At 42.4% G+C, this 72,089-nt stretch overlaps 1 long non-coding RNA gene across 1 annotated transcript; it reads right to left on the reverse strand.

Moving 5' to 3' along the window:
- Window positions 1-35,023: 35,023 nt before the first annotated feature.
- Window positions 35,024-51,041, reverse strand: LOC143787643 (uncharacterized). Its single transcript, XR_013218418.1, has 3 exons — window positions 50,904-51,041; window positions 37,509-37,575; window positions 35,024-35,187 (listed from the first exon to the last, which is right to left on the reverse strand). It is a non-coding gene; the product is annotated as an uncharacterized LOC143787643 (long non-coding RNA).
- Between the last annotated feature and the right edge of the window lie 21,048 nt (window positions 51,042-72,089).

Consider the following 72,089-nt stretch of genomic DNA (forward strand, 5'->3'; position numbering starts at 1 on the left):
CTGTATAGAGTGGTTTTCAAAGATTTACGAATCGATTTACGGGACTCCATTCCAGGTCAGTGGCATTTGACGTCTAGACGGAGTCCCGTGAATGTCTTAGATTCCATGGTCCCCGATGCGACACTTGATTTGTCAGGGCTGGTGAGACATCATCTGTACCACGTGAGCACAGATGACGTTGTGCTAGCCCTACCTAATCAAAACTCACATCGGGGACACCAGAAGGTAAGAGATTTACAGGACTCTGTCTAGCCGCCAGGTACCGCACACAACTCTGCTGACCAAACACATAGGGCCAGATTCAGTATTGCATTTGTAACTTTTTTTGGTTTAGTTATTGGCATTTTTCATTTACGACGAATTCTACTTTTACTTTGTATATTCTTTTTTAAGTCTATGCTATATGAGTTTGTCTGGTTTTGTTTGTTTGTTTTAAGTTTGCCATTGTGGGCAGAGTTTGGGGTTTCTATATCTTTTTTTTGATTGATTCATCAATATGACTTTTTTTTTTTATAAGTCAATACATTTGGTGCAAATACTGTATACTTGATCCCCCACCAATGACTCAGCCGGTGTGATTTTATATATGACATATTTTGGGCACAATTTTTGCCCCATTTTGCAAAGAACGAGAGTCTTTGCAGTATAAAGCCACAAAATGGGTCAATGACAAAACTAAAGACCACTTTGGACAAAATTCATGAAGTGCGAGCGCAGTTTTGAAGAATTTGGAGCAATAAAAAGGTCAACAGACAACACAAGACAAAAAAGAAAACTGACAATAAACGAAAATGATGAATTGGCGCGGTATGAAAAGAATCTCAAGGAGCATTCAGGCCTGCTCTGGAGGACTCAGTGCCGCAATTGTGTCCATTAATATGAATTGGTGTCATGCACTACCACATTTTCCCTGCAGAGGTCAGTGTAAAGAAATAATAATAATAATAATAATAATCTTTATTTTTATATAGCGCTAACATATTCCGCAGCGCTTTACAATTTTGCACACATTATCATCGCTGTCCCTGATGGGGCTCACAATCTAAATCCCCTATCAGTATGTCTTTTTGAATGTGGGAGGAAACCGGAGTACCCGGAGGAAACCCACGCAAACACGGAGAGAACATACAAACTCTTTGCAGATGTTGTCCTGAGTGGGATTAGAACCCAGGACTCCAGCGCTGCAAGGCTGCTGTGCTAACCACTGCGCCACCGTGCTGCCCCATGTGAGGCTGTCTGTGTCTTCCCCAATCACACTGGGCTGATGATCACTGGATCCTCTGAGGTTGTCCAGATAGAAAAATCCTTTATACAGACATTTCTCATAAATATTAGTGCAAAATTCTTTTAAAGTTTAGGAAAATTGGCTTTTAATATATTCGGAGGGTTAGATCACTTTCTTCGCATCTGCCAAATAATAAAGTGATAGCCCATGTTTTAGGCTGGAAATACACGGGCCAATCATCTTTCATAAAAAGTCTAATTTCCTAAGTTTCAAACAGAGGAAAAAAAATGGAAACATCATTTCACCCGACGAACAAGCATTTTTCTTGTTCGTTAGGTGAAATGATTTTTAAGCTTGCTTAAACATCATCGTTCTTGGCAGCACATTGTTTGCGGTAAACAGGACCTGTGCTGTCGAGAACAATGACAACCTAGGTGCCTAGAATGATCTGTTATCGATCACTCTTTGCATGTAGCCAGGCTATTGAACGACCGACAATCAGCAAACCGGCAGTTGATCGGTGGTCACTTAACCTAAGTCAGATGTTGTAATCTTGCCCGAACAGGTGGAAGTCCGATCAAGACGTGATGCGTTTCTTGTCATACTCCATCGCTGTCTATAAGGAAACTCCTGGCAAGTAATTCTGCTTTAAAAGAAAAGTTTAGGTCCAGCCCATATAATAAAACTGTTGCACTGAGTCATTTGTGGGTGATTTGATGGAAACCAGAGCATGTAATCAGGACTCGGGAGGGGACCTATGATGCCAATAGACTCTTGTGCTGTCAGCTATAGAAATAATTACAATGTCATCCCCCTGGCAAAGAAAATGTAAATACATCTAAAATGCGACATAATGACATTCAGTTCTGGGAGCCAGGAGGATCTGCTTCACATAAAGGCAGCATTAGAGGAACAATTACATCTCGGGGACAGGTTGGGAGAGACGCAGACCTCGCTGGAGCCGGCGCTGAAGGAGGGGAACAGAGTCAATCTTGTTCCGTCATAAGCAAGAATGTTATTAGCAGCTGCAATGTAAACCCTCCGGCTGCCAGTCACATCTCTGCCATGGATCAGGAGCACTTTCTTCTTACTTTCATTGACCGACCAGGACTTTTTAACAAGACTCTAAAAAATGTACATCTTGTAAAAATGTGAGTGGGATCGTCAACCCCTATCAATTCCTAAAAGGAAAAATGTAAACTTTACACTTTTACCACTTTCCTTACCTAATTTTATTCCAAACCAATGACTAGTTAACGATCAAACCTGATGTGTTCTAACAAGACCACAGAGGAAGCTGGCAGGGCAGGCGAAACCATGCTCCCCTGAGGTGGATGACAGCTATACGTTTCGAAAGCAAATTATGCAGAATTTCGAATGTGTGCTGTCCGTGTGGCCTTTAGAGGAGAGTCACAAGGTTAAGTTCACATTTGCGTTCGGCGTAGGGCTGCGTACTTTTTCCCCTTCATATCCGCACAGCTGCGCAGGCGTCCTGCGTACCTATCTTTAAGATTGGGTATGCAGGGATACGCGTTTGCGGATGCGACCGCATGCGTCGTTTTGACGTGCCCGCCGACCGCACGGGAACGTAACATGTTGCGTTCGGCAACATGTCAAAACGACGCATGCGGACGCAACAAATGCATGTCCCTAAGTACCCAACGTTAAAGATAGGTACCCAGAACACATGCTCAGCTGTACGGATACAAAGGGAAAAAGTATGCAGCCCTACGCAAATGTGAACCCTGCCTGTCATATGAGGAGACCTGCACAGAAATACATGCTGACGGCCAGTCCAAGCATAGCGTTCCGATCCTTGCTCCCCTTATAACCAAGTACAAGTTTCGAGTTGCAATGAGACATATTTGTGTCCCTATAGCAGTTTATGGGGCCAAACTTTACCTACGTCACACTTCCATTTTCTTACAAAGTTGAGCAGGGTTTCCTCCCTTTATTCATCTAATGCAGGGGTGGGGAACCCCAGGCCCCCCAGCCCATTTACTGCCCTCGATGACCTTTTATCAGGCCACGGAGCAGATTCTCAGGGACCGCATTCTTGGGCAGGGAGGTGTATTTTGATTGCCACCAGCCCATTCATTTCTTCTATCTCTGTGGGCACTACTGAACACTGAAGGGCATGCAATGAAAGATTACGTCCTGAAACCAGGGCCAGTCAGGACGTACTTTGTGGGCCGAGTTTGTACGGCCCCGAAGGATGGTGTAAATATCCAAATGGCCCTTGGGAGAAAAAAAAGATTCCCCACCCCTGTTCTAATTAATTGAAAATCCAACATTTCACAAACAAGCAAGAGAGTTGGAAGATGACCCATCCCAATTCAGTTGCTGGAAATGATCTGCACTCAGCGTTCCATAGATTTAAGTATTTTTTTCTTTCGTTTTTCCCTCATTCCTTATATAGCACCAACATAGTTGCACAGTTAAACACCATTGTGTTTAGAAGAAGGAAAAGAGGTGGAAGCCCCTGAGGAAGCCGCATTTAGGCAATACGCTTTGGGATTCTATTGACCCTCACAGGGATTTTTCCTATTATTAAATTCCTTTATTTTTCCTCAACTAGCATTTATTCAATCAGTTAATATATATTTCTGTTACTGTACTGTTCACGTGATATCTGATGCTTTGCCATATTTTCCCAATATATATAAAATTTAGAATAGCGGCAAAAAGTTAATTTATTTCAGTTCTTCAATACAAAAAGTCAATATCATATACTATATAGAGTCATTACAGAGTGATCTATTTCACGTGTTTATTTCTGTTAATGTTGATGATTATGGCTTACAGCCAATGAAAGTGCACTAGTCATTATCTCAGTAAATTAGAATACTTCATAACACCAGCTTGAAAAATGATTATAAAATCCAAAATGTTGACCTACTGAAATGTATGATCAGTAAATGCACTCAATACTTGGTCAGGGCTCCTTTTGCATCAGTTACTGCATCAATGCGGCGTGGCATGGAGGCGATCAGCCTGTGGCACTGCTGAGGGGTTATGGAAGCCCAGGTTGCTTTGATAGCAGCCTTCAGCTTGTCTGCATTGTTGGGTCTGGTGTCTCATCTTCCTCTTGACAATTCCTTATAGATTCTCTATGGGGTTAAGGTCAGGCGAGTTTGCTGCCAATCAAGCCCAGTGATACTGTTGTTTGTAAACCAGGTATTGGTACTATTTGTCAGTGTGGACAGAGGCCAAGTCCTGCTGGAGAATGACATTTCCATCTCCATAAAGCTTGTCGGCAGAGGGAAGCATGAAGTGCTCTAAAATGTCCTGGTAGACGGCTGCGCTGACTTTGGTCTTGATAAAACACAGTGGACCTACACCAGCAGATGACATGGCTCCCCAAACCATCACTGATTGTGGAGACTTCACACTAGACCTCCAGCAGCTTGGATTGTGGCCTCCACTCTTCCTCCAGACTCTGGGACCTTGATTTCCAAATGAAATGCAAAATTTACTTTAATCTGAAAACAACACCTTGGATCACTGACAACAGTCCGGTTCTTTTTCTCCTTGGCCCAGGTAAGACGCTTCCAGCGTTGTCTATTGGTCATGAGTGGCTGACACAAGGAATGTGACACTTGTAGCCCATGTCCTGGACACGTCTGTGTGTGGTGGCTCTGGAAGCAATGACTCCAGCAGCAGTCTGCTCCTTGTAAATCTCCCCCAAATTTTTGAATGGCCTTGTCTCAACAATCCTTTCACGGCTGCTGTTATCCCGGTTGCTTGTGCACCTTTCTCTACCACACTTTTTCCTTCCACTCAACTTTCCATTAATATGCTTGGATACAGCACTGTGTCAACAGCCGGCTTCTTTAGCAATGACCTTTTGTGGCTTCCCCTCCTTGTGGAGTGTGTCAGTGACTGCCTTCTGGAGAGTCAGTCAGTAGTCTTCCCCATGATTATGGAGCTACTGAAACAGACTACACGCTTAGGAAGCCTTTACAGGTGTTTTTGTTAATTATTCTAATTTACTGAGATAATGACTTTTGGGTTTTCATTGGCTGTAATCAATAATCATCAACATTAACAGAAATAAACACGTGAAATAGATCACTCTGTAATGACTATATAATATAGGAGTTTCACTTTTTGTATTGGAGAATTTAAATATATATATATATAATTATTATTATTATTATTTATTGTTATAGCGCCATTTATTCCATGGCGCTTTACATGTGAGGAGGGGTATACATAATACAAATAAGTACAATATTCTTAAACAATACAAGTCATAACTGGTACAGGAGGAGAGAGGACCCTGCCCGCGAGGGCTCACAATCTACAAGGGATGGGTGAGAATACAGTAGGTGAGGATAGAGCTGGTCATGCAGCAGTTTGGATGATCGGTGGTTACTGCAGGTTGTAGGCTTGTCGGAAGAGGTGGGTCTTCAGGCTCTTTTTGAAGGTTTCGATGGTAGGCGAGAGTCTGATGTGTTGTGGTAGAGGGTTCCAGAGTAGGGGAGATACGCAAGAGAAATCTTGTATACGATTGTGGGAAGAGGAGATAAGAGGGGAGTAGAGAAGGAGGTCTTGTGAGGATCGGAGGTTGCGTGTAGGTAAGTACCGGGAGACGAGGTCACAGATGTATGGAGGAGACAGGTTGTGGATGGCTTTGTACGTCATGGTTAGGGTTTTGAACTGGAGTCTCTGGGTAATGGGGAGCCAGTGAAGGGATTGACAGAGGGGAGAGGCCGGGGAATAGCGGGGGGACAGGTGGATTAGTCGGGCAGCAGAGTTTAGAATAGATTGGAGGGGTGCGAGAGTGTTAGAGGGGAGGCCACAGAGCAGGAGGTTGCAGTAGTCAAGGCGGGAGATGATGAGGGTATGCACTAGGGTTTTTGCATATTCTTGGTTGAGGAATGTACGGATTCGTGAAATATTTTTGAGTTGAAGTCGGCAGGAAGTGGAAAGGGCTTGGATATGTGGTTTGAAGGAGAGATCAGTGTCAAGGATTACCCGAGGCAGCGAGCTTGTGGGACTGGGGAGAGAGGGCAGCCATGCACTGTAATGGATAGGTTCGTTGGGGGGGTCGCGTGAGATGGGGGAAAGATGATTAATTCTGTTTTGTCCATGTTAAGTTTTAGAAATCTAGCGGAGAAGAAGGATGAAATAGTGGACAGACATTGAGGGATTCTGGTTAGTAGGGAGGTGATATCTGGTCCAGAGATGTAGATCTGTGTGTCGTCAGCATAGAGGTGATACTGGAAGCCATGAGATTCTATGAGCTGTCCCAGGCCAAAGGTGTAAATGGAGAAGAGCAGGGGCCCAAGGACTGAACCTTGCGGGACTCCGACAGATAGGGGGCGAGGTGAGGAGGTGGTGTGTGAGTGGGAGACGCTGAATGTCCGGTCTGTTAGGTATGATGAGATCCAGGATAGGGCCAAGTCTGTGATGCCAAGGGATAAGAGGGTCTGTAATAATAGGGGATGGTCCCCTGTGTCAAAGGCAGCCGACAGGTCCAGGAGGAGGAGGATATATATGTTTTTCTCTGTACCTCTATATTTGAAGGTTACATGTTTGAGGTCCTTTCTAAGATATTTTTGGTATCTTCTAGGGGAGTCTATTGTATTATTAATATTGTTACGTTGGTTTTGTGTTATGATCCGGTGACCTTGGAGCTGCATGAAAACTTTCTCTGGAGTCGGTGGAACCTGTACTGACCGCAAATCCTGAACTAACACCGCAACTAGAAGTAGCCGTGGGGTGTGCCTAACAAACCCTAGACACCTCGACACAGCCGGAGGACTAAATACCCCTATAGATGGAAATAGGAATGCTATCTTGCCTCAGAGCAGATCCCCAAAGGATAGGCAGCCCCCCACGAATAATGACTGTGAGTAGGAGAAGAATAGACACACGCAGGTAGAAAACAGGATTTAGCAAAAGAGGCCACTCTAGCTAAATAGGAAAGGATAGGACAGATTACTAGGCGGTCAGTATTAAAACCCTTCCAAAAATATCCACAACAGATAATACAAAAAGTTCCACAATCTAACTAAAGACATGGAATGTATATCTGCCACTCCAGAGAATCCAGCAAGACTGAGAAAATACTGACACAATCTAAGCTGGACAAGAAAACACAAAGATTAGCACTGAATTGTGAAACACAGCATGTGTGCCACAGGAAAAAAAAACCAGACACTTATCTTTGCTGATTTGGCAGAAAGGCAGGAGGAACCAGGCAGAGGTCCAACACCTCCCAACAACAATTGACAACTGGCAAGGACTAATGAATCCTGCACACCTAAATACCCCAGTCAGAACTGCAATCAGCAGACACACCTGACCAGGACTGCAACCCAGGGACAACTGCATTACCACCTACTACCACCGGAGGGAACCCAAAAGCAGAATTCACAACAGTTTTGTGCGTGGTTTTAATTCGTATGTATTTGGTGTTTTTTCGGATTATTGAGTAAAAGTATTACATTTTGGGATGTGCCTGTGTAAGCATAGTTTCTTTTCCTTCTTCTAAACACTGATTCTTTACTATGCAGTCAGCAATCCCTACAATTTTGGTAGTGCGTGCTTCCTCTAAATTATTTGAGATTATCATCATTTGCATCAGTCTCTTTCCCCAATGGGACTCACAAACTCCTTGTCAAATATTTCTAGGGACATCTAGCCTTCTTCCTGAGGAATAATGCAGCGGTATATCCACTTTTGCAGAGGGGTGAGGTCCATAAATCCTGCCTGCTTACTCCCCAAAGAATCTAGGAAATTCCAGGACAAATGTGCAACTATAGCAAAACCAAATAAATGAGTTGGAGCACATGTTGGTATAGGTAATGGGTAAGAGCACATTCACACTGTGCCATTTAACAGACAAAACATAAAAGTAAAAAAGTAAAATGAGCAAATACCATGCTGTAAGTAGATAAATAGTAATAATACGTGTAAATAACATAGGATACTTCATTAATGCCATTTTGATCACTAAAAAAACGTAAAGGCCACCCCACAGCGACAAGGTGTACGCAATCGAAACAGTCCTATCCTGTCTCTAGTATTAAAACCTCATTTAGTGTCAGTCGACCTCGGTGTAGATATGGGCAGAGCAGGACTTTTCAAACATTTGCCCATGGGAAGCTATATAGATGAAATGCCTGGCTCAGAAAGGGGGCGACTATGTTTCTCTCCATTTGAGACACACACCCTCGGGTCAGTACGGTTTGTACACAATTCATCATGGAAGGATCAGCCCCATACAGATGTCTAGGACAGAAATATGTGATGTGTAGCTATACCCATAAGTTTTCAGGCACACACTGGAGATAATGCACACATACAAGCTCGGACTGGCCCCCCGGAGAGCTGGAGAATCCTCCGGTAGGCCCCGGTGCTAATGAGCAGTGATCTTACCTTTTATTTTCAAATTGTGAATCAAGTGTATCATGTAATCATTCATTAAACAAGCTCCCCAAACTAATGTTACATAGAAGCAAAAGTAACTTTGTGTTCTAGGGTCAGGTTCTGTTTACATGTAGCAGAACAGTAGGTCCCAAGAACCAATCTCACTGGTGGGCTGTGCCAATCCAGTCTGACACCGAACACTTGGTGCAAGTAACATATTTGCAGTAACTAACCTTAACCCCTGACTTTACCTCCGGTCGTCTGCCCCTTTTTTTCTATCAAGCACAAATGACTAAGAATAAAAGTAACGATGATCCTCGTCAATAACATGAAAGATGGCGTTCTTCCCTCTGCCGCGTCCTCCTTTCTGTTCACTTTTCCTTATCTATCTGAACTTTTTACAAAGTAAAAATGAAGAGTGAAATATATTGCTTTTCAATAATCTCTCCCTGTAAAATCTATGATGGAGTTAAATTGGTGTTTTCATCAGTCAGTAAATCACCTGTTCAGCCCTGTCAGTAATTTGATTACAACGTAACCTCCATAATGGAAAGAGGCTGACAAATGACAATTGAACAGCGCTAATCGGATTATAGAAAAGCCCGGATTCCCCCAGGTACAATGCATCACGACTTGTCACAGAACCCACAAACTCACTTGTTCTGCAACCAGTTCCAGAAAATTAAAATGTAATTTAGGTAACAGTTTCCACTACTAAGTGTGTTAGTATGTGAGACCCCAGGCAGCTCCCATCTCTGCTCCCCTGGTGGATTCGCTGTAATCAGTGTCAAGCCAGTCAGCAAAGAAGGGAACATTGTAAGAACATATATAAACCATCTGTCAATGTGAAACAGCAGGAAAAAACTGAGTTACAGATCCCAAAGCACATTACAGCCGGGGCATTAAAAAACAGACGATGCCCCACAGGTATGGGTACAGAACATATCCAAATAATATCCCCCAAATGTAACATCTATGATATTCTGGATGTGCAGCAATCATGTGGTGCATCTTGTTGATTTATTATTTATTATGCTTTGCTTATATAGCGCCATTAATTCCACAGCACTTTACAGACATTATTGTCACTGTCCCCATTGGGGCTCACAATCTAGATTCCCTATCAGTCTTTGGAATGTGGGGAGGAAACCGGAGAACCCGGGGGAAACCCACAAAAAACAGGGACAACATACAAAGCCCTTGCAGATGTTGCCCTTGGTGGGATTTGAATCAAGGACCTCAGCGCTGTAAAGCATCATACAAGTACAGTGCTAACCACTGAGCCACTGTGCTGCCCTATGTATAGTACAGTGCTAACTACTGAGCCACCATGCTACCCTATGTATAATACAGTGCTGACCACTGAGCCACCGTGCTGCCCTATGTATAGTACAGTGCTGACCACTGAGCCACCGTGATGCCCTATGTATAGTACAATGCTGACCACTGAGCCACCGTGCTGCCAAAAGTATAGTACAGTGCTGACCACTGAGCCCCCGTGCTGCCCTATGTATCCTGGGCCCTTTCCTGCTGTAATGTCCCCTATTCAGGGCCACTTCCTGGTATAATGTCCCTCATCTCGAGAACATTTCTGGTATAATGTCCCACATCCTGGGCCCCTTCCAGTAGTAATGTCCAGCTTCTGGCTCCTTCCTGCAATACTTGGCCCCTTCCTGTAATAACCCCCCATCCTATAACAATGTCCTAGTATAATATCCCCATCCTATAACATTGTCCTAGTATAATATCCCCATCCTATAACAATGTCCTAGTATAATATCCCCATCCTATAACATTGTCCTAGTATAATATCCCCATCCTATAGCATTGTCCTAGTATAATATCCCCATCCTATAACATTGTCCTAGTATAATATCCCCATCCTATAACATTGTCCTAGTATAATATCCCCATCCTATAACATTGTCCTAGTATAATATCCCCATCCTATAACATTGTCCTAGTATAATATCCCCATCCTATAACATTGTCCTAGTATATTCGCTTTTCGAGGTCTGATACACAAGACAGCCATAACCCGAACTCCATAGCCTCAAATTTGCCTGTATCAGTCCAGCCTTAAGTGATGATCAGACAGCGCTTGCCTGAGTGACACATGCCAAAAGTAGACTTCATTTTCTCATTCCCGCTGCTGCTAATGAAGTCCAGGGAGGTTTGTGGAGAGCGCTACATTGTCAGTGGTTTTGCAAGATCAGATCTGATGATGGACCTCTTTACAATATGATTCTTGCAGCATCACAAGTATTTGGGCTCAGATACAGAACACAAAAAAAGTGATTAGGGCAGCACATAAACAAAAGTTCCGGGCGGTAAGTCGGCCACAACAAGATATCATCACTTTCCCTCTTATTCTTCTCCAATCACTGGTAAAGTCCTACACTTGCTATTTCCCAGATATTTTCCCTTCTAAATTAGCGATCTCAGAGGAACAGCCTACAGTTAGCTTCCTGCCATTCTCAAAACTTGTTTCACAGCCCAAAATACCTGAAGAAAAGCACAATAGTGAACCCCAGGGGCTATGACCTATTACATTAGAAATCTCACACAACTCTACAAAAAATACAGATCAATGTGACAGTAGCACGAAGGCGATGGGTCTTATACAGCAATCACCAGTCCTCAGGGTTGGTCACATTTAGGCACCAAGGCCGACCATGTGGTATGCAATCCAATCGGAAATATCGGGCAATTTCTAACAAATGGAGAACTAATAATCCTCTCTCAACTCAGATCCAAAATTGATTATGAAAAGGTGAAAAGGTCAGAAGCACCATAAAACTTTGAGGAACCACTCAAGGAATGAACTTTCTAGGCTCATCCTTAGTTATTGGAGTAATTTTAGGTTTTGAAGACAATCAGCAAAGCACGACGGCTCCTGGACCACAGTGAAGACTGTCTGCCATTATCTATAATGAGGATCTGCTGGTGGCATGTCCTGGACTCGTCCCCTCCAAAGCCCTTGACGTCATTAACATTCATTTCTGGGAATGCCTTTGATATGACAGTTACGTTCTTCATGTCATTTCATCATAGCCCTCACCTTCAGTGTATATAGGAAAACAAAAATAATAATAAAGAAAGCCATTTTGTGCAGTGGATAATGTCGGAAGTGTCATTGGAGGGTCAATAGTTTTCACCTGGCCATTAGTGTAAAGGTTCATCTTAAACATAAGAGTAATGTTGGCAGAACTTGCCGATATCGACAGGTTCAACAGATGGTCTGATCATTGGGAGAGATGTTGACCAGACATGTCCAATTTCGGATTACCAATCGCAATGTCTTCTTGGATATAGTAGGCTGGCCGACTGATCGTTGGAAGAGATGTTGACCAGACAGGTCCAATTTCAGATTACCGATCGCAATGTCTTCTTGGAGATATGATGCTGGCCGACTCATCGTTGGGAGAGATGTTGACCAGATATGTCCAATTTCAGATTACCGATCGCAATGTCTTCTTGGAGATATGATGCCGGCCGACTGATCGTTGGGAGAGATGTTGACCAGACATGTCCAATTTCAGATTACCGATCGCAATGTCTTCTTGGAGATATGATGCCGGCCGACTGATCGTTGGGAGAGATGTTGACCAGACATGTCCAATTTCAGATCACCGATTGGAATGTTTTCTTGGATATAGTAGGCTGGCCGACTGATCGTTGGGAGAGATGTAGACCAGACATGTCCAATTTCAGATTACCGATCGGAATGTTTTCTTGGAGATATGATGCCGGCCAACTGATCGTTGGGAGAGATGTTGACCAGACATGTCCAATTTCAGATTACCGATCGCAATGTCTTCTTGGAGATATGATGCCGGCCAACTGATCGTTGGGAGAGATGTTGACCAGACATGTCCAATTTCAGATTACCGATCGGAATGTTCTCTTTGATATAGTAGGCTGGCCGACTGATCGTTGGGAGAGATGTAGACCAGACATGTCCAATTTCAGATTACTGATCGCAATATTTTCTTACAGATGTGATGCCAGCTGACTCATAGTTGGGAGAGATGTTGAACAGACATGTCCAATTTCAGATTACCGATCGCAATGTCTTCTTGAAGATATGATGCCGGCCAACTGATCGTTGGGAGAGATTTTGACCAGACATGTCCAATTTCAGATTACCGATCGGAATGTTTTCTTGGATATAGTAGGCTGGCCGACTGATCGTTGGGAGAGATGTAGACCAGACATGTCCAATTTCAGATTACCGATCCCAATGTTTTCTTGGAGATATGACATGGTCCGACTGATCGTTGGGAGAGATGTTAATTGAACATGTCCAATTTTGGACTACTTATCGCATTGTTCTCCTGGAGATAAGTCGATGTGTCAGTCAGCGGCTTTCTCATAAAGAACACAGGAGCACTTAGCTGAACGAGCGCTCCTGTGTATGGAAAAGTCGGCTGAGATGGCCGTCCGCAGAACGATTGGCCGAAACATTGCTCGGTGAACAGCCACCTAATGTGCATGGCCAGCATAAAAAGCAAAAGGAAAGGGCAAACTTCATAACTTCTCCAATATTGTAGCAGCTGTAATGATAGGGATTATGGGTTCTTGTTTACACCTAAACCCGTTTCCATTCCTAAAGCAGCTTCATAAAACGTGAGTTTATAGCAATGTCAAGCTGTAAAACCCTTAATAAAAGGCATTCTCCTATCAGAATTACTAATGGCACATACCCAGGATTTACTGTACTTGATAAGTGATGGACCCTCACCAATGGGGAAAGCATTTCAGGCCAGCCACTTTCCCCATATGGTGTCCACACGCATTACACCACAGTTGCAGAACCCGTACATTTTGGGAATCAAGACCGACTATATTATTTGTATGGCTGCACTCTTCAGCTTGTTCTCACAGGAGATAACTAGTCCTCAGCGATACCTGCCAGCTGATTATTACCCTCTGCCCATTGGGCAAGCATCTGCTTGAGGGAACAGTTGTTGAGCAAAATCTAGAAACGTTTTTTGGCTCTTAAAGGGATTTTTTGGGACTAAAAATAATTTTTGCTCTTGGGTTGCATTAGAAATTTTGTACCTTTTGCCTTCTGTAATCTTTGTATTGTTTTATCTATTTCTGACTGTAGAATGAATTAACTGGGAATCTCTTAGTGAGCTCATTCTGATGGCATGACAAGAGAGTCCAACTATTATCTGTCTTTTTCCGAGTTCCTCTGGTCTGATTTATGACCACAGACCAGGTCAAAGTTGAATGTGCCAGGGAAACAAAAGAAAAAAAATGGTGAAAATTTTGAAATAAAACCCAATTGCAAAACTGATATTTTAGATGCAAATACTTGCCTTCATGTTAAAAAAAAGTCTCTGTATTGGTGGACAGCCTTTTTAAGGAAAGCGCAAAGAATGCAAATCTCAGCACTTAATGGGGAAAGCTACCTGCAAACATAGCCACCGCTCTATTGACTCCTATGGAGGGAACAGACTTCTTTTTTCATGCTGTTTTTTTTACACTGGTGTGTTGTTTTTGTTGTTTGTGTCCCTGGTATTTTTGTTTTGACGCTCCACATTCTCTAAGATAAATGTGTGTTTTTCATGCGCTTCAATATAGGAAAATAAAAGCATAAAATCAACATATTTATGCTTAAAAAAAATATATAAAAATCAAAGTATTTTGCAAACAAAAAAAATGCAAAAAAACCCTGAAGGAGCCTCCTACTGACCGAGTGCCATGAATCACCCTCACATATAGTCAGCAGAGCAGGATGATATCATTACCATGTAAGAAAGAAAGTTCGCTATCATAAGAACTTTTGTTTCATTGTGTTTTTAGTTTTTGAGTAAAGAAACCACCTGTGTGACATGAAGTGGAAAATACTCGTGCGGCAAGGTACTCATTTAGGAGGAAATTACAACCTTTTAAACTTTTCATGGTGTGGTTCCAGGGCACATAACACACCTCACGCATCATTCCTGGAACTGATGACCGTCCCTATTTATTTCTCCTTGTCCCCTGGAGGAGACTGAACTCGGTCAGGAAGCAGGTAACACAGTAAATCGAGACATTAACAATCTGTACCTCTAGGAAGTGTTTACTGTTCTGAGTGATGGAGGACATGAGTCATCGTACATAGTAATCCATCAGGGTAATACAGGGCTAGCGCACACACAGGCACTACAACTCCCACTCGTGGACGTCACCCAAAATAACAAACTGTAATACAACCATTTGGTTTAATGTTTAATAGTCCTACTGTGATTCCTATAGGTCCTCAATCTGATGATGGCTGCTGGTAACGACAACTCCAATTATCTACTTAGCACTGTTGATAATATACTGGGAGTTGCAAGTTCATGAGATAAAATTGTATGTATCGGAGGCTGAACTGAAGTTGCAATTGATTGCTGCACTAAACTTGGCGGTGTTCATGTACTGATTATGGTTCTAATGCTGTATTCATGTACTGATGGCGTTTCTACTGCAGTATTCATGTACTGATGATGGTTCTGTTGCTGTATTCATGCAATGATCGTGGTTCTGGTGCTGAATTCATGCACTGATGGTGGCTCTAGTGCTGTATTCATGTATTGACAATGGCTCTGGTGCTGTACTCCAGTACCCATGACAGTTCTGGCTCTGTATTCATGTACTGATGTTGGTTCTAGTGATGTATTCATATACTGATGTTGGTTCTGGTGATGTATTCATGTATTGGTGGTGGTTCTGCAGCTGTATTTATTTACTGTTAGTGTTCTGGTGTTGCATTCATGTACTGATTGTGGTTCTGGTGCTATATTCATGTTGATGGTGGTTCTACTAATGTATTAATGTAGTGTTGGTGGTTCTGGAGATCTATTCATGTCATTTTGGTGGTTTTGGTGATCTATGCATGTCCGGATGGTGGTTCTGATCGTGTATTAATGTATATGTAGTAATCTTTGATTTATTAGATTTGACAATAGACCGTTAAAGGGTTAGTGTTCTGTCCATTGCACACATGGACAACACAAAGATTGAAAATGCAGTTGTCTGAACGAGGCCATATATGTAAGCCAAACAAATGTTTGACTAAAGCCCCCCATAGACTTTGGATCACTCATTCAGTCAGCATCTATCCCGTCAAACTCTCTCTTACACAGGAGCTCGCTCTACCTAGCACTTAAGTCCTGCTGCCAGACATCTCTGGTGGTCGTTTACCTGCAGGTTCTGCAGTCCGAAATGGGACATGTTGGATCCTTATTAACCCCAAGAATCATCATGCAGGGGACACCATACACATTAGACTGTTGTCTGAACCCCTCGAAACCGGCGGGTTTGGACAATGTTAGTCTATGGAAACGTGTATGCTTATTTACCAGTAAATATGGACCTGCGTGTTTGTATAGGTCTCTGCTGGGCATTCCGCTCTCTTCCAACACCAAAAACATACATAGTTTGGATGGTGACCCCATTATGGACAGTGATTGAAGACAATGTCCGCAAAGCTGGGAATATAAGGGTAGAATAAATGAAGATTGGATAGCTGCGCAATAACCTATCCAGCCTTGCTCTATAAGCACATGAGCGCCATTATAGAAGATACTGGGATTACATTTTTATTCACTACATGATAGTAATACACATAACCTTTATTTTGGGCAGGAATCTATAAATCCAAGGACCTGTCCAGTTCTCCAGCACATAAATCCTGTCACACTGCCTGACACATTGCACAACTTCTGACTTATTACTGTTCCCCTAAGGCTAAAAGGGATTTTTGACCAAGCCCAATGAAAAAAAAAAAAAAAAAAAAAAGTCTTCACCAAAAGACTAAAGAATTTCTTCTTTTCATATGGAGATTGAGAAGATTTCATCGGCACCGCAAATTACAAACAAAAACAACAAACACTATATTTCTCTTTGAAAATTAAAAAAATACGTCTTTTTAAGACAGAGGGCAAAAAGTCACGGAGCGCACGGTCAGCAATTACAGCATTCTTAACATTGCAGAAAAAATGCTTTCTCGCTAAACTTTCCTTCTAGAAGTTTGTAAACAATTAATAAATGGAAACATTTGTGATTGCAGAAAAGTATGTAACATTGTATTCAACAAACAGTAAGAGAAAAATGTACAGGGTATTATGGGCAGTAACACGAAAGGAATGTATCATAGGTCGCTGAACAAAAAGAGGATTTCATCCAGGTGAATTTTCTCTATAGCAAAATATAATAAAATTCCTAAAAGTAGATGGGACCAGATTGTGTATCAAGTACTAGACATGACCAAAAAGACACAACATAATGTGTGCGGCTACATTGGGGAGAATTGCTTATCTGTGTTAGGTATCGGACATGTAAAGACGTTTTGGCTGAATTGGATCGATTTCAGAACGCTCGGATACATTTTATTCTGATCAGAGTTTGATCAGAGTGTGGAATGAGTGTCATAGGACTTTCTCGGAAGTGGAGAAATGTAACCAAAAAAAAACAAATTTGTACAGCTTCTCCATTCTGACAGTTTTTGAAAATTGGATGTAATCCGAGTGCAGTCCAATTTTTTTAAACGGACGCATTGACGATTTTGATCCCACCCTTGGATCAAAATTGGACAGGTCTAGAATATTTTCCATGAAGAAAAATTGTGAATGATGACCCCATAGCAGTCGTATCTATGATAGTCTGTGAAAATTACGTTTTGCGCTACATCCATGGTCGCCAGACTGGTGCCATCGGATGTCTGGCAGCAACACAAAACTATTGGTCTGATACAGATCATACGGAAATAAACTGCCAGATTTTGACCATCACAAGCGACCGTCAGATGATTCGGTAAAACAAATGAATTTTCTTTTTGACCCGTGACAGATAGATGACTTTGCCACCCTTCCAACCAGTCGTGGGGCGGATTGACTGTTCGTCAAAGATCGGCCAAATTATATATTGTAGTCTGTGATGTGTTTGTGCTCTCCGATACTAAGTGTGTGCTGCACTTTATACTTTTTTTTTTTCTTTCTAAAGTGGAGTAAAAATGCAAACATACGCTGGACTCTTCCGAATTGCAGGGATTTCCTTTTCTCCAGTCTTTCTGCATATATTCTTCTGCTGCCCCTGGTAAGGGGTTAACACATATTAAGTAATAACATGACAATTAGGCTGACATTGACCTTGGCTGAACCTCCTACCAGGGCTGCCTCACCTTGCTGACCGAACCTTCACAGAGGGGCCTTTGTTTCCTGCCCATTTTGGGTTAAGTGCTGCTTTGTAGGTCCATGGATCATGAGATAGGGGTATGACTAAGCACAAAGCAGCTTCTGCTCAGAGCAGGCGGCAGTCGGTATTCTTGGCATTAATGGATAAAACAACAGTCCAAAGATTTCAGGAGCGCTGTACACTGAAATCTACGACAACAATAGGGCAGACAAAATAGGATTTGGTTAAAATATATTGGTTGTTCACTACATGATATATTAAAAATGTGCAGATGGGGGGGTCTTAAAACTAGAGCAGACCCCTGCAGCTCCTCTACATTGCTGCCTATGTCACAGACAAGTTTCCGCACTTCCTTTCCCAGCAGTGGCCACATTTTAGATCCCACTTTTATGATCTGTCCAATTCAAAGAAACAGATTCCTTGTGAGGGTCCAATGGGCAAGTATCTGAACTTGTGAGGGTCTGATGGGTGAGTATCTGGACTTGCGAGGGTCCAATGGGCAAGTATCTGGACTTGCGAGGGTCCGATGGGCGAGTATCTGAACTTGCGAGGGTCCGATGGGCGAGTATCTGAACTTGCGAGGGTCTGATGGGTGAGTATCTGAACTTGCAAGGGTCCTATGGGCAAGTATCTGAACTTGCGAGGGTCCGATGGGCGAGTATCTGGACTTGTGGGGGTCCGATGGGCGAGTATCTGGACTTGTGGGGGTCCGATGGGTGAGTATCTGGACTTGTGAGGGTCCGATGGGCGAGTATCCAGACTTGTGAGGGTCCGATGGGCAAGTATCTGAACTTGTGAGGGTCTGATGGGTGAGTATCTGAACTTGCAAGGGTCCTATGGGCAAGTATCTGAACTTGCGAGGGTCCGATGGGCGAGTATCTGGACTTGTGGGGGTACGATGGGCGAGTATCCGGACTTGTGAGGGTCCGATGGGCGAGTATCCGGACTTGTGAGGGTCCGATGGGCGAGTAGTCGGACTTGTGAGGGTCCGATGGGCGAGTAGTCGGACTTGTGAGGGTCCGATGGGCAAGTATCTGGACTTGTGAGGGTCCGATGGGCGAGTATCCGGACTTGTGAGGGTCCGATGGGCGAGTATCCAGACTTGTGGGGGTCCGATGGGCGAGTATCCGGACTTGTGAGGGTCCGATGGGCGAGTATCCGGACTTGTGAGGGTCCGATGTGCGAGTACCTGGACTTGTGAAGGTCCGATAGGCGAGTATATGCTCATATGAAGGTCCAGTAGGTGATTATCTGGTCCTAGTTCAATACCAGCATGGACCCATCTTTATAATAATATGTAGTGGTCAACCACTTTAATTACAGGTTCTAAATTGGTTTAAATAAGTCAAACATTTTGTTCTAAATAATATATAACAATATATCGATATTATAGGTGTTGAAACTTCAATTCAAAATCCCTTTACTCCTTTCACAAATAATTAAAATGACAATATTCTGTCTCCCTGCAGCCACCACTAGGGGGAGCTCACATCATAAAGGCGCAGACAGCTGCAGACACAGAGCTTGCAATGAAATCAGCAATGATTAGCTGTGATGTCTTTAAGCAATACCTTCAGCTTTTCTTCTCTGTGTCTTTATTACAGCATAAACCTCACGGAGACTAAAGCAAGATTCACATTTCAGCTGGGAGAACAGCCGGCCGGGGCACATTTGATGACGAGGATCTAATTTGATTGTAAAATTCTGCCAATGTAATTTACGATTGCTGCGATGTTGGAGAGGAGAGAACTATTTCATCAACTAAAATCTAATCTTCCTAGAGACCATCTCTCACCAGCTCGAAAGAAAGGAAAATTGATTTTTGTTTTTACGGCGTGAAACTTCTGTATTCGGCTCTCTGATGCTTCTCACCTAGTTTAGAAATATATATTTGCATCTTTTTCAAAGGGAAAATAATTTTGCAACTGTTTAACGATAAGAGGATCATTAAAGGTTAAAAAAAATAAATAAATTAGAAATTGCAAAATTAGCTAGAAACACAGCTCTGGACTCAATACTGCAGTAATTATGGGTCAAATATAATGCACTGAGCAAAATCCAGGGGATTCTCAGGATGGTGCAATGGCTGTCGGTGAACAATCTACTTCTCCTGACTAATACATGAATGCTCAGTTCTGCTAAATCAGCTGCTCTCAGGCCTTTATTAGGGGATGGATCTGCAGTACCCGGCCACGACCACTGTAGTTTTGATGGCGCTGTTGTGTTCCGGCAGAATCCAAGAACTTCCGGACTCCTGTATCAACTGATCGACGGGGATTCCAGGTGTTGCAACCCCGACGATCAGAAATCCTAAGGATAGGCCATCAATAAAAAAAAAAAAACAGTAGTGGCTGACCCTTTTAAATAAAAGGGAATGTGTAATCAGAAATTTACATTGTTTAAATTATTTTTTATATATTGAATTATTTTTATTGCATGAATGCGCGGCGTCAAATCCGCAGTGGCCATGCTTTTATCCTTAGTCGACCCCGTGCCGCTGCGGTGTCTGTATTGATTCCCTGCACTACGGATGTTTCACCGGCGAGCCGATCATAATGACGATGAAGTTTTTGCAAACGAAATAGCTTCTTTTTTTTTTTTTTCCTTGCAAGTTGTAAAAAAATAAGGCAAGCCAACTTTAAAGACGGAACTGTATAAAAAAGTCCGGAATCTGGCGTTTAATCATACATGTACCTGTTGATGATTGGTTTTGTATCGAATTTCTATGCAACTTGTTTCAATAAAATGATTTACACAAAAAAAGTCCGGAATATTTTGCTTCTTCGAGTTGCCATTTTTTATTTATTTATTTATTTATTTATTTATTTATTTTAATATGTCAATTAGAAATAAAGATGAATCTGGAGTTGAAAAGACGTGTTTTTTTGTATATTCGCTTTCGAGAGTTTTAGCTAATCGGGAGATTTAAATACAAAATTGAGGTATGCATATCCTAAATTCAGCTGGCAGCCAGCAAAGGAGCTGTCAGATTAAAATCTGAATGAATGAGATAACCAGCTTATCTTCATAAGAAAAGGCTCTCGGGGCAAAGTAGTCAAGGCAAAGTGTTTATGTTTGTTTTAACCTGGGGACTGCACAGTGCAATATTTCAGATGGCTGCTTTCTCATTAGCCTTTGGAAGGAAACAGCGTGTCTATTTGCACTGGCAACAAAGGGAATAGCAGGAGTAATGTCAGCTTGGGTGAGCACAAAATGAACAAGAGGGGCGAGCAGTCACCTCTCACCTTCCATGGGCTGCCCAGCCTGCAGCTGCAGGGAGCGCACAAACACAGGGAGTAGGGGAAGATTGATGCAGATCCAGATTTATTCCCCCTGCACGTGAGCTGGGGACGCAGACAGATCAGCTGTATTTGTACAGTGAAAAGGGAGCCCATCTGAAGAAAAAAAAAAAAAAAAAGGCAGCAGGTGCCCGTCGTCACCGCAGCATAGGGGGGGACCGGGGCCGATTCACATTGCACATTACTATAATTAGCATCTTTAGAACACTGGATTTGGATGGTCTTAGATCACCCAACAAAAGACTTTTTATGAATGGCCCCTTTTATTAGTTATAAGCGGGGTGGATACTGTGGCTTAAACCATTTACGGCCAAGGAAGAGTTTGGAAATTGGCCTGCGCTACTAAAGTCACTAGAAGTCAAAGCAAATACAATTCCTTTTTGTGAACTTTATGGATGTGACGTAACAAAAAAAAACAAACTTTAATACTAACTTGTTTTCTTACTTTTCTATTTTCACTTTCCAGGAGACATAACTTATTTTTTTTGGCTATAGGAGGACTTGTTTTTTTTCAGAATGAGTCGTGTTTGTGACTATACATAAAAGTTATTAAACTTTTCTACAGGAAAGAAATATATCTTGGTACCGTGTTAGCCGCTAGATAGAAAAATGTTTAGAATTGAGAGTCCTCAGTGGTTGATGCCTTTTACCTGACACCTGATGAAGGGACCGGAGTACTCTCCAAAGTTTGCAATTTGTTACCATCTTTTCAGTTAGCCATTAAAATGTATCAATCACTGAGGACTCTCAATTCTAAACATTTTTAAACTTTTCTAAAACTTTTTATGGGAAGGAATAGAAAGAAAACAGCAATTCTGCCAAGTGGAATCGTTACAGAGGATATATATAATTTATTAACAAAACATTTCTAAAACTTGTTATGGGAAGGAATTTAAAAGTAAAATCATTATACTGAACATAAAACAAACTTTTCTAAAACTTTCTTACGGCAAGTAATAAAGAAACATTGTATCGCCATATTCCTACCGACCTACAGAATAAAGCTGACACTATATGTGAAGAACAGAAGAGAGCATTACATTTAAATACACAAAAAAAGAAATGTGGCAGAATTGCTATTTTTTATGGTTTAATTAGTTTGTACAATCAATACACACTTGTAAAAATAAATAAATACATCAATTATTATTTATTATTATAGCACCATTTATTCCATGGCGCTTTACATGTTTGGTTTTGGGTCACCATATTCTGACGGCCATAAGTTTTACAATTTTAGGTCACTGGAGCTGTAGGAGGGCTTTTTTTTTCTTCATGACAAACTAGTTTTTATTGGTAACATTTTGTGGTGCATGCAACTTTTAATTACACTCTTTGGGAGGCAGATTGACAAGAAAAATGTAACTCTGAATAAGATGCATTTTATTTTTCTTATACACTGTACACCAGTAAGTATAATTGGAAAAAAACGGAGGTATCACTTATTTGCTGCTGGTGAGACTGTGTGGTATAGCTGTCTTTTATGCGGTGTCTCTTAAAAAAAAAAAGCCAGACCGGGCACATGGCATGTCAAAGTTCAAAAGTGTCACGAGGATGAGCGCGGATTTGGCATAAAGAACGCCAATATGGCTGGACATCCAAATGAGACCATCACCAGCCATACCTTCGACCGCTATCTGTGAAGCAGCTGTTTTATGCCTGCTATGTGTTGCCATTCAGCAACTTATCAAGGTGAGTGTATTTGCCCCTTTTCCTGACACCACTTTGTCATTGGATAAGACGCTTTCTTTTTTCCCAGTCTTTTTTCGCATTTTACACACCTGGTAGAGTAAGTATTATTGCAATGTTATCTTTATTCTATTGGTCGCTACAATTGCAACAACCCAAATTTATATAGTTTTTTTTATATTTTGCCACTTTCACAAAAGCAGCAAAAAAATAAAAATTGTCACGATACTCTAACATTTTTTTTCAGTAGACAAAGTTGTTTGAAGGTTTAAGTTTTTTTTGCAGGACCAGCTGTAGTTTTTACTGGTACCATTTTTTGCTATATACTGTATATAGAGGTGATATCAGTCATTGTACAGGAGGAGGAGGTGAGCTGTGACATCACCTATTGTGAATGGTGGATCCTGTGTAATCTACTGTATATAGAGGTGTTATCAGTCATTGTACAGGAGGAGGAGGTGAGCTGTGACATCACCTATTGTGAATGGTGGATCCTGTGTAATCTACTGTATATAGAGGTGTTATCAGTCATTGTACAGGAGGAGGAGGTGAGCTGTGACATCACCTATTGTGAATGGTGGATCCTGTGTAATCTACTGTATATAGAGGTGTTATCAGTCATTGTACAGAAGGAGGAGGTGAGCTGTGACATCACCTATTGTGAATGGTGGATCCTGTGTTATCTACTGTATATAGAGGTGTTATCAGTCATTATACAGGAGGAGGAGGTGAGCTGTGACATCACCTATTGTGAATGGTGGATCCTGTGTTATCTACTGTATATAGAGGTGTTATCAGTCATTGTACAGGAGGAGGAGATGAGCTGTGACATCACCTATTGTGAATGGTGGATCCTGTGTAATCTACTGTATATAGAGGTGTTATCAGTCATTGTACAGAAGGAGGAGGTGAGCTGTGACATCACCTATTGTGAATGGTGGATCCTGTGTTATCTACTGTATATAGAGGTGTTATCAGTCATTATACAGGAGGAGGAGGTGAACTGTGATATCACCTATTGTGAATGGTGGATCCTGTGTTATCTACTGTATATAGAGGTGTTATTCATTGTACAGGAGGAGGAGGTGAGCTGTGATATCACCTATTGTGAATGGTGGATCCTGTGCTATCTACTGTTTATAGAGGTGTTATCAGTCATTGTACAGGAGGAGGAGGTGAGCTGTGACATCACCTATTGTGAATGGTGGATCCTGTGCTATCTACTGTATATAGAGGTGTTATCAGTCATTGTACAGGAGGAGGAGGAGGTGAGCTGTGATATCACCTATAGTGAATGGTGGATCCTGTGTTATCTATGTATATAGAGTTGTTATCAGTCATTGTACAGGAGGAGGAGGTGAGCTGTTACATCGCCTATAGTGAATGGTGGATCCTGCAATCTACTGTATATAGAGGTGTTATCAGTCATTGTACAGGAGGAGGAGGAGGTGAGCTGTGATATCACCTATAGTGAATGGTGGATCCTGTGTTATCTACTGAAAATAGAGGTGTTATCAGTCATTGTACAGGAGGAGGAGGTGAGCTGTGACATCACCTACTGTGAATGGTGGATCCTGTGTTAGAGGTGTTATCAGTCATTGTACAGGAGGAGGAGAGCTGTGACATCACCTACTGTGAATGGTGGATCCTGTGTTATCTACTGTATATAGAGGTGTTATCAGTCATTATACAGAAGGAGGAGGTGAGCTGTGACATCACCTACTGTGAATGGTGGATCCTGTGTTATCTACTGTATATAGAGGTGTTATCAGTCATTGTACAGGAGGAGGTGAGCTGTGATATCACCTATTGTGATGGTGGATCCTGTGTTATCTACGGTATATAGAGGTGCTATCAGTCATTGTAAAGGAGGAGGAGGTGAGCTGTGACATCACCTATTGTGAATGGTGGATCCTGTGTTATATGCTGTATATAGAGGTGTTATCAGTCATTGTACAGGAGGAGGAGGAGGTGAGCTGTGACATCACCTATTGTGAATGGTGGATCCTGTGTTATATACTGTATATAGAGGTGCTATCAGTCATTGTACAGGAGGAGGTGAGCTGTGACATCACCTATTGTGAATGGTGGATCCTGTGTTATCTACTGTATATAGAGGTGTTATCAGTCATTGTACAGGAGGAGGAGGTGAGCTGTGACATCACCTATTGTGAATGGTGGATCCTGTGTTATATACTGTATATAGAGGTGCTATCAGTCATTGTACAGGAGGAGGAGGTGAGCTGTGACATCACCTATTGTGAATGGTGGATCCTGTGTTATCTACTGTATATAGAGGTGTTATCAGTCATTGTACAGGAGGAGGAGATGAGCTGTGACATCACCTATTGTGAATGGTGGATCCTGTGTAATCTACTGTATATAGAGGTGTTATCAGTCATTGTACAGAAGGAGGAGGTGAGCTGTGACATCACCTATTGTGAATGGTGGATCCTGTGTTATCTACTGTATATAGAGGTGTTATCAGTCATTATACAGGAGGAGGAGGTGAACTGTGATATCACCTATTGTGAATGGTGGATCCTGTGTTATCTACTGTATATAGAGGTGTTATTCATTGTACAGGAGGAGGAGGTGAGCTGTGATATCACCTATTGTGAATGGTGGATCCTGTGCTATCTACTGTTTATAGAGGTGTTATCAGTCATTGTACAGGAGGAGGAGGTGAGCTGTGACATCACCTATTGTGAATGGTGGATCCTGTGCTATCTACTGTATATAGAGGTGTTATCAGTCATTGTACAAGAGGAGGAGGTGAGCTGTGACATCACCTATTGTGAATGGAGGATCCTGTGTTATCTACTGTATATAGAGGTGTTATTCATTGTACAGGAGGAGGAGGTGAGCTGTGACATCACCTACTGTGAATGGTGGATCCTGTGTTAGAGGTGTTATCAGTCATTGTACAGGAGGAGGAGAGCTGTGACATCACCTACTGTGAATGGTGGATCCTGTGTTATCTACTGTATATAGAGGTGTTATCAGTCATTATACAGAAGGAGGAGGTGAGCTGTGACATCACCTACTGTGAATGGTGGATCCTGTGTTATCTACTGTATATAGAGGTGTTATCAGTCATTATACAGGAGGAGGAGGTGAGCTGTGACATCACCTATTGTGAATGGTGGATTCTGTGTTATCTACTGTATATAGAGGTGTTATCAGTCATTGTACAGGAGGAGGTGAGCTGTGATATCACCTATTGTGAATGGTGGATCCTGTGTTATCTATGGTATATAGAGGTGCTATCAGTCATTGTACAGGAGGAGGAGGTGAGCTGTGACATCACCTATTGTGATGGTGGATCCTGTGTTATCTACGGTATATAGAGGTGCTATCAGTCATTGTAAAGGAGGAGGAGGTGAGCTGTGACATCACCTATTGTGAATGGTGGATCCTGTGTTATATGCTGTATATAGAGGTGTTATCAGTCATTGTACAGGAGGAGGAGGAGGTGAGCTGTGACATCACCTATTGTGAATGGTGGATCCTGTGTTATATACTGTATATAGAGGTGCTATCAGTCATTGTACAGGAGGAGGTGAGCTGTGACATCACCTATTGTGAATGGTGGATCCTGTGTTATCTACTGTATATAGAGGTGTTATCAGTCATTGTACAGGAGGAGGAGGTGAGCTGTGACATCACCTATTGTGAATGGTGGATCCTGTGTTATCTACTGTATATAGTGGTGTTATCAGTCATTGTACAGGAGGAGGTGAGCTGTTACCACCCATTACTTTGAATTTGACGACAAGATATATTTACAGAAGACTGGCACAGCAATGGGAAGTAAAATGGCCCCATAGTATGCAAATCTTTTCATGGCCAAGCTTGAAGGCGACTTTTTGTCCTCATGTCCCATCAGGCCTCTGGCGTACTACCGCTACATTGATGATATTTTAATCATCTGGACGGAGTCTGAGCTACAGCTAAAGATGTTCCATGAACAGTTTAATCAATTTCATCCCACCATCAACTTAACACTCAACTACTCCTGTACTGAAATTAACTTTTTGGACACCATCATTAAGCTTTTAGAACAATAAAATAGAGACATCCCTGTATCAGAAGCCAATCGACCGTCCAACATACCTTAAATGGGACAGTTTTCATCCAAAACACATAAAAAACTCTATAGTCTACAGCCAAGCCATCAGATACAATCGTATATGTTCCAACCCAATGGACAGGGAAGAACACCTTGGTCGCCTCAGAAAGACCTTTTTGAATCAGGGCGACCATCCAAGAACAATTGAAAACCAGATCACAAGAGCAACTAGAATATCAAGGAATCACCTGCTACATTACAAAGCTAAAGAAGAAAATAACCGGGTGCCTCTAGTAGTTACCTACAATCCAAATCTGGAGGCGCTAAGGGGAGCTGCACGGAAATTACAACCTTTACTGCAAAAAGATGCCCGATTACAATCCATTTTTCTAGACCCCCCACTACTGTGTTTTAGGCAGCCCCCAAATCTAAGAAGCATCATTGTCAGAAGCTCCCTGTCCTCTCCCACAGCTGCAGGTACCTTTCCTTGCAACCAGAAAAAATGTAAAACCTGTCCATTTATAATGACCACGGACAAGATAAAGATCCCCAACTCACATCAGGACTACAAGATCCCAGGTACCTTCAGTTGCATTACATCTATTGTGGTATACCTAATTATTTGTACTAAATGTCCAACTGGGGGTCTGTATGTGGGGGAGACGGGGCAGAAACTGAGAACAAGGATGAACTCTCATCGCCATACAATAAGAGAAAAAAGAATGGATCAACCTGTGGTAAGACATTTTTGTCTCCCAGATCACAGCATTATTAGCCATATCCTCCTCCTTCTCCTCTCGCTTCCTCAAGCTCAATGTGGACAAATCTGAACTAATTATCTTTCCTCCATCTCGCATATCTTTCCTATCTGATCTATCACAATAAATTAAATCACACTTTCCCCTGTCCCCAAAATCCGCTGCCTCGGAGTAACCCTTGACTCTGCCCTGTCTTTCAAACCGCACATCCAAGCTCTGTCCACCTCCTGTCGCCTCCAGTTCAGAAATATCTCCAGAATCCGTCCTTTCCTCAACCCACACTCTGCCAAAATGTTTGTCCATGCCCTCATCATCTCCCACCTCGACCACTGCAACATCCTCCTCTGTGGCCTACCTTCTAACACTCTTGCACCCCTCAAGTCCGTCCTTAACTCTGAAGCCCGACTAATTAATCTCTCTCCTCGCTTCACTCCTGCTTCCCCTCTTTGTAAATCCCTTCACTGGCTCCCAATTTCCCAGCATATCCAGTTTAAATTACTAACACTGACCTACAAAGCCGTCCATAACCTGTCTCCTCCGTATATTTCCACACTAATCTCCCGATATCTTCCTTCACGTAATCTCCGGTCCTCCCAAGACCTCCTTCTCTCCTCCACGCTTATTCGCTCCTCACCCAATCGCCTCCAAGACTTCTCCCGTATATCACCCATCCTCTGGAATTCTGTGCCCCAACACGTCCGGTTATCCACCACATTTGGATCCTTCAAAAGAAACCTGAAAACCCACCTCTTCAAGAAAGCTTACAACCTGTAATGACCACACGGCCAACTCCACACCATCGGAGCTCCTGCAACCCCCGACCTACTGTCTCCTTCCCCACCATCCTGTAGAATGTAAGTCCGCAAGGGCAGAGTCCTCTCCCCTCTGTACCAGTCTGTCATTGTTAGTTTGTTTACTGTAAGAGATATTTGTATTTTTATGTAACCCCTTCTCATGTACAGCACCATGGAATTAATGGTGCTGTATAAATAAATAATAATAAATTACTTGTATTAAAAGGTAACTTCAAATCTCAGAGAGACAGAAGAGTCTGGGAATATAAGCTGATGATGACCTTTGACACACTCAGGACAGGAATGAATGTGTCTCATGGATTTATGTCTTTTTACATCAGTTAAGGAATTCACTCTTCAAATCGTGTGGGGGCATCATAACAAAGAACCAGACCCCAATCAGAGGACAATAAAACATTCACACTCCTTATCTATGAACGGTTCTAATATTTATGGACATAAATATTTTAGCACTCTCACATAATGGTAGTTCTGCTTCACGTCACCTGTCTTATCAATGGCATTTTTTTTCTGGGCTGTATTGTGCATAAATGTGTTTTTTCAGAATTTCTATTAGTCTATGCCTGATGAAGGGACCTGCGTAGTCTCGAAAGCTTGCAATTTGTTACCATCTTTTCAGTTAACCACTGTGGACTCTCAATTCTAAATATTATTCTGTCCGTGTCCAGCAATCTGCTGCAGATATGTTGCAGTTTATCTTAATGGCTGAAGTTCCTGGATGGAGAGTTACTGATATCTAAGAGTAGTGTAACAATAATAAGTTGTAAAAGTTCCCAGATCTAAAAATCAAAAGATACCAGTGCTGTGATCATGGGGGCAGATTCTGTAACCAGATCCCACTTCCCGGTCTGTAAGCCAATTGAAGGACCCAGCAGGAGACCGCCAGAAGCCGCAATATCTGATTGCAGTCAGCAGAAGCCCGGCCCGACATGTGTCTATGTAGCAATAACATCATACTATAAATAAAATAACATAGAAATGATGAAACAAGGGACGGTCGCACTCGACGTCTACAGATCTGGTCTGTCTTCACATTCTAAAACGTTCAGATCAGTCATAATATTCAGATTAACATAAACTAATCCATTTGAGGTCAGAATACTTGGCCTGCAATGGACGTAGAAGTACTTAGAAGGCTCATTCCCACCATCTCAAGAATTGGTCCCAGTCGCAGGGTGCTGTGCATGCTCGGCTCGCTCCATTCATTTTTTGGGCAGGTCTGAATATTGCAAAGAAAGTGCGCTTGGTAAGTAGCAAGGTTCACATCTGTGTCGAGTATAGGGTCGTTCAGTCATATGATGCGGTCAGTAAAAAGGTCGCTGTGCGTAGACGGCTCTCTCCATCAATCCGACAGGGACACTGAACTGTCTCCACCATCGGACTATGTGGATACAAGTCATCCGGACCATGTTTTATACATTTTTGCATCCTAGGAAAGGAAAGTTACAGAGAAGAGAAAGTATTTTGTCTTTTGAAAACATTACACTCACAATTTTAATTTTTTTTTTTCACGGCATTTGATATTTGGATGGGCCTACATAAAGAAAATGCACAATATTGTACAGTCTCCGAGTCAAACCTGCAGATTTTTAAGGCAAAGGATAAAATCCATAGGTAAAATCTGCATGAAGGACACGGAGTTTGAAGGGCGTGCAAAGAAAGGTACAAGTTCATTATGCGTTTTTTGTAATATGGGAACCTACGGGAGACGTATGCCACTGGGCATCCATATAGCGGCATATGTCAGACTTCCAATGGAGGTATTCACCCAACTTATACCGCCTATGTGAATAATGGATTCTGACGTAAAGAATAAAATACTTCAGGATTTCGGTATTATGATTAATTATAGAGTTGAGGCAGCCTAGCTTACGACATTACGGCATTATTATGCTTAGATAGCGCCATCATATTCCGCAGCGTTTTATCATCGCTGTCCCCATTGGGGCTCACCATCTGGATTCCCTATCAGGATGTCTTTGGAGTGTGAAAGGAAACTATAAAACTCAGAGGAAACCCACAAACAAGGAGAGAACATGCAAACTCCTTGAGGATGTTGTCCTTGGTGGGATTTGAACCCAGGACCCCAGTGCTGCAAAGCAACAATACTAACCACTGACCCACCGAACCAGAATATAGGATAATTGCACTGCTCATTAGATGCATTTTACCGGACTGTCGCTCTAATCAACGCGTCAATCTTAAATTCAGCAAGGACATAATTGTAGCAGTCTGTACCCAGTCAGTCACCCCAGGAGCCATTAGGGTCTGGGGGGAATCATGAAACAGAATTAATTAGAAGTAAATGGTCAGCAAATAACAATCCCTGGGCATTTTGTTGGTGTGAATAGGAGAGACTATCATTTCTTTCAAGTAAAAACAAAGAAGGGGTCGTTTAAAGCGTGTTAAAGGGTGTAATTACACAGAATTATCTCAGGTTTGGCCGCTGCGCTGTCTGGGCCACTGGAATACCAGAGATGGTCACTAAAGAGAGATGGCTGCAGCAGGAGCCGGGTGGGATCAGGTCAGAGCAGCCTAAGGCTCAGCCAGGGGTCAGTGCGTCCAAAGTAGGCTCCACTCGCAGGTCACAAGGACAAGCGGCAGCGGCCCAGAATGCCAGGAATCATTAGTGCAAATCCCGGGATGTGCGTCCAGAATAATTAATAATGCTACACTAACATTGCATTACCCGCCATGTAGAGGGAAGCTCTAGAGAAGCCTCACAGCGAGTCTACAATGTATCTCTTATAGGAACTGCTACATATATGACACTAGAGTCGTCACCCCGCAGATAAAGGCCATTTACAGAAATGTAAGGGAAGCTTCCCGAACACTGATACATTGTAACGACTGGGCAGGAGGTCGGTGGATCTTATAGTAGGAGGTCGGTGGATCTTATAGTAGGAGGTCGGTGGATCTTATAGTAGGAGGTCGGTGGATCTTATAGTAGGAGGTCGGTGGATCTTATAGTAGGAGGTCGGTGGATCTTACAGTAGGAGGTCGGTGGATCTTACAGTAGGAGGTCGGTGGATCTTATAGTAGGAGGTCGGTGGATTTTATAGTAGGAGGTCGGTGGATCTTATAGTAGGAGGTCGGTGGATCTTATAGTAGGAGGTCAGAAGCTTGCACCCCACCGGCACCAAACCATTAGAAAGCCCCTAAACCACTTTCCACAAGGACATAGGTTTCCATAATTGGAAACCTCTGACATAGTTCTAGGCGGCTGTACATAGTAGGACGGTATTAGACGCTTCCACCAGTGGAAATCTCCACTTCTGTCCAAAAGGGAGTAGACAACAGAGTGGTGCAACCTCAGACGCTTTCTTTTCACAGGTTTGCTAGACACCATTTTCATCCGTTTTGGTCTTGATGTTGCTTTTATAATAAAACTGGAAGACTTTTTTCTTGGAAGCAAAAATATTAATTTTCAAAGCTTCTGAATTAAATGTAACACTGACGACGGAAGAGATTTCTAAACTTCTAAAAGAGAAATCAGTCAGGTACCAAGAATTAAACTACAAAATTACTTCTCGTTGGTATAAAACCCCAGATATTCTTAATAAAATGGACAACTCAACACAAATTCACCTATTTGCTGGAGATGTAATCTGTTACCTGGAACACCCTCCCATGTTTCATAAGACTGTGCTCGAATTACACCCTTTTGGGAAATATACATAAGACATATAGGAAAATCTCTTCACACCCCAACTAGTCCTTCTTAACGTTCATCCTCAATATCAACATATTAGTGATTATATTATAGTATCCCATCTTCTTAATGCAGCCAAAATACTTATTGCAATTCCCTGGAAGGATATTGATCCCCCCTCTCTTTTAGAATGGATTAATGAATCTAATAACATATATTCATTTGAAAATATTCGCCTGATTCGCCCCAACCAAGATAAACTTCGAGAAAGATGGTGTCAGTTGTTGAAATACCAAAATATGATTAAGCTCTAAACAATGGAATTGTTTTACCAAGTATGTTTATGCAATATATAACTATACGTATCTTAATCTCTACTTTAAAGGTAAGGAAATAGAGGCTACTTCTCAACGGGACCATCACCCCTCCCCCCTTCCCTCTCATCCCTATTGCCCTTGTTTGTTACCCCCCTCACACTTTCCTATCCCCATTCCTTCAAAGTTTGTACCCCATAAAGAAAACGAACGTTGATTGTTTTTGAAGCTCTGCTGTTAATTTGAGAACATTCTTAAAAAAAAAATTCAAAGCTTCTTCTGTCCATTAAACAGTCGAAAAAATGGCCAAGTGGATGATACAAGGATGGCTTCCAAGTGCTGTGTATTTTTTTAAAAAATTTAATTTATTTATTTTACATACCCATTAATGTGAATAGGGGAGTTTGATTGACGACCCAGGTCAAAAACAAACATGTCTCCGTTTTGGGCTTTAATTTGGTGGACAGTGAGTCCTGTGAACAGCCCCATAGGCTATAATGGGTATATGTTCTATCCATGAAAAATGGATGTCTGAGGCCTAAGGAGCCCCAATAATACCTAGCGCCTTAGTCGAGAGCCTTCTAAGGCTTCCATTCATAGCAGCGCTATCACTGCCATACTGTATCCATTTCAGATATTTATGACCACAAAAATAGCACCGCCAACTACATCACAAATGTGGGAACCCATTTGGAATCTCCTTCTTATTAAGGAGTTAAAGGGGTTGACCATTTTTTCCTTACTTTATTTTTGGATAAAAATTAATTTTATGATTGGGTTCCATTAAAAATATTGCACCTTTTGCCTTCTAGAGCCTCAGTTTTGCACTGTATTGTTGGCTGTAAGGTGAGTGAATTGAGAAGCCGTCAGTGAACTGTTCTGATGATCTAATGGAAAAAGTTTGTAACTCTTATCTGTCTATTTCTGAGCGCCTTTCAGCTGATTTATGACCGCGGATCACATCAAAGTTGAGTGTGCAGGGAAACAAAGAGCATTTAATAGCAAAATGGGGCAAGATGTTTAATGAAACCGAATTGCAAAAAGATTTTGAGCCCCGAATGCAGGCATTTAAGTGCAAAAAGAAAAGTTGAGAAACACCTTTAAGTCTGGTAGCAGATTACTCTTTGCAGTCTATCAATCCTGTCGGTTGCAAATAAATTCAATATGTTTGTTTTGCAAAGTCTTCCCTCCTTCTGGTCTTCCTACATTGACTGGGCCATATTTCTAAGGAAAGGAACTGATTTGTGGCGGAGGTTTTACAACATGGCACATCTGGATGTTTCATTTGTATATCGCTGGCTCCATTAAGTAGGAATCAATGCCCTGGAGATAAGAGAGGCATAGATAAGCACAACAAGGTAACAAGCCCTCATGTCATGACTGAGCCAGAAAGGAATTAGTCTGCGCACACACAGAACACAGGAGGCTCAGCTTCTGCTGGGAGGCGGTCAATATATTTTAGAACTGGCTTCACATTTAATCCGTGTCCCTGATAACCACCTTATCAAACTACAAGCGTGATAAGAAGATATGTTCCTCCATGAATTCTCAAGAGCATTAATGATTGAGACTATACTGGACAATCGCACGGCTCCATCGCCATATAGGTGTAACATGTCCAGAAGTGCGTGCCAGGGTGTGCTGGAAGGACGCAAAATTCTGGGGCAATCGTCCTTGGCAAATAACTCCAGCTTAATTAGTCTGGTAGATAATGGAGCACAAAAGAGCCTAGAAAAACTCTCAAAGGCTCAGTCCGCAGCCGCCTAGGAGGCTCATGCCCGCAGCCCACCGCAGCCGCCCAGGAGGCTCCAGCCCGCAGCCCACCGCAGCCGCCCAGGAGGCTCCAGCCCGCAGCCGCCCAGGAGGCTCCAGCCCGCAGCCGCCCAGGAGGCTCCAGCCCGCAGCCGCCCAGGAGGCTCCCCTACCGCAGCCCGCCACAGCCCCCAAGGAGGCTCCTGCCCACAGCCGCCCAGGAGGCTCCAGCCCGCAGCCCACCACAGCTGCCCAGGAGGCGTCCGCCTCCAGCCCACCACAGCTGCCCAGGAGCCTCCAGCCCGCAGCCACACAGGATCCTCCAGACCTCGGCTGTCCAGGAGGTTCCGGCTCGCAGCCGCCCAGGAGGCTCCGGCCCGCAGCCGCCCCACGAGGCTCCAGCTCGCAGCCGCCCCACGAGGCTCCAGCTCGCAGCCACCCAAGAGGCTCCAGCTCGCAGCCACCCAAGAGCCTCCAGCTCGCAGCCACCCAAGAGCCTCCAGTCCGCAGCCCACCACAGCCACCCAGGAGACTCCTGCCCCCAGCCACCCAGGAGCCTCCAGCCCACACCCGCCCAGGAGGCTCCCATCCACGACTGCATGAAAATATTGTAAAAATCATCTCTGTTTTGTGAAAACCAAATAACCCCATTAAAGTCATGTATATAACTAATAAGTTATATATGTTAGCGCTATATAAAAAAAAAATATTATTTATTTATTTAATAAGTGCAGGAGTTGCAATCGCACCCAGGCCCTGAAGACTAGAGGGGCCACAAAGGTCCCTTTTGCCAAACATGAAAAGCCTATTACTAGTAAAGAACCGAGTCAGTTGGGGGTCCCATTGGAGATGTTGCATTGGGGTCTGTAAAGCTTCAAGTTATGCCTCTGATTATCGTCAAAAGTGTCGATCAGGGGCCGTTGGTGCCTCCATCTTGTGCCAATTCCATTTATTGCGTTCTTCTGCTTCTATGATGGTGCAGAACAATGAAATTGACCATAGATGTTTGCTTGTTTGAGAACTTCCATTGTGGAGATAGGGACTCAGGTGCACAATAAGCCTGCGTTATAAGCGACAGGAAATAAATGCATAAAATTAAGTTATAATACTGGGCACACACAAAAACTAAATACAAAACAACAAAAAAATTTGTAATGAAACCGAATTGCAGAAATTATTTTCACCCCCAAATATGTGCATTTACGTACAAAAAGAAAAAAAAAAAACTGTCCCCAAAAGATGACCAATCCCTTTTAGAACGGCGATTACACTGGTCAATCTGCAGCTGTAAACAAATGATTAAACAGGCCACCAAGTCTTCCACAGTTCTCGGCAGCACATATTGTTTACATAGGACGATGTGCTGCTGAGAATGTGACTTTTTTAAGCAAGATTATGAATCATCTCACTTGACAAGCGAGTGTTTTGCTTGTTCGTCAGGGGAGAGGCTCACTTAGTAATACTAGCCGATTATTGGGTAACAAGGGTTCCTAGGGACATACATTCACGTTTATCGGACAAATATAGTTGACACTTTGTGATACATTTGCACCTTCCAGCAAATAGCAGACAATGTATCATATTACTCATTTATTAATAAATGTGTCTACCTCTTGTATTTCTCATTTTCTACAAGCCTAAGAAATGTTCCCGATTTTCCCCTTCTTGTAAAAATGTAAAAAAAAAAAAAGTTTTAAAAAATACAACTCTTCTACATTTTCTTTTACTTTTTTTGAGAGCAGATTATTAGGAGTCTTTTTACTTTACAAACAAACCTGGAAAGGGAACAGTGCGGAGATTATAAATAAAAATGAGTGGGGCCGAATCGTAACCCAGTGTCTTATCCCCACTCCACTTCCCTCTGTGCAAATACAGTCGGGGATTATGCAACAGTTTCTCTGGGAATTCTGTCTGAAATCCGGCAGCAGGAAACTAGCAGATTTTTTTTTTAAGCCAAAGAAACTTCTTGTGATGCAAAATACCAACCATTATAATTCTATTATAATAATTATTCAAATTTTGTCTGGATGTTACTTGTTACCCACATGCAATGGGGATTAGGGCTTGTTCACTTGTTTGGATTTTTTGCTTTTTTTTTTTTTTTTAAATTCACAGAAGATTATATTAGCAGCAATTATTTCCATGCAAAAAAATGAGGATTTTTGAATCTGCAGGTCGACTCTTTCTGCAGATTTTCACACTTTGCAATGCTTTGGGTGAAATCTGCAACAGAGTGTTTGCAGAGAGTTTTAATTTTCTGCAGCTAAAACGCTGCATTTTTGCAGCTTTTTTTCTGTGTTTTTTCGCGGTGTGGATTATAGGTGATTTGTCTAAAAAACATGTTTAATAAAGCTAGTTTCAGCATTGTTCCCATTATGAGCTTTTGACTTGCAGATTTTCAGCACCATTTCTGCACCCATTAAACAAAATAGCTTGAGCATATTTTTTTGAGAAAAAAAAAAACTCTACAAAAACTTATCATAGGACCTTAGCCCTAATTCAGCAAAAACACAACAAAAGCAAAACCTGTTTGCTGTGGGGGGGGTTCCCTTTCCTGTTGCCTTCAATAAAAGCGCTGCAAAAACGCTGAAATAATTGATGTGCTGCCGATTTAAAAAATGCTGCAGCTACTCAAATTCAGTCAGGAAAAAAACAAAACAAGAAAGTACGTAAGATTTCTCAAATCTCAGAATGTTGCTGGTACAGTAAAAAGCAGTAAAAAAAACAAACCAACAATACAGAGTGTATGAATATAGCCTTAGGGCATGTGCACACGTTCAGTATTTGTTTCCTAAATTTCTGCATCTGTTGGCAGGAAAAATATAGAGTAAAATCCACTCTTTATTTACTTGCATTTTTAATGCAAATTTTTCCTGACTTTTTTTTTAGTATGGGTGAAATCAGCAGCAAAAACGGGTGAAATCAGCAGCCAAAACTGCTGAAAGAATTGACATGCGGCAGATTTAAATCTGCAAGACAAAAAATAAGCAAAGTGTGAATCTAATTCACTTTGCTGGGAATAGAAAAAAAAACTGCACAGAAAAAAAATGCACCACAAGTCGCCCTACATATTACTACGACAGATGTATTACTCTTAATGCTTAATAACTAATGATGAGCGAACGTGCTCAGGAAGGTGTTATCTGGGCATGCTGGGGTGCTAACAGGGTGTCTCCGGCGTGATCGAAAAATATGTTCGAGTCCACGCGGCTGCAACACGTGCAGGGATTGCCTGTTTGTTAGGCATGTGCATGCGTTGCGGCTGTCGATCATCGCATACGCATGCGCAGGGACTCAAAGATATGATTCGAGCACTCCGAAGACACTCTGTTAGCACCCGAGCATGCTCAGATAACGCCTTATCCGAGCACTATTACTAACCTTACTGCATCAATCCCTGAGTCACATAATGGAGGATTTTGTAGCTTTCCATATACTTTCATATGTTCTGCAAGAAAAGAAAACACCTTCTAAATGCATCAGCGACAGGATTATAAGACCATAAATCTAATGTAACCTTATGTGTCACTGCGAGTCCTAGGTAAATGCGCCTTGCAAGGTCGGCAGCAATCCTCGCTAGGGAGGAGGAGGAGGAATTATCGCGCTCTCACCGAAACATCTCTCGGTGGATCAGGATGACATCACCGATTATTAACTTTGCCTTTTTTTTTTTTTTTTAGGGGTTAAAATGATATTTGTGTCCCGATTATTCAGCTGCTCAATAAAAAAAAAGTGAGCATGTGTTAAATATTATTTCAGGGGGGGGAAAAACAAAAGATTATCATCAGCTCCTATGTAATATGATCGGACTTGTAATGTTTGAAGTGAGCGACGTTAGTTGGGCCGGCGGAGGGGAAGTGAACACTGGTTTTGTCTGAGCGGTAATATTTGAGGTACACGTGGGGTTAATGTGATCATTAACCCAGTCTTGACCAGATGATGCCAAAATAATGGACCGTTGCTCAGGCTGCGTGCACACGTTGCGTTTTGGGCACTTTTTTTTTTCTGTGCGTGGTTTCCTGGTACCAGCAAAGTGAATGAGATTCCTGAACGCTCAGGCACACATTGCTCAGTTCTGACTTGCAGATATAAATCTGCTACAAGCCAAATTATTTCCTGCAGATTTTGACCATACCAATGAGTGGGGAAAAAATCTGCACAAAAAAAGTGCATTTTACGTGCGTCTTTCCTGCCCAGAAATGGTGCAGAAATTACTGCACTAAATACTTAAAGGCTATGTGCCCACATTGCAGAATAGAAGCAGAATTTTCAGCTTCAATTCTGCATACCCTTTGCAGGAAAAACGCATGCGGATTTAGTTGCGTTTTAGACGCATAATTGAAGAGTTTTTCTAATGCAGGTCTATGGGTGCGGAATTGCAGTGATTCCGCAAAAATAAAGAACATGCTGCGGTTTTTTACCACGATGCGTTTCCGCCTTGGAAAAAAAAACGCATCATGGGACCATCAATTGCGGAATGCATTAGAAAATACAGAGATGCTGTTTGTAGGGGTTTTTCTAAGCGTTTCTGCAGAGGAAAATCGTGGCAAAAACGCAACGTGTGCACATAGCCTTATGCTTACACCCTGTGTATACCCATAGGAAAAAAAAGCATGTACACAGTCAGCAGGATTGGTCAGATGTTTTTTTTTTTTTTTGTAGCTCTGTCTCCCCGCTGGACACCCGAATAATTGGGGACTGTGCATCTAGTTGACATTTCTTGCATCTGCACATCTTTTTCTATGCATGTCTCGATATTAATATTACATGTCGATTGTTACAATGTGCAGCTCCAGTAATAAAACAGTAATCGTTACATGAAGAGGACGATGTATCGAAGAAAGTTTAGCTGTAACTATTCTAAAGGATCCTGAAATCCGGTTGGACCCCGATGACTTCAATCAGGTTTCCCATTGGCGGTTCTGCCGGAATAACGTAAGTTTTACAACAATTCTGCAACTTCTGACGAAAACTTTTAAAACCTAAAGCACGATCAGATCTTATAAATCTGGGATACCAGATGGATGATAATCTTGTCCTATGTCATCCAAGTCTTTTTTATTATTATTATTATTACTTTCTTTATTTCTTTTTACTAACTTTTAAACTTTAGATTAAGGTATTACAAAACACCCACTCTAAATGATCATCTCATAACCTGAGGTCGTCTGACATGGCTGGAAGAAATTACATTATAAATAAAATAATTCAAGAATTGAATTCTAAAGACCCGAAAAGGAAAAGAAAAAAAAAAGAATAGAAAGAAGAGAGATTCCCAGTCAAATCTTATTTCATATACCTGGTTTATAGAATATAAAAAAATTATATCTAGTTTCTAAGCAAAAACAAAGGAATTAGTATTTAGAGTCCACATATATTGTGCATGTAGCCAAATACAGACATCGTTAAGGCCACGTTCACACGTTCAGTATTTTTACATCGGTATTTGTAGCCAAAATCAGGAGTGGAACAGAGGAAAAGTATAAAGAAACACATCACCACTTCTGTATTTATCACCCACTCTTACTTTTGTCTTATAATAAGCCCTTAGGCTACTTTCACACTAGCGTTAACTGCATTACGTCGCAATGCGTCGTTTTGCCGAAAAAACGCATCCTGCAAAAGTGCTTGCAGGATGCGTTTTTTCTGCATTGACTAACATTAGCGACGCATTTGCGACGCAATGACACACGTCGCAACCATTGTGCGACGGTTGCGCCGTGCTGTGGCGGACCGTCGGGAGCAAAAAACGTTACATGTAACGCTTTTTGCTCCCGACGGTCCGCTTTTTCCGACTGCGCATGCGCGGCCGGAACTCCGCCCCCACCTCCCCGCACTTCCCCACGGGGCAGCGGATGCGCTGGAAAAATGCATCCGCTGCCCCCGTTGTGCGGCGGAGACAACGCTAGCGTCAGGAACCTCGGCCCGACGCTAGTGTGAAAGTAGCCTAAGGCAATGCTAACAAGTGGCCTATTGGAAGCATTTTTTGCTGCTTTTTTTCCAATTACAAAAACGCAAAGTGAATAAGATTTCAAAAATCTCATGCACGCACTTTTGGCGTTTTTTTTTTGTTTGTTTTTTTAGTATTATTTGAAACCTGCAACATGGCAATCCTCAAACTTTCCATAAACTTTTTGGGTCATATTTCGGCAAGCCAAAAACAACATTTTTTTAGGGATTCCACAGTTGCTGACCTGATCACAACGAGTGCGCACGAACAGGTGGACCAAAGTTTGCACTAAACCGATCAGCGACATGATGGGATGCAGATATTATGCAGAGCTGTGGGAAAGCGGAGGATAACTACAGCAAACTGCGATTGGCTTTCAAGTGGTAAAATGGAGACTTTGTAAAAAAAAAAAAAAATGTTTGCAAACATTTTGGAAATTCTGCCCTTCTCTCTTTCAACATGTTATATAACGGCACACAAAGAAGAATGGGTCTAAACAGTGTTTCTCAACTCCAGGCCTCAAGAGCCACCAACAGGCCAAGTTTTCAGGATATCCTTAGTATTGCACAGGTGATGGAATTATTGTCTGGGGAGGTTCTGCAATTATCACCTGGACAATTAGGAAATCCTGAAAACAGGACCTGTTGGTGGCTCCTGAGGACTGGAGTTGAGAAACACGCTCTAAAAGGTAAAAGAAGCACAAAAGTAAACCGAGGACAATTGGGGGAATCCATATGGGAACATGGTGTCTGCAAAAACCCTAGTCCATGCCCTCATCATCTCTCGCCTTGACTACTGCAACCTCCTGCTCTGTGGCCTCCCCTCAAACACTCACGCACCCCTCCAATCTATTCTAAACTCTGCTGCCCGACTAATCCACCTGTCCCCCCGCTATTCTCCGGCCTCTCCCCTCTGTCAATCCCTTCACTGGCTCCCCATTGCCCAGAGACTCCAGTACAAAACCCTAACCATGACGTACAAAGCCATCCACAACCTGTCTCCTCCATACATCTGTGACCTCGTCTCCCGGTACTTACCTACACGCAACCTCCGATCCTCACAAGATCTCATTCTCTACTCCCCTCTTATCTCCTCTTCCCACAATCGTATACAAGATTTCTCTCAGGTATCACCCCTACTCTGGAACCCTCTACCACAACACATCAGACTCTCGCCTACCATCGAAATCTTCAAATAGAATCTGAAGACCGACCTTTTCCGACAAGCCTGCAACCTGCAGTAACCACCGATCAACCAAACCGCTGCATGACCAGCTCTACCCTCGCCTACTGTATTCTCACCCATCCCTTGTAGATTGTGAGCCCTCGCGGGCAGGGTCCTCTCTCCTACTGTACCAGTTATGACTTGTAGTGTTCAAGATTATTGTACTTGTTTTTATTATGTATACCCCTCCTTACATGTAAAGCGCCATGGAATAAATGGCGCTATAACAATAAATAATAATAATAATAATAATAATGGTGTATGTGTGATTGTCCATACAAGCAAAGTTATCCAAGCAAGCCGAAGACACTCAGATAACACCCGAGCACGTTCGCTCATCCCTAGTCCCTACGTGTTACTACTTTCTGTTTAAAACAGTATAACCACTTGCTAAAAAACCCCCAAAACATTGCATTTTGGCTTCAAACGTCTGCACCAAAATACAGGCATCAAGTATGAAACATGAAAAGCATGCTTAGAAAAAAACCCGTGTATTTTGATTTTTGCATGTGCATCTTCACGTTGTGTTACATCTCCAGATATTCCTGCATGCCTCCAATCTTTTCTAGTTTGAGAAATGCAGCCCGGGCTAATCAGCGCAGGCATCTTACGACCGTGTTTTTGTTTGTTTCTCCTTCTTTGATGGAAGTTTATGGATTCTTGGAATTCTACTGGTTGTTGACATTTTTCCCCCATATATTAACGTGACTTTGTCCTCGTAGTCACGAAATTAAAAAGAAAAACAAATCTATAATTGTGTTATTTATAAACCGGCATCATAGAAAGAACTCAGGATGAAAAAAAATATATATTTTTTTAATATAACGTTAGTTCAAGTTAGTTTAGTCTAAAAAATTAATCCCTGATATGTTATCATTTATTAAAACATATTATCGATTAAAATGAATTAGCTTGGAAAGTCCTCACAATCAGCGCGCAACTAAATATAACAGGTCAACAAAAAAAATGTGGTAATTTAAAAAAACTAAGCTGGATACTTTTTCTCAATTGACTAGGAAGCCTCTGAGATAGTGTTGTGATTTGCCCACCTATTGCACAGCGCTGTGATTTGCCCACCTATTGCACGGCGCTGTGATTTGCCCGCCTATTGCACGGCGCTGTGATTTGCCCGCCTATTGCACAGCGCTGTGATTTGCCCACCTATTGCACAGCGCTGTGATTTGCCCACCTATTGCACAGCGCTGTGATTTGCCCACCTATTGCACAGCGCTGTGATTTGCCCGCCTATTGCACAGCGCTGTGATTTGCCCGCCTATTGCACAGCGCTGTGATTTGCCCGCCTATTGCACAGCGCTGTGATTTGCCCGCCTATTGCACAGCGCTGTGATTTGCCCACCTATTGCACAGCGCTGAGATTTGCCTGCCTATTGCACAGAACTGTGATTTGCCCGCCTATTGCACAGCGCTGTGATTTGCCCGCCTATTGCACAGCGCTGAGATTTGCCCGCCTATTGCACAGAACTGTGATTTGCCCGCCTATTACACAGCGATGTGATTTGCCTGCCTATTGCACAGCGCTGTGATTTGCCCGCCTATTGCACAGAACTGTGATTTGCCCACCTATTGCACAGCGCTGTGATTTGCCCGCCTATTGCACAGCGCTGTGATTTGCCCGCCTATTGCACAGCGCTGTGATTTGCCCGCCTATTGCACGGCGCTGTGATTTGCCCACCTATTGCACAGCGCTGTGATTTGTCCAGCTATTGCACAGTGCTGTGATTTGCCCACCTATTGCACAGCGCTATGATTTGCCCGCCTATTGCACAGCGCTGTGATTTGCCCGCCTATTGCACAGCGCTGTGATTTGCTCGCCTATTGCACAGCGCTGTGATTTGCCCGCCTATTGCACAGCGCTGTGATTTGCCCGCCTATTGCACAGCGCTGTGATTTGCTCGCCTATTGCACAGCGCTGTGATTTGCTCGCCTATTGCACAGCGCTGTGATTTGCCCGCCTATTGCACAGCGCTGTGATTTGCCCGCCTATTGCACAGCGCTGTGATTTGCCCACCTCCTGCTTTTCAGGCAGTAAAAGTGAAATCGTGGTCACTTTGTAGACTCATCATTCAGTCACAAAAGGAATTAGATCATAAAAGTGCACAGCTTTTGCCGGGCTCATATTTATTTGCCTTGTTTAAATAGATGAATGCCGAATTCTTGAGGAAAGTTTGTTATTCTGCCGCCTGAAAATTAGTGTCCTTTATATTCCATTATAAATATCCAAACACGATTATTATAATATATGTCCAAAATTGATTTTCCAGTTATGTTGAGAACATTAAAATACCAAGAAGTGTTGTTACTCTATTAACTGCTTATATATCTGAAGCTGGCAAAATATAGTCTCTCCATATTGCTCCTGACACATTGTATCATCATTTTCGGTAGCACAATGCCATTTACTGTACACTCCCAGCATAACAATCAGACCAATACCAGTTCTCTACTGCCCTCTACTGGCCAATGAAAGCAAGTGGCAAAGTTTACTTACACTGTACAGTTAAGGCTGTGTTCACACTTGTTCTGTAAGCTTAAGGCTGTGTTCACACTAGTTCTGTAAGCTTGGGATCTCCAGCTGCTGCGCACTACAGCTTGTATCGTCCATGGCTGCCAGGGCATGCTTGGAGTTGTAGTATCACAACAGCTGGATAGACACAGGTTGGAGAACATTATTAACCGATCCACTGTTACGATTTGCGGTGCAGATCAGATTGGAAAACTGATCCATTTTGCCTTAGGTGGCTGATCAGATCAATCAGATCTGGTCAAATCCAACCTGTCCAATTATGTAATAAGTTAGAGTGGTATCCTGAGACCACTGAGCGTCAGAAGACGCCCCCCCCCCCCCCCCCAACAAGACAAATATATTAGTTTGCAATGATGAGGACTTTTTCAAGATTAACTTGTCTAAGAATATCCCTTGAGAAATGTTTCGTAGCGGAAAAATGCCTAAAAAGCAAAAAAAATTGCGAAAAAAAACCCTCTTCCTCTTCATTTCTATTGTAAAAACAATTTGCTGGAAAATGCTCCAAACTTGGCACTGTCTAATTAAAATGCTGCAAAAAAAAAACTTTGCAAAAACAATACAGGAAAAACCCAAAAAAATTCTACAAAACGTCCCCCCAAAAAAAGAGCGTTTCCTGAAGCTGCTTTCCTTTGAAAACTCATCATTTTTCACTGTCTGATGAGCACATACACGAACAAGAATTCTGCTTTAAATTTCAGCAATGAGTTGATGGGGGTCTAATGGTAGATTTGTGATGGGTCATAGGGAGGGTCCAAAATATATGTTCATGTGTCCAGTAATCATCCAATAGACAGGATCCTGCAGCAATCTGTTAGCAAAATACATTGTTCAGACAAAACTTTTTTTGTCCATTTTTTTTTTTTTTTAGTCTAATTTCTGCCAGATCCGTTTTTTAACCTAGAAGTCTATGGAACATGGATCCATTAATTAGACGTTGGTTTTCTTTCATTTGAAAAGGATCCAGACACTGGATCAGTCGATATCTTCCTGACCAATACATTATCCGAGGCTCCCAAATACACTGAACCGTCGGCCGAACCTGTCAATATCGGCGGGTGCGGATGACAATAGTCTAATGTGTAAGGGGCTTATTTCCATTTTTATGTTTCCGTTTTTTCCCCTCCTTCCTCCCAGAGCCATAACTGATTTATTGTTCTGTCCACACAAACCTATAAGGGCAAATTTTATTTTTGAACGATACTATGTGGCAAAATGAATGGTGTACTGGAAAATGGGGAAAAAAAAATCCAAGTGCGGTGAAATTGAAAACCCCCAAAAAACAATGTCAGAATTGCGGTTTTGTAATTGTTTTTATGCTGGTTTTTGGGATAAAAATGACCGCGTAATATGATTCTCTTCATCAATACGATTACGGCGATACTAAACATGGCCAGTTTTTTAAAATTATTTTAGTGGTGAAAAATAAAATCAGAAGTTTGCAAAAAAAAAAAAAAAAGGGGGGTTGTATCAGCCATTTACCATGTCCGTAACATATATTTCATGTTTACGATAAAGTTGTATGATGGCTTAATTTTTGCGGGACAAGAAGACGGTATTATTAGTACCATTTTGGGATAGATGTGACTTTTTAATCTCTTGTTACAGCCTTTTTGTGGAATTTTGGAGACCAAAAATCAAAAAAAAAAAAAAAAAAAGTATCTTTGGTGTTCCTGAAATGTTTCCATTGAAGGCGTTTATTGATTGATTGCTTTTATATTTTGATCAGACTTTTCTGAACTCGGCGACACCACGTGTGTGTATTTGTAATATATATATATATATATATATATATATATATATATCTATTTTCAGTGGGGAAAAGGAGGATGATTTGAACTTTTAGGGATTTTTTTTTTTTTAATTTTTCATATTTTTAAAACTTTTCTTTTTTACTGTTTTTGTTAGCCCCCTTTGTAGACTTGTAGATGTGATTGTCCGATCGCTTGTGCTACGTACAGTAATGCAACAGCATCGCTGCATATGGCAGAAATCACGGTCTCCTTTGAAGTCCGGCCACAGAAAAGTTTTCAAAGGTCTCTGTAATGACAGGTATAGGGGTCATCACAACCCATCAATGACCCCCGGTCACGTCACGGGCGAGACAATGGGTAAAGTGACGCACACACGTCGGCCTCTGTTAAATGCCGCTGTTAGAGATTGACAGCGACATTTAATAAGTTAACAGTGGTGGGCAGAGTCCTGCTGCACCTGCGATTGTTAGCGGTAGGTCCTGGCTGTAATACACAGCCATCACCTGCCAGGTATGGGGCGAGCTGGCTGCGGGAACCCCCGATATGTGCTGTACATGTATGGTGGATGCCGTGAAGGGGTTAAAGGTGACCGTACACCTTAGATCGGTCAAATTGTCAGTAGAAAAAAAAATATTCAGAAAAAAAGGCAGCTAAATTTCCCAACACCAGGTCATGACATTAATGCAGGATGCAGCAGACCCAACACAAAAGGATCTGGCTGCACCCTGCAAAAGATGAAAACTGTGCAAAAAAAAAAAAGATGTAGAAAATGCAGGAGGTACATGGTAAAAATGATTGACCAATACCTTATGCATTTTATACATTTTTTATTTTATGTCCTTTTCATTAGTTTCTTGAAATTGCCATTCAGCAGGCAGCTCTCTCTCTCCGAAATCCCCCCATAATCACAAATGTTCACCTTGGCTGAGCATTTATCTACTTTCAGAACGTAGAGGGCAGAAAGCCGCAGCCAGACTCTTGGGGAAGAAAAAAATGTATTGGGCGTTTAAGCATTGATGTTCACTTTATACTTTTTAAATTACTTTTTAAATCGGACTGCACTTGGATGCCATCTGAGTGCTGCCCAATTTTTGTCATAGATTTGCATCCGACACTAGGAACAAAATTGGACATGTCTCCGTGATATTGCACAGACCACTCGGTCCTTAGAAAATCATGACCCCGTTCAGTCCTATGCATGAAAGACACAATTGGCACTCGCGAGTGAAAACGTGACGCGTGAATAAGCCTTTAAAAAAGCAGCTTTTCCTGCCATTTTTCAAGTTCTATACAAAAAGCCTATCAGAAAAATGACATAAACATGCCATAACGAAAGCGTGCGGTGTTTTGAAGAAAATGCTAAAAATGGTATAAAAAGCTCAAACGTCCTGTAAAATATATCTAATAAAAAGGCATAAAATGCAACTAAATGGTCACAACAGTATACCCTATGAAAATATTACATTGCAGCAAGTCCAAAGTGCTAAAATTGTCATAATGCACACCGCATGTTTCTGCGGAGACCCCAACGATCGGCAGAATAGATAATTTGTATCCCCTATTCGTTCTCTATGGAAAAAGAATGGAGAAATAGTCGAGGATTTTTTTTCATATATCGATTTTGTCACTTTTTTTCTTTTTTTTTTTTTTAAGGCAGTTTTAGAAAATCCTCAGCAGAAATTCCATTATTTACCTGCAGTTATGAACTTTGCATTTTTATCTTATTCAATGCAGAAAACAGAACAGATGATTAGTGATACAGGGAAATAAAAGCTTTTTCTTTCTCCAGTCTTGCACTCTTTTTCCTGAACATCAAATGTATATAAAAAATGCATTAGTATGTCTTTTAGTTTTTTTTTTTTCTTTTTTCTCTCCAAACAATAATTTTGGGAACATTACAAGGCCAGACATTAAAGGACACTTAGTGCTATGTAAATAGACCAGAAATAAACAGCTTTTATGTATATAACTGCTGGGTGACTTTGCGCAGAGAGTATAAGTGTACAATGCACACTTGGGGCTAGTTTATAGTAATAATGGCTGTTTGTTCCTGAATGTCTTTTTCAAGTACAGTCAGTAAACTTTTCATTATGTGAACTGTTAAACTCTGTCTCCATGAATGGATCTTTGTGTTTATCTTTATGTAAAATATAAAAAGGGAGAGATAAATTCTGCGTCGTCTGTTCAGTGTCAGGAGGGGAGACAGATGCTAATGTGTCTGGGAAGATCCAGTGCAAACAGATCCACTTCTAATCGCTTAACATGACGATTAGTATCGGATTATTAGATAACAAACATAAAACATTTGTGCAATTTATCGCTATTTAGCAAGTTTGATCTATGTATGTTTCTCCGTTTTTACTTTGCAGAACAAAATCCTCGTGTCGCTATATGGAAACTGTTGCTGTTGATGGATCTGCTATTGTGAGAGTCCCGGAACATCAGTGCTGGAGCAACGGGAGGTACCAGGTAAGTAATGCTGCTTTTATTATTTTATGGCTTCCCCTTTATCGAAATGTTTTTTTTTTTCCTGATTCCTTAAAGAACATTATAGAAGATAAACAATGATTTTAAAGAAAAGGTTGATCTGTTACGTCACCAATAATCATCTTCTGTCCGTCACTGAGACATGTCGGAATATATAATTTTGGGAATCTGTTACTCAATATGGGGACACTGTAAAATGTTCTGAACTATGGGATGGATGTCTACTCCCACGCTCTAGGGCTTCATTCAGGCATCCATGTTGTGTTTACGTGTTCTGTGTTTTTCACGGGTAGAACATGTACCCATTGTAGTTTATGAGGCTGTTCACATGTCTGATTTTTTTTTATTTTTTTTTTTCCCAGTAGCACAGGTGAAAAGTGCTAATACAAGTCTATGGGTCTGTGAAAAACACAGATGGCGTCAATACACAGTCCATGTGCTGTCCGTGATTAACTTTGCAAAAAGACAGAAGCCTTGTAATTTATATATCCATAGTTGAAAAACATTGGCGACGCGGTGACCAAAAACTGATGACACGCTGACAAAAAACTGGCGACACAGTGACCAAAAACTGGCGACACGGTGACCAGAAACTGATGACACGCTGACAAAAAACTGGCGACACAGTGACCAAAAACTGGCGACACGGTGACCAGAAACTGGTGACCAAAAACTGGCGCCACGGTGACCAAAAACTTGTGACACGCTGACAAATAACTGGCGACACAGTGACCAAAAACTGGTGACACAGTGACCAGAAACTGGTGACCAAAAACTGGCGCCATGGTGACCAAAAACTGGTGACACGCTGACAAATAACTGGCGACACAGTGACCAAAAACTGGTGACACAGTGACCAGAAACTGGTGACCAAAAACTGGCGCCATGGTGACCAAAAACTGGTGACACGCTGACAAATAACTGGCGACACAGTGACCAAAAACTGGTGACACAGTCACCAAAAACTGGTGACCAAAAACTGGCCTCACGCTGACCAAAAACCGGTGACCAAAAACTGGCTACACGGCAACCAAAAACTGGCAAAATGGAGACCAAAAAATGGCGACATGGTGACCAAAAACTGGCGACACCGGTACCCTTTTTTTTTTTTTTTGCACTTGTTTAAAATACTGATGTCTGAATGAGGCCTAAGCCAAATGACTCAAGGACAAGCCACTCTGCTGGTCTCCGGCAAGACAGGAAGAGATGACCTACATTGGGTACGGAAAGTATTCAGACCCCCTTACATTTTTCACTCTTTGTTTCATTGCAGCCATTTGGTAAATTCAAAAAAGTTCATTTTTTCACATTGATGTACACTCTGCACCCCATCTTGACTGAAAAAAACAGAAATGTAGAAATTTTTGCAAACTTAATAAAAAAGAAAAACTGAAATATCACATGGTCATAAGTAGTGTTGAGCATTCCGATACTGCAAGTATCGGGTATCGGCCGATACTTGCTGTATCGGAATTTCCGATACCGAGATCCGATATTTTTGTGATATCGGGTATCGGGTATCGCAACAACATTAATGTAATAATGTGTAAAAAAGAGAATTAAAATAAAAAATATCGCTATACTCACCTGTCCGACGCAGCCGGGACCTCAGCGAGGGAACCGGCAGCGTTGTTTGTTTAAATTTCGCGCTTTTACTTGGTTACGTGAAGTCCCGGCTTGTGATTGGTCAGGGCGGCCATGTTGCCGGGACGCGGACCAATCACAGCAAGCCGTGACGAAATTACGTCACGGCTTGCTGTGATTGGTCCGCGTCCCAGCAACATGGCCGCCATTAACCAATCACAAGCCGGGACGTCACGGGAGGCTGGACATGCGCGTATTTTGAAAAGCGCGCGTGTCCAGCCTCCAGTGACGTCCCGGCAACATGGCCGCCATTAACCAATCACAAGCCGGGACGTCACGGGAGGCTGGACATGCGCGTATTTTGAAAAGCGCGCGTGTCCAGCCTCCAGTGACGTCCCGGCAACATGGCCGCCATTAACCAATCACAAGCCGGGACGTCACGGGAGGCTGGACATGCGCGTATTTTGAAAAGCGCGCGTGTCCAGCCTCCCGTGACGTCACGGCTTGTGATTGGTTAATGGCGGCCATGTTGCCGGGACGCGGACCAATCACAGCAAGCCGTGACGTAATTTCATCACGGCTTGCTGTGATTGGTCCGCGTCCCGGCAACATGGCGCCGTGACCAATCATAAGCCGGGACGTCACTGGAGGCTGGACACGCGCGCTTTTCAAAATACGCGCATGTCCAGCCTCCCGTGACGTCACGGCTTGTGATTGGTTAATGGCGGCCATGTTGCCGGGACTCGGACCAATCACAGCAAGCCGTGACGTAATTTCGTCACGGCTTGCTGTGATTGGTCCGCGTCCCGGCAACATGGCCGCCCGGCAACATGGCCGCCCTGACCAATCACAAGCCGGGACCTCACGTAACCAAGTAAAAGCGCGAATTTTAAACAAACAACGCTGCCGGTTCCCTCGCTGAGGTCCCGGCTGCGTCGGACAGGTGAGTATAGCGATATTTTTTATTTTAATTCTTTCTTTTACACATTAATATGGTTCCCAGGGCCTGAAGGAGAGTTTCCTCTCCTTCAGACCCTGGGAACCATCAGGAATACCGTCCGATACCTGAGTCCCATTGACTTGTATTGGTATCGGGTATCGGTATCGGATTGGATCCGATACTTTGCCGGTATCGGCCGATACTTTCCGATACCGATACTTTCAAGTATCGGACGGTATCGCTCAACACTAGTCATAAGTCTTCAGACCATTTGCTCAGTATTGAGTAGAAGCACCTTTTGAGCTAGTACAGCCATGAGTCTCCTTGGGAATGATGCAACAAGTTTTTCACCCCTGGATTTGGGGATCCTCGGCCATTCTTCCTTGCAGATCCTCTCCAGTTCCGTCATACCGCTGTGTCACAACTTAGATTTACTATGATTCTGCACACAAAAACAACACCTTTTGCTCTGTTCACTCTGCTCTTTGAAAACCAGGCTCTCATTGCATCATGGGAAATGTAGTTTGGCAGCCAATTGGCAATAGTGTAAGATAAGGGGCTCGGGACTACAATTCCCAGAAGCCTCTTTTTTTGCTGCCAGAAGTCTGAGGTAAAAGATAAATGCTTTATTATATGTTTCTAAAATCAAAGCCGTGTCCTGTGTGTGAGCGACAACGACTGACAAGTGTGTAGTCACGTGTGGCTGTAGAGTTTACTGAATTTAGGTGTAATTTTTCAGTCAGATTTGGCCTCGTTAGCGCCTCCATAGAAATGAATTGAATTTCAAACGCTGACGTAGCGCCATGTTTGGCGATGTGTTGTGTAGCCTCCTCCACGCTCTTTTCGTCACATCGTTCCATATTCCGCATCTCCCGGTGGTTGATTCTTGTGCTTCTACCTTTAGGGCAGTGTCCAGACTTGGAATATTTGCGGGGCTGATTACAGGTTGCACATTTACATAAAAATACATTAGAAATCCACAGCGGGTGCACTGAAAAATCTGTATCATCGAGGTAACATGCAAAGTTACCGCAGCTCGGCCCTCGGCGACCACCTGGTGTGTCTGTACCCTTAGGCCATGTTCAGAGTTTGCACCAGAAATTTGCAGTATTGCATCCTACATGACATATCCCCTCACGCTCATACCGATGGTAAGGACATGTTCACACACACAGGTTTTTTTTTCTATAAGGATCTTGGAACCAACATTGCTCCAAAATCTTCATGGAAAATTTTTTTCAAATACTCTTTGAATAAGTTTCCTATTCATTCCAGTGGGGAAACATATCTATAGGATGCATGGAGCTCCTTTTCTTTTCGCCCTTTTAAAAGAAGCTGCCTGTAAATTTTTGAGGCTTTTCTGCTTGGAAAAAAATAAAATAAGCATTTCAAATTTACCGTAACTTCTAAAATCACTGTTAATAGTTTGTTTTAATGTGTTTTTTTCTTTGTTTATACATATATGTGTGTATATATATATATATATATATATATATATATATATATATATATATATATATATATATATATATATATATATATATATATACATACTGCTCAAAGAAATAAAGGGAACACTAAAATCACACATCCTAGATATCACTGAATGACATATTCCAGTTGTAAATCTTTATTCATTACATAGTGGAATGTGTTGAGAACAATAAAACCTAAAAATGATCAACGTAAATCACAACTAATATCCCACGGAGGTCTGGAGTTGGAAGGATGCTCAAAATCAAAGTGGAAAATGAAGTTAGAGGCTGATCCAACTTCAGTGGAAATGCCTCAAGACAAGGAAATGATGCTCAGTAGTGTGTGTGGCCTCCACGCCCCTGTATGACCTCGATACAACGCCTGGGCATGCTCCTGATGACGTGGCGGATGATCTCCTGAGGGATCTCCTCCCAGAAAAAAAAACACCAGTACACAGGCAGAGATGCTTACCTGTCCAAGGCCTCCAACAATTGCACTAACCAAGGTGCAGCGGACCCAAGTTAAGATGGCAGATACACAGGTGCAATAATACCGATAAGGCAGCCACCCTACAATCAGGAATTGGCCGCTTGGTGCACCTGTGCAAACAAATAATCTGTATGTGGCATGTGCACCAAGCGGCCAATTCCTGATTGTAGGGTGGCTGCCTTATCGGTATTATTGCACCTGTGTATCTGCCATCTTAACTTGGGTCTGCTGCACCTTGGTTAGACCTGGACTAAAGCATCCGCCAACTCCTGGACAGTCTGTGGTGCAACGTGACGTTGGTGGATGGTGCGAGACATGATGTCCCAGATGAGTTCAATCAGATTCAGGTCTGGGGAACGGGCGGACCAGTCCATAGCTTCAATGCCTTCATCTTGCAGGAACTGCTGACACACTCCAGCCCCATGAGGTCTGGCATTGTCCTGCATTAGGAGGAGCCCAGGACCAACCGCACCTACATATGGTCTCACAAGGGGTCTGAGGATCTCATCTCGGTACCTAATGGCAGTCAGGCTACCTCTGGGGAGGGAGGGTTGTGCGGCCCTCCAAAGAAATGCCACCCCACACCATTACTGACTCACTGCCAAACCGGTCATGCTGAAGGATGTTGCAGGCAGCAGATCGCTCTCCGCGGCGTCTCCAGACTCTGTCACGTCTGTCACATGTGCTCAGTGTGAACCTGCTTTCATCTGTGAAGAGCACAGGGCATCAGTGGCGAATCTGCCAATCCTGGGTGTTCTGTTGCAAATGCCAAGCATCCTGCACAGTGTTGGGCTGTGAGCACAACCCCCATCTGTGGAGGTTGGGCACTCAGACCATCCTCATGGAGTCGGTTTCTAACCGTTTGTGCAGTCACATGCACATTTGTGGCCTGCTGGAGGTCATTTTGCAGGGCTCTGGCAGTGCTCCTCCTGTTCCTCCTTGCACAAAGGCGGAGATAGCGGTCCTGCTGCTGGGTTGTTGCCCTCCTACGGCCCCCTCCATGTCTCCTGGTGTACTGGCCTGTCTCCTGGTAGCACCTCCAGCCTCTTGACACTACTCTGACAGACACAGCAAACCTTCTTGCCACAGCTCACATTGATGTGCCATCCTGGATGAGCTGCAGTACCTGAGCCACTTGTGTGGGTTGTAGAGTCCGTCTCATGCTACCACGAGTGTGAAAGCACAAACAACATTCAAAAGTGACCAAAACATCAGCCAGAAAGCATTGGTACTGAGATATGGTCTGTGGTCCCCACATGCAGAACCACTCCTTTATTGAGGGGGTCTTGATAATTGCCAATAATTTCCATCTGTTGTCTATTCCATTTGCACAACAGCATGTGAAATTGATTGTCAAACAGTGTTGCTTCCTAAGTGGACAGTTTGATTTCACAGAAGTTTGATTTACTATCTATCTATCTATCTATCTATCTATCTATCTATCTATCTATCTACTGTATATATAATATTATAATTTTATTTTTATTTTTTTCTTTCGTGGTCCGGATTTGGATTTTCCAGATGTTTTCGGCTGATTCATCAATTGCAAACTTTTTCAAAAATCTCAACATTTTTACATGCATGTCTTCTATTCCTCCCCTCCTGGAATGATTTTACGTACACAAGGAAGTTTCAATGCAAATTTTCCCAAATTTTAGAAGAAAATACAACTTTTTACGCTAAAAAGGTTAATGACAAAAATAAATAAAAAGCATTTTTTTTTTATTTGCATTTCTTGAACCGCGTTCGACCTTCAACAAATATCACAAAAAAAAAAGAGAAGTGACTTAAAAAAACACAACTGATAAATCTGGCCTTTACATTTTTTGCGGTTTTTTTTTTTTTTTAGTTTTTTTACTCAGTTTTTGGGCAAGGTATACTTTTCTTCTGAATCAGTTGGTTCAATAGTCAACTTTGTACATGTTGCTTATTTTCTTTCCAACATGTTGCTTTGTTTAAATGCATATATAAAGAAGCGATGTGTGCACGCTCAGCACGTTTTGTCTTTGCATGCATGTGATGCCTGGAGCACTCCGATAATCAGGTGTCCGGCGCCACAGCTGCATGTATTGCGGCTCTCCATGCATATGTTGTGACTGTCACACAGCTGTGACACATGCTGCTGCGGCACTGGACACCTGACCCGCCGGCGCGCTCCATGTATCCGGGTTCCCGCTGCAGCTTCTTCGGTAAGCTCTATAGCTTCCGAATAAGGAGGGAGCCGACGATATTCGCTCTTGTCTAGTAAGTAACTTTTAATAATTTAAATCTTCCAATAATCTGGCCACGTTGGAATATTGGCATTTTTACAATACAATATTTGAACTAATTTTTTATTTTTTTTTGTTAGCCAACATTAAAACAATCATAAAGTTTCATAAATCTTTAATAATAAAAGAAAAATACTCCTGCAGTGGAGTAACTGTTCTATAGTAATTACTGGGTCCTGTGATCTCTCAAGGTGGCTCCAAAGTCAGCCAATTACAGGGATTTCCCACTAGATTATACCTTATCGTTGGCTTCCACTGGTCCATAGACATGGTTTTTCCTATATGCACTGGCTGTTGGCTGCCTTCTCTTGCCACCAGGAGTCATTGGTGCCCCCTGTACCAGGGTCTGCAAGTTTATTAATATATTATTTATTAATTGGGAAATTAAACTCATGTCGGCTAGTCGGATAATACAAAGACGGCTCGAGTCTGCCAGAATGGGAGTCGCTATTGTACGTAGCTGTCTGTTGTGGGTCATGGAGAGCGGTCCGAAGTGTAGGACCCTTATATGTTCCTTACAATAAGCATTTACCCGTGAAAGGGTTAAATCACCCAGCAAATAATTTGCGCTAAATTAGTAAAAAGTTAGTGCAGCTGAACGACCGTCCGTCCAATAACATCTTGCTTTGCTTTCCCAAACACCGAAAGCCAAGAAAAACAAGTAGTGAACCATTAGGAAGATATAAAATAGAAGCGGCAATAAATGGAGCTTCTCAAAAAGAGTTTATTTTACAAAATGTATTAGCGGGGCGACCCGTTCACCCCGGGGCCGGCACATCCGCCATAGCGTTGGTTTCCAAACTCTGCAGACAGCAGATAATTTGATGTTACACCGTTCTGCTTTTTTGCATGGCTCATGTTACACGTCAACTTTTTTTTTTTGCTGCTTTGGGCAGAAGAACTGCAAATTACACAGGACCATAGTGATCATTTGTTTAACTAAACGGTCGCCAAAGGCAAAATGTGGTAAGTGATACAAAGTTCTGTATTAGTGGTGATAGAGGGGCGTCGCACGGCTTGTAGAAATCATAGCAAAAGTATGAACTGGGTCCCTAACCCACCCCTCAAAAAATCAGCAAATTAGACAGGGTCACGTGCATACACTCTATAACAGAAGGACAAACCTCCCGAGTCCCAACTCTTAACAACAGGGAGATGGACATGGTTGCAGCACTGGCATTGAAATCGTGTCCGTATTGAAGCCCCTTAGTGTTCTCACCCACTACGATACCCCATTCATGGCCTAAATATAAGTTAATCTCCAAAATGCCCCACATCACAGTATGGTAACCCCAAAGTGAATTCCCCCACAAAATTTGCCTTCACACTAACCCCTTCAAACAGTATGATGCCCCCACACCCCACTGTTCCCCCACTACACAGTATGCGTCCCCCTTGGTAACCCTCCACAGTGTGTTGCCACCACTGTACCCCAACACAGTACGGTGCTCGCTCCAACCCAGTTTGATACTTCCACGGTATGATCAACACAGCATGGTGCCCCAATAGTGACTCCCACCCCAGTAAGATGCGCTCACGGTACCCCCAACACCGTATGATTTCCCACTAGTGATCTCCCACCCCAGTATGATGTCCTCGCTGTACCCCCAACAACGTGTGTTGCCACCACAATACTCCCAATACAGCATGGTGCCCCAATAGTGACTCCCACCCCAGTAAGAAGCACTCACGGTACCCCCAACACCGTATGATTTCCCACTAGTGATCTCCCACCCCAGTATGATGTCCTCGCTGTACCCCCAACAACGTGTGTTGCCACCACAATACTCCCAATACAGTATGGTGTCCCCAATAGTGACCCGCACTCCAGTATGATGACCCAATGGTACTCCTACACAGTATAATTCCCCAATAATGACCCACATCTCAGTATGATGACCCCACGGCGCACACCATATGATGCCCCCATAGTGACCCCCACATTATGTATATGATGCCCACACACACATGATTAGGCTTCACAGTGCCCTGCAACAAAATTATTAACCAGGGGAAGGTGAATAAAGCTAAGTTTGTTACGTTATAGCAGGGGGTTTCTTAAAATGTAAAACCTCTAGAATTTGTGAAAATCATCATAACGAGAATCGGGCAGCAAAATTTAAAGGGGTTTAGCCATGAATTAAATTTATCACAAGGTGAGCGAATCGTATCACAGGACTTTGATCCAGTGGCCATGTCGGGAATCCTTCTACTACCTGCCAGCATTCCCAGCTCCTCTTTCCGGAGAACCATTATGTGAGTGTCACGTGACGACGGCGACATTGCCTGGCTAGTCCCAAGAGGAGCCGTGGATGCCGGCAGGTAAGATGTGACTTTCTGAGCGGCCATGGAATACTGACCCGGTCTCTTCACCAGCGTCCTGAGAATTTATTCGCTTTTCTCTATTTTTTTTTTTTGCGACGTTTGCTTAGTGCAGCGATTCCAACTTTGATAATCGCTCCTAAGTAGGCGGATCCCACTCTTCTTGAAGTTTCTAGGCTCCTGATTGAAAATCTGTAAAAGCGCCAATTCCTTGCGATGTGCCACGTACAATACTGGTGTCTTCTTATCTGGTAGAGGGACCCCCATTTTCTACCTCTGCACCCCCGGTAAGCTAGCAAGCGTCCATCGTATATCACATTGCCGAATCAACTGACACTAAACTTTGCTGAAAAGTTTAAAGAACTTTTTGAGAGCCACATTCACCAGGAGACGGCCTGTCGTCTGTAGAAAACCTGAGCGCTGGCACCTCCACAAGCCGCGCACCCATCGCCGACTCCATTTGGAGCCCTGTTCATGTCTGTGACAGCCATAACCTCAGTCCAGGAGGGATGAAGGCTGCTCAGACTAATGGAATGTACAAAACACAAGTTTATTTTCCAGCAACATAATAGTAGCTCTCAACATACAGAGCCACGCAAGACCTGTCAGAAAGCAGAGACCACACGCCGAGCACGCTGCAGGCACAGTTTATGAGCGCATGAAATATAGGAGCAATGAGACATGACAGCCAGTGGGTCGATCTCAAGTAATGAAATGCCCTGGGTGACAAAACCGCAAATAGCAGCTTTTTCTGTAACCCTCTCACTACTAGTGAAACAAGCCGCGCTGATCACTTTCAGATGTCTTGTGACGGTGACGATGCTGATAAAGTTGCCGTTGCTTTGAAGCTGACGGTAAAATGAAGATTTCAGCCTTCAAATCCTAATCTTTAAGCCCTGTCTGTTGTCCCAACACAATGTCATCTCCCATCTATGAGTGACGGGTGTATAGTGGGCTGCACGCCGTAACGTCAAGCTACGATCGGGGGTCCTTGCTTCTAGACTAGAAACACAATGAACGTGTAGGATTAGACTTCTGGGAACCTCTTACAGTGTAACTATCGTTTTAATTTTTATTTAATAAATCAATAGTACAAGTGAAAATAAGCAACTTTGTATTATATCTGATCAGATAAATCTACTTCTTTCTCCTGGACTGAACTTTCGTTTTCAAAATTCTCAATCCACAGGTAAAATATGTATTCAGTGAAGACAGATTATTACATTACGGAGACAGGAGATAGCAGTTGGTGCTGATAAGACTCTATGTAAAGGAGGAGGGAGGAGCTCTAGCTCTAGCTCCTCCCTTCTCCTCCCCCTCCCGTATAAATAGTCATTTTGTATCTCAGTAATGTTAACTGAACACAGATTTCACCTGTGAAATGAGATTGTTGGGCTGAAGAGTGACAAGCCAGGTCTGGCATGCCAGTATGAGGAGACTTAAAGGCCTTGCATGCTCCTCTGGGAAATTAAAAATGCAAATTATGTCTTCAGAGAGGAAGAGGACTTGAACTCTAGCGCCACCTATTGGAAGTAGCAATCCTACTAGTCATTATCGACTCTTTTAACGAACCTTGCAATATGACCTAGGAAAAAAAAGCCAAATCAGGATCTCAATTTGCAGAAACGGTGTTTCGGGGTATTGCCCATCGAAAGCACAAAGTATGAGATCTGATTTGGCTAGATGATAGGCTAAGACTTTATCTAATTGGCATGTTTCTCCTTGTGTAGAGTGACAAGCTTGGTCTGGCATGCCAGTGTGAGGAGACTTAAAGGCCTTACATGCTCCTCTTGAAATTGAGAATTTAGAAAATGAAAGTTCAGTCCAGGAGGAGAGATAAGCGGATTTCTCTGATAAGATATATTACAAAGTTGCTTTTTTTAATGTCTACTATTGATTTATAAAATAAAAATGATAACGACGTTCCCACTTCCAAGTTCCGATGTCGGTGTTTCCAACCAAAATGTCTTTACGCAATGCAAATTGTACTACATGTATTATAGCAATATAATGATCTTATGCGTATGTATCTGCTGCGTCCAAAGGGTTAATGTGAAATTGTCTACTTTATTCAGTAGCCTGGAGTTTGACTGAAACTGTATCCCACATTTAGCCTGCATGTCTCTCGCACCTTGTCATTCCGTCCCCGGGTAGGAAACCCTCCCTGTGACCCATTTGCTGTTTGCAGCTCTGTGGCGATGTCATTCAAACCCTGAAAAAGCTTTTGTACTTTCCTTATTCCAGGACCTTGTCCTGCTACTAGTTGTAGGTCGATGTGGTGAGAGGGCGTTCGTTCTTGGAGTGGTCTAGTATTCCTAATATATGAGATATATACAAAGTGTCAGCCTTGTCAAGAGATCTTGTTGATTCTAGAATTTTAGATACTTTTATGTCCTTTTTAAAAAAAATGTAACATTTACTTAAAACCTGATATTTCCACCTTTTTATAAAGTAAATTGCATATTGCTAGTATTATCAGTGAGGATCCAACCTCTGAGACCCTCCATCCTGAGAATAAAGGGGTCACAGAGCCCATGTAGTACTGCATCCTCTTCTGATTTCTGCAGCCGACCCATTAAAGTCAGAAAAAAGTGTGTGGGCCGGGGGAGACGCATCACTCTCAGGATTGATGGGGGTCGCAGAAGTCGGAACCCCTCCGTCACAGAACTATTGTGTTATGTAGTGATACGTTTGTCACTTATAGTCAATATCACATGTACAGTGGTACATGTAAGCGATGTAAGGATATGTGCACACGTTGCTTTTCTTGGAAGCGTTTTACAGCATCAGCAAAGTGAATCAGATTTCTGAGGTCTCGTGCACACGCCGCTTAATTTTTCCTTGCAGATTTGAAGCAGTTTCAGACTTGCAGCAAATCAATTCTTGCAGTGTTTTTCACCCGTCTAATGACTGACCTTCCAAACTCTTCCCTCTTCAATCTCCAAAAAAAGACTGACAAAGAGTTTTTGCCAAATGTTTCCTGTTGAAATGGACACACGATGCAATAATCGCTGCAAAGAGGAATAAAAAGTTTGTGTTTTTTTATGTTTTGCCCTCTCGAGATATTAGTAGCCACGTATTTGGCACCTAAATAGTTAACGTTAATTCCAAGTGGATGTTATTTAATATTCTTCACTGTGGAGGCGTGTCCTTCTGCCCCCAGTATTACACTGACCAATCATAAGCAGGCAGCAGCATAGATGTGCAGAAGTGTAACGTGGCGCGGGCAGTAGCTATGGGCGAGGTACTCATCTCTTATTACATGAAGGTGGAGGCACTGGCTGGGTGTGCGGACTTGGGGGCGCTAGGTCCTTGCAGGCCACATGTTACTGATGACTTTGGTTGGCCAGTACCACATGTGGAGGACTTCAATGAGGGAGACCACCAATCAAAAGAAAGTTTTTTTTTTACTGATCAATAACTTTGTGGGAATCATGTAGAGTAGCTAGTGGGTGCACAACTTTATAAACATTTCCTTCACAATACGTAGTATCTTCACACACGGTTTCGATTCCTTTCTTGTTACTCGCCTGGTCTCTATCTTCACTGTTTCACTTTCCTTCACCACAGCCCAGCTCAGTATTACAGTCCAGTTAGCAAGAATCGTATTCTCAACCCGCGGTTTCACATCCTCCTCCCCCTGAATGGAGTTATATTGCCAGTATGGCCGGTCCTTAGCGTCTCTGCTGCTGACATCTTGGAACTCCCGCACAGGGAACTCTCTTCATCTCACATCTCATCTCTGTCCCGTCTTTGCCCGCTACCTCTCTGAGTTTTAGGCTGTGTGCACACGTTCAGGATTTCTTGCAGAAAATTCCTGAGAAAAACCTGACATTTTCTGCAAGAAATCTGCATGCGTTTTTGCCGCGTTTTTGGTGCGTTTTTTTCCGGACATTTCCCAATGCATTTTATAGTGGGAAATCCGCAAAAAAAATGCAAAATTAATGAACATGCTGCGTTTTTTACCACGATGCGTTTTTTTCGTGGAAAAAAACGCATCATGTGCACAAAAATTGCAGAATTCATTGTAAATGATGGGATGCATATTGTATGCTTTTTTTTTGTGGTTTAATAGCAAAAAAACACAAAAAAACGCAAAAAATCAGCAACGTGTGCTCACAGCCTTAAACTCGGGGTCATACTGCTAAGCGACCTTCCCCAGTACCTGTTTCCGATTCCGTCCTTTTATCAGTTGTCCTTTTCTCTTTGCTCCGGTTCACGTTAACCACAGTCTTGGTCTCCTCTCGCTTTGGGACACCCACGTCATGCGGCACTGCTTATGGTCTAGACCAGTGTTCCCGAAGTCCAGTCCTCAAGAGCCACCAACAGGTCATGTTTTCAGGATTTCCTTAGTATTGCACAGGTGATAATTGCATCACCTGGACAGGCAAGCATTCAATGACCTGTGCAATACTAAGGAAATCCTCAAAACATGACCTGTTGGTGGCTCTTTGGGACCGGAGTTGGGTAACACTGGTCTAGACCTTAGGTCTGTTCTTGATGCACACTGGGCCCTATCTGACATCCTGACAGGAAACAGTTTCTGTCCCTTCGCCTTAGCCCCTCCCACTCTGGGCTAGTCCCAATCATTAGCTCTAACTGTTCGTACTGTCAGGCAGACCACAACACCATCACTACTAAAGCACATCCCAATTCACATTGTACAATACAACAATACTCGTGTTCTACAAGGGGGAACGTGAGCAGTATGTCCATCTCTTTACAGAAGGACCAGTCATGAGGTCATCGGGGTCACATGACTTGAGTCCACAGGTCCTGCCAGCCGGAGTGTGCAGCCTAAATAAGCAATGAAGATGCAATAAACAGCACGGAAGTGTAGAAATATTAACTGGAGTTAATTAACTAAAGTTAACTCATTAGGTGCCAAATATTTGATAATATCTCTACAATGGAGTGACGAAACTTTAAAAAAAAAAAAAAAGGTTTTATTCCATTGCAATGGCAATTACATTGTGTGTCCAGTTTGATGTGAAACATTTGGTGAAAGCTCCTCTTTACTGTGGGTCTCATAAGCAAATCTCTGTGTCCTTACATTGCATATTCACAGGACTGTCCTCTGTAGGCCGTAAGATGGGACTCACCGGCGCGGGAAGTGGGAAGTCATAGAAAAGTTACTCAGAAGTAGATGGATCCTATTCCAGGATGACATCTGACTTCTGCACTCATCCCTTATCAGGCTGCTTGTCCCAATAGAGTGTAAGCTCTTGTGAGCCGGACACAGCCGAGCCTCCGTCGTTGCACAGCCCGGCCGCCATAATGTAAGAATGTCAGCGCCTTATCACCGATGCCACACTCCAGCATCACTGAAATGGTAGCATTACATGAAACAGACATGCCGCAGGAAAAATCTTCTCATTAGAAGTAAGCTTCAAAAATGAAAATAATTACATCCTTTTTATGATGGCATTTGGGTGTAAAGTGCCGGCTTGGGAAGTAGGTGAAGAGTGTCAGCTTTCAGACGGAGGCTGCCTGCTACCCGCAGCTAATTACAGACCTTTTGATCCGAAAATTCTTACCTTGGGCACATTTTACAATTGGAAGCACGACAGAGAGGTCCGGGTGTGAAGGAGGGACATTAATACCAAGCGGCTGAGGGTTACTTGTCATTCCTGGCTTATTCCAGGTTTCCATACTTTTGCCAAATGTAAAGAGAAAAAAATATATCCATGTCGATATGTCGAGCTGGTATATAGTCTGTCTGCGGGCTGTGCCACAACCTGACCATTCGCTGCCGGCTTCTTGGATTGTTGCATTATAAAACCTGATAGTAGTTGACTAGTAAAAAACTGTATTTGTGCAATGTACTGAATGATGACACATACTCTACAGAGGATGTGCAGAACAAAACACCAACGCCGTCACTTCTCCGGTGCTTGTGTGGGATCAGCAGCTCAACCCCATCCACTGCACTGAGGCTGAGCTACAATGTCACACACCGTGATGCACAGATAATGGTTTCCTATACAACTATATGGACTCTTGAGTTGTGAACTTTAGGACATGACACACTTGAAAAACATTGCATAACTGTTATATCATGTAATTTAAGAAGTTACATTTATTTGTATTCATATTATGACGTAAAACATGTATTATTGTAACCAGATTCCACTCCAACAAACTTCTTACTGCTTCTTCCATCTTGCTGCATCTTCATCCACCTTGCTGTATCTCATTACATCTGGCTGCATCATCTTCCAACTTGTGGCATCCTCTTCCATTTGGTTGCATCTTCTTCCATCATACCACATCTTCTCCCATCGTGCTGCATCTTCTCCCATCTTGCTGCATCTTCTCCCATCTTGCTGCATCTTCTCCCATCTTGCTGCATCTCCTCCCATCTTGCTGCATCTCCTCCCATCTTGTTGCGTCTTCTCCCATCTTGTTGCGTCTTCTCCCATCTTGTTGCATCTTCTCCCATCTTGCTGCATCTTCTCCCATCTTGCTGCATCTTCTCCCATCTTGCTGCATCTCCTCCCATCTTGCTGCATCTTCTCCCATCTTGCTGCATCTTCTCCATCTTGTTGCGTCTTCTCCCATCTTGTTGCGTCTTCTCCCATCTTGCTTTATCTTCTCCCATTTTGTTGCATCTTCTCCCATCTTGTTGCATCTTCTTCCATCTTGCCGCATCTTCTCCCATCTTGCTGCATCTTCTGCCATCTTGTTGCACCTTCTCCCATCTTGTTGCACCTTCTCCCATCTTGTTACATCTTCTCCCATCTTGTTACATCTTCTCCCATCTTGCTGCATCTTCTCCCATCTTGCTGCATCTTCTCCCATCTTGTTGCATCTTCTTCCATCTTGCTGCATCTTCTCCCATCTTGCTGCATCTTCTCCCATCTTGCTGCATCTTCTCCTATCTTGTTGCATCTTCTCCCATCTTGTTGCATCTTCTCCCATCTTGTTGCACCTTCTCCCATCTTGTTGCACCTTCTCCCATCTTGTTGCATCTTCTCCCATCTTGCTGCATCTTCTCCCATCTTGCTGCATCTTCTCCCATCTTGCTGCATCTTCTCCCATCTTGCTGCATCTCCCTCCATCGCTTTACATCTTCCTCTATTTCATTGCAACACCTATAATCTCGCCACATCTTTGTCTTATTTAATCTGTTGACGTCTTACTACTTCCTCTTAAATCTTGACGATCTTTTTCCATTTTTCTGCATCTTCTCCCATCTTGTTGCATCTTCTCCCATCTTGTTGCATCTTCTCCCATCTTGTTGCATCTCCCTCCATCGCTTTACATCTTCCTCTATTTCATTGCAACACCTATAATCTCGCCACATCTTTATGTCTTATTTCATCTGTTGATGTCTTACAACTTCCTCTTAAATCTTGCTGATCTTTTTCCCTTTTTCTGCACCTTCTAACATCTTGCCCGAAATGTCATTTTGCGACGTCCTGGTAACACTACTGCATTCCCTCTATCCGTGTATTCTTGCATTGAGTTCTCCTTCGCTTCACGTTGAGGACTGGGTACTTTACATTGCTTCTGTTGATGCGCAGCTGGTTAGCCACAGGGATGAGTTAATTTTAGAAAACAAAACTATCGAGCAATTAATTGCTAGTTGTCCTTCCTCAATTCTGGAGCAATTCAGCAGGTGACACTTGCATTGGCCACATCCGCTGCGGTTTCTCCCCATTTCCATATTGGTATTTTTCTTCTCCTTTTCTCCACATGGTATGAGTTTGCATATTGTTTAACCCTTAACAACTGTATAAATTGTGAAACTTGAAAGTGAATAGTTAATAATTTAGGGCTGAGGTGGGCAATTAATTTTCCCAAGGGGCCATATGAGAGACCGTGACTGTTGTGAAGGCCGAACCAATAGTCTGAAATTAATTCTACTAAATATTAATATAAAATAATAATTAGAATTATCACTTAATATTGAGCAGAATTTAGTATGTTGGCATCCCCCTATATAATAAACAAGCCAGCACACATCCCCCTGTATACAGTGGGAGCCTCCACACATAGCCCCCTATATACAGTACAAACCCCCACATAGCCTGCTTTGTACAGTGTGAGCCCCCACATAGCCTCCTATATACAGTGTGAGCCCCTACATAGCCTCCTATATGTATGTAATCATCCCATACACATATGAAAGAAAAAAATAACACTCGCCTCTGTCCCATTTCCCCGGTGTTCTGCTTCAGTATCCATTGCACTGACTTTCCGTAGAGCAGACGCCATGGAATGACTTCATAGAGTTTGCTGTCTCACATACTAAATGGTGAAAGGTGGAGCTGGCGGCCCCATCCTCCATCAGTGTATTCACCGCTATCTGCATCCTGAGGATGCGGATAGCGGTGATATCGAGAAGCGGGTGGCGGACGGACAGCGGGCAGGGAAGGCACGGTGCGGCCCGTGGGCCACTGTTTTCAGTCCGTGAGCTGGACTGGAACAACCAGAGGGCCGGATATTGCCCAAGGGCCACACTTAGGATATAATATGTATTATGGTAAATGAGAATGCATGTAGGAAAGGAAAGATTTGTGTACGAGGTTGTTGGATACATCACCACAGAGACTTAGAGATGGACCGAATGGTGATCCATTGGGGACAAGTATAAATAAAAAAAACAAAACCCTAGAAAATCAAATTAATAAAAGTTCTGAAGGGCACACAGACTTTTTGACCACATTCATCTAGTGCAGAGGTGGAGCATTGCCCAGGCATATTAAACCAAAACTATGTTTTATCCAAATATAAGAGGAGGAATAAAACTTTTGTTGTAGGATCTGTGTTAATTTGCAACCTGAGATAGTGAAAGGGTCACTCCAAACCGTTGTGCAGCCACAAACTAATTTCTTAGTTTGGCTTTTTTTTAATCTGCACTTTAATAGGGTTGATCAAAGTGATTGGCATCTCCGTTAAAGGGGCCATCTCATGTTGTTGAACAGGAGAGCACTGAGTCCCCATCTTGCAGATTTCCTGCTTGCCAGGTAGGGGGGCCCACAGTGTGTTTCTGAATGAGAATTTGGACCAGCGCCGAACTATACGGCTCTTGGATCCTGCAAGCAGAGACAGCTTTGCATCTGCAGCTTTGGAGGAGCGCAGGGACACTGGCAATGGCCGGATCCAGCAATCTGACCAGCTTCAGAGGAGCATTCTCGGAGCTTTATAATAAAGAGCTTGTAAGCGCTGCATGCTTCTTGCCCAGGGATCCAGACACTCCTGATTTGATTGCGTAGGTGGCTGGTAACCAAGGCAATGAGCTGCAAAGCTAAAAAATTCCTCCTTTGCAAAAATGATTGTTTCTTTTTTGAAGCAGTTGCTCATTTTACCTATTTAACGTGATGACTGATGAGACAAACTCTCTTTTTAATCCAAAAGTGATGCAAAGCTAATGAAAGTGTAACACAAATGTATTACATGCAGGAGACTCCTGGAAAAAAGCAGACTTTCTGAAGAGTTATTAAAGCTTCTGGGTGCTGCAGAAGTCTTCCGGACTCTCCTAGTAAGCGGCCCTTTCGAATCTCCAGCAGGAAAAGCTGAAAATCTGTGTTAGGGTTCACTCACATCTGTGTAATAATATATAATAATAATAATAATAATAATTTTATTTAAATAGCGCCAACATATTCCGCAGCGCTTTACAAATTAGAGGGGACATGTACAGACCATAGACATTACAGTGTATTACATTTGCTCTGATGTTCATCCTGAAAAGTTGGACGATTGTCATGAGAATGTAGGTTTTTTTTTTCTCGCTTAGCATTAGTATTACATGCATTTTTTAACTTCATCTTTTAGATACTATAATGCTCTATGGAGCTCAATGCTAGTTTATAAAACTAACCAAGCGATCTTCTATAAAGATATAGATAGATAAATCAATTTATAATGAGTAATAAATAGTATATATTATATAGATACTTAGATAGATATCCTGTAGATATATAATTCACAAGTCCCCCACATATAATATACTTACACCCTTTTGTGCCTTTCATGTGGCGTTTATTCTACAGGTTTTTTTAGGCTGGATTAACCAAATAAATGAAAAAAAAGCAATGTGAGTTCCCCCTATTTTTTGATACCCTGCAAAGGTAAAGCAGACAGCTGCGGGCTTATATTGTCAAGCACTGAAGTCCCTGGTTATTAGGCCCTCCCCAGCCTAAAAATTCCAGCCTGCAGCCGCCCCAGAGGTGGCGTTAGTTTTCAGCACATTAACAATCAGGAATAAGGGGGCTTGGGGTCAATGTCAGTTATGAATTGCCCGAAAACACAGCTGACATTAAGCCCTGGTGTTAGTTATGGAGAGGTGTCTATCAGACACCCATATTACTAACTCGGTAATAAAAAGTAAAAAACACACACACAATAATACTTTATTTAGAGAAACGCTCCCCAACACTTTCCCTGGTTCACCACTTTATTTAAAAAATAAAAAATAAAAAAATAACAGGGCTGACGTAGTCCACGATAGGAAACCTGAAAAACATAAAGAGCTGAATAGAAACAAGATACTGTCCCTCGTTCACCAATTTATTATAAAATAAGGGTCTGACATAGTCCATAGAGTCAGAACCAGTCTCCATAGACTTTTAACGACTGATTCTGTGTACCTCGTGGGACCCTTATTTCCTAATAAATTGGAGCGACGGTGTTTTTGATTTTATTTCTCTCTTTTTTATGTTTCTCAGGTTTCCATTTGTGGACTACGTCGGATTTCCTGGACTATGTCGGATCTGCCTGAATTTTTTTTTCTCTAATAAATTGGTGAACCAGGGAAAGTGTTGGGGAGTGTTCCTTTATTTCAATAATTTTATGGGTTTTTTTTAATTTTTTTTTTATTACTGGGTGTCTGATAGACATCTCTTCATTACTAACACCAGGTCTTGATGTCTGCTGTGTTTTTGGACAATTCACAACTGACATCAACCCCAAACCCCAATTCCTAAAGCACCTGGGCAATCGAGAAGAGAGACAGCAAAGCACCAGAATTGGAGCATCTCATGTGATTCGCCACTTCTGGGGCAGCTGTGGGTTTGTATTTTTAGGCTGGGAAGGTCCCAGTAACCATGGACCTTCCACGCCTGATGATATCAACCCACAGCTGTCTGCTTTATCTTTGCTGGTTTCATAAAATACGGGGACCCCACATAATTTTTATTTATTTTATTTACTTATTAGGTTGAACAAGGCTAAAAAGCTGTAGAATAAACTTCACATGAAAGGCCCTTAAGGGTGCAAGTTTATACTATGTAGGGGGGTTGTGAAATTATATATCTGCAGGATATCTATGGCTGTGAACTTACAGTGTTTGGCTTATGAAATTTTTGGTTTCCTTTTGAGATGGGTGCGTAAAAATCGGATGGCATATGCATGGTTTTTGTTTTCTCGCACCCATAGACTTGCTGAGATCTTTTTCTTCAGTCTGATTCCAGCTGATATAAAACTTGTAGATAAGCACTGACTCATTTACTCACATTGGTCATGCAGTTTACCTTTTTAATTTTTTTTTTTCGTGCTTTGCACTAGTCCGATTTATAGGCGAACGTGAGTGAACCCTTGGGGTGTGCAAACTTTCAGCTGTCAATGATGAGTGTTTTTGCCAGGGTAAATCAGTGTCCGGCTCATTTCGCCTGCAGTGGCACCTACAGGATAAATGTATTATTACATGAGGCTGTTATAATAAATGGACCTGGTCTGCTAGAATAAAAGCCGCTGCTCCAAGCTAAAGCTCATAGAGGACTCCGCTCTCTAAAATCTTCATATGTCCTAATTGGCATTATTTTTCAGATTATTTTTTTTATATTATAATCACACAGTTTATGACGTAGAGCCAGAACATTTAGTGTATTTTGGACTTGTTCCTAATGCAGTGCCCTAATATTCTAAGGTGACCCCCAAAAGCGTTACTTTGGTAAGCGAACATACGTAATGTGTGAAGAAGAAGCATCAGACTTGTTAGGAGCTTATAAAGGACAAATTCTATCTATTCCTTTCGGAAAAAGCGTTCCGAGTCCTTCCGCGGTGACAGTATCTATGTTAATGCAAATCTACGGCAAAACGCATTTGCAAGATTACGATCGCCTAGCTGCAGCGTCCGCCGTTCTGCAGTCGATGGTTGTAAAAAAGGGGTTAAAATATATATATATATTCCCCTCCTTCCCAGCTGCTGACTTTACATTCTCATAAGACAGATTTTACATTATCATAACGCAAAAAGATTGCCATATAAATTACCTTCTTACAGGAGGCTGGTGACGTGAGAAAAAATGAAAGGTGTCTCTGCGGAACTGGCTGTGATTAGCTGCGTGCGAAACCTAGAATTTATTGCCAGCCATTACCCGTATAATTTCAGCGTGGAGAATTAACGTTTTTCTTCACCCCAAGATGGAAATAAAGATTAATTTTTAATTTCCTTGCTTGGTGAACATTTAAGAATGGCGAAGAGCATCGAAAATACAGGTCAAAATAGTTTTATGGAAGGCAGAGAATGTTCCCAATGCAAAATAAATTAATTTTCTTTTGTCTCCATCGCCTTGTACAACAAATATATTTTATGATCGTGCTGAGAGTAAAAAAAAAAAAAAAAAGCCGGGGAGATAAACGGAGAAGCTGCTTAGGTCAAAATGACTTTGATGAGTCAAAACGTTTCCTACCGAGGAGTGCGTCATTCTGTGTCCTGCACCATGAACATTTTGTGGAATATTTAATATGATACAATACAGAAAAATTCAATATTTTACCTATAAGATGTATCAGAAATTCTGGAATATTGGACCGTCATAGAAAAGAATATAACATTTCCTTGCTTGCAGGGGTGCAACTAGAATATAACATTTCCTTGCTTGCAGGGCTGCAACTAGAATATAACGTTTCCTTGCTTGGAGGGGTGCAACTAGAATATAACATTTCCTTGCTTGCAAGGGTGCAACTAGAATATAACATTTCCTTGCTTGCAGGGCTGCAACTAGAATATGACATTTCCTTGCTTGCAGGGGTGTAACTAGAATATGACATTTCCTTGCTTGCAGGGGTGTAACTAGAATATGTCATTTCCTTGCTTGCAGGGGTGTAACTAGAATATAACGTTTCCTTGCTTGCAGGGGCACAACTAGAATATAACATTTCCTTGCTTGCAGGGCTGCAACTAGAATATGACATTTCCTTGCTTGCAGGGGTGTAACTAGAATATAACATTTCCTTGCTTGCAGGGGCGCAACTAGAATATAACATTTCCTTGCTTGCAGGGGCGCAACTAGAATATAACATTTCCTTGCTTGCAGGGGCGCAACTAGAATATAACATTTCCTTGCTTGCAGGGGCACAACTAGAATATAACATTTCCTTGCTTGCAGGGGCGCAACTAGAATATAACATTTCCTTGCTTGCAGGGGCGCAACTATAGTAGTTGCAGGAGTAACAGTCATCCGAGGAAATGGTGACTGCAAATGAGAAGACCAATACTGTGAAAGACCAGTTATTGCTGGGGGTTTTAATGAAAACTTTGGTTTGGGGGCCCACAAGCTTTAAAATGAATTTGTCAGAAGGATTTCACCCCCAAATTATTTATATGCACATGTAGCTCTTTCAAAGACAAGTCCAGCGATACCTTTACATAGCCAGTCCATTCCTCGATTACTGAGAAATCAGCGTTTGAATTGAGGCAAATGAGGCTGAAGAGCTATGGTAGCTCTGAGACCTCTGTCACTCCAGCTCTGTTTCCTGCCCACAAATAATAATTATAACTCATTAATGTGTTTTAAAAGATAAAATCCAGATTTTTTTTTAACTCCCTTTTAGCTGCCTTGATATTTCCACTTCTCCAGAGCTGTGTGTGTGTTAGCATGTGATGAAGGGGGCTGATTGTAAAGTCTTCCCTCCCACTCCCCCACACAAATTAGTAATTTATCTGACAAATTATCCCCCATACATAGGGACGCTCCGATCGGCTGAGTGTTCCTGGGTTCTTGATGAAAGAGGCGATGTCGGACTCATCTGGCGGTGGCTTGTCCTACAGAGAACAAAAAGAATTGGGCCTCAAGTGTGCCGTAACCTTCTCTTACCCAACATCATCTGTAGGGGAGAGTTAGGAGACCCCCATACATATCAGGTTGTCGATGGAAAGGATATTAATAATTAATATTATTTAGCTGCCTGGCTATAATCTGAATTCTGAGCACCCCCATTATTGACTCATAGTAGTGAGGGGTGGTCGAGAATGAAACAAATCCGACATGTCTGGATGAATTTGCCGATGGCAAGAAGGGATCTAAAATTAGTGCCGATTTTGTAGCCTCGTCAATTGTTTTCTATTACGGACAACTCCTTATAATAGAGGATATCTTACAGCCAGTGATCCTAAGAACCTGGCTCTGGTCTTCAATGGAGCGTAGGTTGAGCGTGTGGTTGGATCCTCAGTAAAAATAAGAAATGATTTGGCACACAATTCCCAATCTGTATTCATTTGCTTTAAAGGGGTTGTCCAGACACAACGTATCTGTAGGACTGGTCGTCAATATCAGATTGGCGGGTCCGATCTGCTGATCAGCTAGTACTTATTGCGGCCACATTGACCGGAGCTGACTTGCTCCGCTGCACTCGCTTTGTAGTCACCACTGCTGGGAACTACTGGAAATAATACGAACTGTTCTGCTGTATCCGGCAGCAACAACTACACAAATTATGGCTACATTCAGTGTTTCCATCCGGCCAGAACAAATAACAGCTGGTCACTATCATATACTGATCCCACAGACCTATCCCTAGGTCATCAATATGTTAAGAAATGCGATGAACCTTTCCGATCTGGTAAGAATTGCCCCCGTTGTTGCCAACTGGACTTTTACTCTACGTTAAATGCTCAATGCTAAATATTTTCATTGTTGCAAAATAAAAAAAATAGCAGTAAATTATGCGACGTGCAGGTCAGCATTTCTCCT

Source organism: Ranitomeya variabilis, chromosome 8 (assembly GCF_051348905.1).
Source record: "Ranitomeya variabilis isolate aRanVar5 chromosome 8, aRanVar5.hap1, whole genome shotgun sequence".
NCBI classification, from domain to species: domain Eukaryota; kingdom Metazoa; phylum Chordata; class Amphibia; order Anura; family Dendrobatidae; genus Ranitomeya; species Ranitomeya variabilis.